Below are 67,047 nucleotides of genomic sequence, written 5' to 3'. Positions count from 1 at the left end.
GGGAAATATTGGTAAATTTTAACACACAACACGACTTATCTCCGACAGGGTAGGCAGAGGTGGATCCATCCAGCCAATTTTCGCCGAGTCTTCCGTCCTGTGATGTGATAGGGGCGAGCCTACCCTCATATCGGCCACAAATTATGACAAGCTTGTAAAAATATATTGAGAATGAGATTGGAGATGAAAGGAAAAAATGTAGAGGATCAGAATACGGTCTAATACGGAAAAATTGTCAGGAACTGTACTGCTGCCGCTAAATCTTACAGGATTTTATGCATTATTTACTGTAATAATAGATGTTAACCGTAGCGTAGTTCCGGCAATAAAAAATTACACTATTTAAATGCTAAAAAAAAATCAGTCTCATCATCAGCTGGTAATATGACATCTTTTGTGAAAATGTAGATATATTTTTTTAAATCCTATAACCAAATACTTTCATTGGAAACTCTCTTTTAGTTAGTAACGTTAAGGTCAATTTTATCTTTTGCAGATGACCCTCCTGTCATGCAGACATAGTCTGAACCATTGCTGTCTTCAACAATCTGCATCGTATTGCCAGTGGGATTTGGACAATATCCTCCATTTATGGATGGAGTTTTTTTTTTGAGGGAAGCCAATTAACAGGCAGCCAAAAAAAATTCAAACAACTCGCTGGGTTTTGAAAATGGGAGAATACCCTACGAGTTGGGAGTCTTTATTTGGAAACTAGCTTTTGCTCGCAGGTTCGTCTGCGTGAAGGAGTTTTCGGGATAAAAGTCCCGCTATATATTTTTCCGGGATAGAAATATAACCTTCCCAGGGCTTAAACTATCTCCATACCAAATTTCATAAAAATCCGTTCAATAGATTTTGAGAAAATCGATCACATACAGACAGACAAAAATAGGGACTTTGTTTTATAATGTGTATAGATTGCAGGAATAACATTTATATTTATTTATGGGTTCATGTTTGCGAGTGACAAGGGAGTATTTATGTTATAATGTATGTTGTTCTGGTATCTATAGGTATAATTAGCATAGTTTTATATTAACATCTTTTAATGTATTCATTAAAAAATGTTTATATTGTTAGTGGTACTATTCATTATAAGATAATAAATAATTAGGTACAATTTTTTCATTATATTTTAATAAAAGAAAACTGTCCCGAACCTGATATTAACCAACAGACCAATTTAAAAAAAATACGTTTCGTATCAAGAAAAGATATTGAAAAGAATCCCCCATTATACCCCGAAATCCTTTCAAAGGAACCCCGAAAACTACCCACAAGTCAATCGCCAAACTCCGCTCCGTGAAACGGCTTCCCGCCGCCCACCTCCACAACCCCCCAAGTCTCCCCCTTAGCCCCCGAATTACCGCTGGCCCCCTAAACCGCTATCTACAGTGACAGTTCAATAAAGCACGGGGACCAATCGTGGCAAACGTCGCCCGGTATAAGCCAATAGGATTAACGCTGCACACGTCTCTTTCGCTCTCGGCTAGTATCGCATATTGTCCTCTCGTTCCGCCTCACGGCCGACGGATTCTTGATTCGATTGCGATTGAATTCTTTATTTGAATTTTCTTTTGTTTTACATTTCGATGAACTGACGGCTCCGTTAGTTCGTCTTTTTAGTCTTTGCTTAAAGTTGTGTGTTATTTATTTGGCGTGTTTTTTTGTATTGATATACTTTTTATTTTTATATGTTATAGTTACGTAAAATATAGTATATACTTATATATAGGTAGTATATATGTAATTAGTTTAAAATGTCAAGCAAAAATCTATCATTATATGACCTATATGTCTATATATATAGAATAATATGAAGATAGTCACAGAATCTGTTTAAGGAGGGTATTTAGTGTTCCATTTTGCTCCCAAATATGAATAATAAAATCCTTTTTTACGGGAATTATAGCACCTAGGTATTTTTACCTTCCTAAGCCAGGTTTGAAGTATGAAATTAATACGGATTTTACTTATAGGTGATATTCATACGTAATGAGTGATAAGATAGGTCCAACAATTTGCTAGCACGTGTACTCACGCGTTAGGGGCTTTTACATGATTTTTTTGGAGGTTTCCTCTGTCATTTATCTTTTCTTGGGTGTATTTTTATTAGTAACATTGAAGCATGAAATGCCGCGAGTTTAAATAGCTCTGTCGACTAAAAATACATAATAATAATAATATCAGCCCTGTGTTATACACTGTCCCACTGTTGAGCACGGGCCTTCTCTACTACTGAGAGGGATTAGGCTTTAGTCCACCACGCTGGCCTAGTGCGGATTGGTAGGCTTCACACACCCTCAAAAATCCTATAGAGAACTTCTCAGGTATGCAGGTTTCCTCACGATGTTTTCCTTCACCGTTAAAGCAAGCGATAATTCACGTAGAATACACACATATTTTTTTTTTATTTTGTGTAGCCTTGGGTTTGAATATGCGGACATTCGTCTCGGCTGTCCGTTCCACAACCAACTAGGCTATCGCCGCTGAACTGCAAACAGTAAAGGTATTACCTAAACTCAAGAACATAAGAATTGCCAATATATAAACGTCCATAAAGTAAAACCTATAAAGCAAGTTTAGACTAGCAAGTTCTCGCAGTAATATATTGCGAAAGATTGCCCGTATAATCTTTTTTTGTAAGCATGGCAAAGTGACTGCACCTGATGGTAATTGAAGTGCGGTCCAATAGAAAGTCAACTGACGAGAGATTATTACCCCGTGACAGTTGCATAATTATGCCTGTTGGAACCGGATATACACAGGCTGATCACGGAACGGGACAGAAGACGTGGGCCACTATGGCGGGCTTTAATACCTTGCTTACGGTCGTCGCTATACGAGCGGATTCAAAATATATCCTACCACCAGCAAACTGCCCTAAACGCCAATAGAAGCATTGAAATGCACATTGTCAGAACCTGAAAGATCCATATTTTGCCACAATACGGCGAGGTTATTTCCTATTTTTTTTTACTATTTAACAAAGGGCATAACACAGAATACAATCGTTATAAAGAATACTTAAGCATTACATTACATTAAGACTAGATTGTATTCCTTAAACCTATGTCCTAATTGAAATTATACTACGGAAAGAACTTTACAAAAAACAATTAACAATATAAACAACTGCTTATACTTAATTGAGTCATATAAACATAAATTGTATGGAAACTAAATTGTACTACCTATAAACTACTTAATTTTCGAATACTATTTAAAAACAGACCCATATAGTCAAGTTATACAGCTATATAGCTAAAAAGGTTTAATATTCGGACAAGTTCCTAAGGCACTACATACAGCCCAAAAACGTTTCAAACAACCCAACAAACGTCACTAGCAGATAACTGTCGCGTAGATTGGATAATGGACGCCCCAGGTGGTCCCCCCTGGGTGTCGGGCACACACCCCACGGGTTTTGATAATTTGCCAACAGTTTACTGATATTAAAATACAGTAACTTTGATTAACTTACTTTAGTCGATATTGTTTTGTTTGTATACGCTAATCTGTAAGGAAGGATGCTACTGAAAATTTTATTCTTAGCAGCAGCGAAGGGTTTTTCACCCGATTCCTGTCAGCTTTCCTTTATATAGAATCTAATTATCATTACAATGATTTGCAGAATGCATTCATGCATATTAGTACCTATGACGAAGCGTCAATACAATCTGATTCCTACCGGCTTCCCTTTTAGGTTCATTTACGTCTGTCTTAGTTTTTGTTTTCCGTTAAACTGGTCATGATATGTTAACTAAGGCAATTTTTTAGCCTCGAGTTACCTTTTGATAAAGTTGACCCTTCGCCATTGGTACCTATATGTTGTATCGGGATACCTTTCTAAAATTTTCACCTTTCGCCACTAATTCTTAGTGAGTTACAAAATAACCTTTATTGTGTTCTACATCGGGTATAGCTTGTGACACAGGGTCACGAGCAAGCCAGTCAAAAATTACGTTTAGACGAGCAATTTCTTACAGCAATAGATAGCACAAGAAGTCATGTATGTAGGTAAGACCATCACACGAGAACGGCTCAACCGCTTTGACTGATTCCTTTTTGTGTTCCTTATTATCAGGACAAGGTTTGTGTCAAAAATAATTTGGAAAATCAATGGGGAAAGACATTTCGTTGATATTTTTGTAAGATTTTTTTTTGTACACGTTAATCTTCAAAATTATCTAATTGTTTTTAATGTGTTTTTGGGGGTATTTAGTCAGTTTCAGCTCGAATCAGAGAATAACGGCAACGGAACTAGTAAAAGTTAGTATTTATATAAAAGACCCGTGCAAATCTATTTAAAAATACTTAATTATTTCTATCAATTGACATGAAATAATATGGTGTAAATTCATAATCATATTGCGATCGTGCTATACCTATTCATATACTAGCTTTGCCCGCGGCATTTCTCGCGTTTATCCGGAATAAAAAGTCACCTATAGCAGTCAGAAGTAATATAGCTTCCTATTAGTAAAAGAATTTTCAAAATCGATTCAGTAGCTCCATAGAATAGCCCATACAAACAAAACAAGCTTTACCTCTATAATATCAGTATAAATTTGAATGTCCGGCTGTAACACACCTCAATATCACTTTGACCACTTTGACCAACCACCGTTCAGTACAGTCAAACAATTACATCCGGGCTAGCGAAGTGCAAATCTTGTTTCAATGCCCACGATTGGATTGCACGTATACGTACTGTAATGCACCACTAACCTTTGTGGTGTACGTAGATTATCGTTTGGCTGAATGCTCGTGTTAAGACAAACTGGTGGTAGGTCTTTCATATTATGTGAGAGTCCGTCTGGATAGGTTGTACCACAATGTCTATTTTTGTCGAGGAGCAGTGTGTGTATTGTGTTCTGATTTGAAGGATATTGTAGCCGGTGTCACTACTGGACATAATAAGACTTAACATCTCATGTCTCAGGATGGCGAGCTCAGTGGAATACCAAACAATAATTTCTAATTCAAGGTGTTGGATGGGTTTCTTCTGTTTTTGGGCAGTCGTATCGCTTACCATCAGGCGAACAGCAAGCTTGTCTCGTCATTCAAAGCAATAAAATAAAACTTTTTTATAAACGTCTTAGCAATATTTAAAGTTGAGCCTTTCCGCAATAAGCCAGTGAGGTATTACTTAAATAAAAAAACGTGGTACAAAACAGCGGCGATAGAATAATTGGGAGTGGAACGGACTGCCGAGACGAATGGTTTAAAACCCAAGGTCACGCATTTCTGGCGTTTCTACATTTAAATAAGTATTTTTGTAAATTAATAGAAGGAAAATGTCGTTAGTAAACCTGCGCACCTGAGAAGTTCTCTATAAGATTCTAATCTACACTAGGTCAGCGTCGTAGACTAAGGCCTAAATTCTCTCATTAATGGGACAGTACATACTATAGGGCTAATATTATGAATAATACAAAGACTAGCTACTTACAACATTTATAACAGAAGTACGGTTGGGCCGATTTTAATGATAATAGATTTTTTGGATTTATCCTCTCTGAATAGCAAAATACTTACTTATAAAACATAGAAAAATGTATGAAAAAAAATATGAGGAAAATTTCGTATATAAGTACCTACCTTCTGCACGACTATCAAACACATGAACAAAACATGAACGAAATGAACATGGCGTTCTGCACGAAAAAAATCATATAGGTACATACAAAGACTGGAAAAAAAGGATATGCAAGCAGGTTTTACTTAAAAATAGGCTAAGTCCAAAAAATTCTTAATATAATTATTATAAATGGTGTAACTAACCCGACATTGTTTCGGCTCATCTTATACTAAGACACTGGTTGAGGAGAATATTTTTTGAACGTCGGACCTTTTTTTCTAGCTACGTCATAACATATTGGTTTTTGTTACAGAGTGTTTAGTAAATAGGCTAGACCCGCACACTGGTTCAGTAATGCTTGACAATATATTTAAAGTTTTCCCTTTGACCGTTATTTTTTATAAATATTTAAGTAATACTGAAAAACAAAATTATTCAGAACCACAGGTATATATATTACTACCTAATGCCCGCGGCTCCGCACACGTGAGTAAATTTTCTGGAATAAAGCTTTCCGGAATAAAAATCCCGCTATATTTTCCCGGGATAGGAAATATCCTATGTCCTTCCCAGGGTCTCATACTATCACCATACCAAATGTCATCGAAATCCATTGGATAGTTTTTGAGTTCATCGCATTCAGATAGGCTGGAAGATGCGGAAGGGGACTTTGTTTTATAATATACTTATTATGCATTCCTATAGCATTCTTCGAGAAATGGGCTATCTAACACAGAAATAATTATTCAATTTGAACCAGTAGATGTGAGATGCCTGAGATTAGCGCGTTCAAACAAACCAACGAACTCATCAGCTTTATGCAATAGTAATACTGATTTTATTTACCTAGATAGAATTTTGTTCTTATGTCTGTTTATCAGCTCCCAGTATAATGTATAGTATACTGTAAGTTGCAAAGTAGTGTCATCTATTAACGTTTTTCCTAAAACTTTAACTAGTAAAATAATAATAGTAAAATATGATAGATGGGGCTAGTAACACTAAGATGAATCATTTTTTTATGATATTTTAAATATAGGCAAAATAGGCTGTTTTTAAAATTAAAACATGGGTTTATTAAACAAACATTTCAGGCTCGTGTTTGTTCTAAATATATGTCATTTTATTTTGTTATTGAAAGTCAACCGTGGGGCCAAATGTCATTTTAAGATTGCCATGCCAAAATACAATCTTTATTGTAAAAATCGGAACATAGTGTAAAAGCCTTATTATGACTTTTGAAGCTGTATAGAATTCGTATAATATGAATAAAGTTCATTATGTACATATATAATCTAATTGTTAATTTGTTAAACTTTAATTTGTATTATTTCTGGCTGAATAGAAAAAAAAATACATGGCAAGATAATTAAAAAGGCGGGAATTTTGTAAAAAAATACTTTTCGTGAGAAAATATAATTTAATAAGTTGAAAAATTACAATGTTTAATGTAAGTTATACTTGTGACATTTTTTATTACAATTAGAAGACAAATTTTAATCGGTTTGTACGCAAAACATGCCGAAGTAGCAGCAACACTGTTTCGAGTAAGCACGTATAATTTTATACACATGTAGGTCAATGAAAAAATGGCTTAGCACCGGAGTAAGCTCGTATGTATCGTGGCAAGGAACAAATTTATAATTTAAATGGCCTTCAGTGATTTATGTCACATAGGTAATGCGTACAAAACTGTTGAAAATGATACAGATCAGGTAAGTGTTAATGTAAAGTGCAATTTTCATTTGGTGCTGTAAATGTCGAACTGTCAATTTGACCCGAAATCCGGGTGTATTTGTTGATTATTTTTCGTGAAAAGTGCCTATTATGGATATTTGTGGACATTACAAGCGTTGTTTACGTAATGTGTGTGAATAATATTGTGTTAGTGATGTTGTACAGTGGTGTTTGTAATATTTTTCGTCCCCTGTATGATGACATCAAAGAATGCACATAATATTTTTAGAATTATGTAGTTTGCACGTTAGAGGACAACATAGCAAGGTAACATTCATAAATATACTATTTTTACGTTCATGTGATGACACAAAAATAAATACGCATTTGGTTATGACTTACTTTACATCAATATGCTTACTGTATTTGGTGATTGGAAGTGCTGTTAAAACAACTATGATAAAGTTATGCATCAATATCTGTCATTTAAATCATTACGGTTTGATTTGTACGCGAAAAAAATATAATTTCTTACGACAATATTGTAAAAAGTCTCATACATTTTGTATGTCAAAATTGGTCATATGTCCTTCAGCTGGTTTCCTGACATTCCCTTCACAAAAAATGTCATATTCTTGCACCATTAATTACATCTCTAATCTATTTATAGTGCAAAATAATTTTTTTTATATTAAATCTGCAAAAATCTGTAGAGTGTAGAAAATTATGTCAATCAAGCAGTGGACATATACATCCATCTTTAACTCTAAAGAGGTAGGCAGATGTGCTAATAACACAGGAATATCCCATATTATAGCATTGTATCTGTTTGGCTATTAAATCATTTAGTCTTTCATCCCCTAGAGGGGTTAATTCCAGGCAAATGGCTACTTAAAAACATCATATCATCATTGGTTTCTTCATCTCTTTATGCTGAAAAATAAATATCACAATAAGTAAAATGATAAAAAATATTCTAAATGTCAAAGGTCTTATTTTGTGTGTTATAAGGTTAACAAGAAAAATAGCCTTTTTCGAAACAAGACACATAATTATTTTTTTTGCTTAGTTGTTAAAAAGAGATACAAGTTTTATATAATGTCCCTCATTTCGACAACTTTTTATAAGGCTGCAGAACTAACAAATTTGATCTGAGTGTGAATCACTGGTAAATACACTTGTTAAAATTTGTTTACAATGTTATGGAAGTTATTTAAAGACTAATCAATAGAAATATTAATTCTGGTACATGTTCTTTCATTTTACCAATTCTCTATTTTGTTTTCTATTGTACTGTGTTTAATTCATATCAAAAATCATGCAACAAACAATGATTGCTGCATAACAATATAAATGACAAATTGAGTAGTTTCCTCCTTTTTTAAGTAGGTTAAATAATTTGAGTTTTTATACTATCATGTCTCTCTTTGAACTTGATTAATTTTGATTTTTGGAATAACTATTTAGTGTGAAATATATGATCTTAAATTATTTTGCAAATAGTTTATAGTTGGTAATGTTATAAATTCTGTGGTCTATAATTTAATAATTATTTACTGGTTACTCTTTATATTTTTAGTGTCATATAAGAATCTGATTGGAAAATTATTGGGAATCGAATAATTTATGCTCATAGTTTTTTTTGTTTAATCACTATTGACGGTCAACTGTCAGTTAATTAAATTGAATTGTTTTCTAATCGATTACCCTGATGTCTATTTTATGTGTTCATATAAGAGGGAGAGAGAGTAGGATAAGATTATTAGAGGTAGAATATAAGTATCCATCCAGATAGGGATCACCATGCGCAGGATCGGAAAATCGACAATAGTGGCTAACATAAGTCTCTCACAATGCCGGATCAGGCAATGTACAAATACATACAGGCCAGCATAATTGTGGCGAATGGCGAAAGGGTAAACACCTCCTATCAGTAGATATTCGGTTTTAAACCTACTCCACTTATAACTAGCTGCGGACTCACTTTACCCATATAAAAATAGGGTTAGAAAAATTTATTGTTTACTTTCTTGTCAGACACTATACTTCCACTGTAGCGGGCTGATATTATTTTGATAATCTTCAAGTGAAGCAATGTCTGTTAAAATTAAGTTTAAACATTTTTAATGTAGTTGTATGATGAGATGAGCCTGCCATTCGCCTGATTGTAAGCGATATGACTGCTTATAAACAGTAGAAACACCATACAACACCATGAATTAGTAGTATTGTTTGGTATTCCACTGCACTCGCCACCCTGCGACATGAGATGTTAAGTCTTATTATGCCCAGTAGTTACACTGGCTTCAATGTCCTTGAAACTTATACACAACAGTAACAGTTAAATGCGTTGGCGCAGTCACAACAGCATAAAGAAATTAGGTATGGTTTTCCTGTGAAATCATAAGGTTAAGGAACAATAGTAACGGTTAACCCAATTACAAAATGGGAAGAGTTGATACAAATTGGATTAACCCTTATTTTTAATGGACAATAATAGAACAATGTAAATGCGGTTTTTAGGTACTTACAATATAAATTTCCTTGTGGTTTTGATAATACTTTGCCTTTAGTTGATAATACATTTATAGAGTACAATTAAAAACAAAAGTTATTTTTCAGTTTTAATTACAATTAATTGCCTGGGAATTTTTACCCAACATGGGAATGGTTTTCCCTCTAACACAATAGATTTGGGGCATATTTGAAGGAGCATATTTTTTCCTAAGTCTTCAGAAATTTATTATAGTGTCAATTGATTTTGAATATATTTTCTATGAAGACAATGTCTATAATAGTTTGACAGTAAAAAAATCTGTGCTGTATTCAGTCATAATATATGCGCAGGCCATTGAAGTGTCCAATACTGGCATCTCTGCCTATCAATTTTTAAATAGACACATGATCATGCTAATACTAGTCATGATATTATTTTGAATCAGATTATTGATGTTAATAACGATAGATTAACATGCAGTATTAATTCATTAAATATAATTGTAAACTTAGGACTGACATAAGTTTCTTGGTTGTGAGAGTCTATCACGTTAGTGTATCTGGAACTATCTATTTTTACCAATGTTTACCTAAGAATGTTTATTGTTTAGGTTTAAATGACATTGTAGCCATTAATTTCGAGGTATTATGAGAATTCAGATCTAATACTATGCACCTGCATTTAACTTTATAAAAAGTAGTATGTATTATTCAGGAATACGGTTACATATTAATGATAAAGTTTAAAAGTAATTGAGCAATATTTCTGAACGCGTTAAATCAAAGTATAGTATAAAAATATGTTTTTTTTTTCATCAATTTTATATAATCCAAACAAGTGTTAAATTAGTGATAAATCAATTAGGGAATTTATAAAGCCGGAATTGTTATTGTTTTCTCTAAATATTAATGAATGTAAGATAATTTTGTGATAACTGAATTTTTATCATCGACCGGATTTTTTTAACATAACACATGGCATAACATGCAACTTTCTTATTACTTACAGTTGAAATAAGTTATTACTTATAGTTAATAAAGCGGCGATAGCCTAGTTGGGTGTGGAACGGACTGCCAAGACGAATGTCCGCAGGTTCAAATCCCAAGGGCACACACCTCCGACTTTTCTAAAATCATGTGTGTATTCTTTGTGAATTTATCGTTCGCTTTAAGGGTGAAGGAAAACATCGTGAGGAAACCTGCACATTTGAGAAGTTCTGTATAGGAGTTTCGAAGGTGTGTGAAGTCTACCAATCCGCACTAGGCCAGCGCGGTGGACTAAGGCCTAATCCCTCTCAGTAGTAGAGGAGGCCCGTGCTCAGCAGTGGGCAAATATATAATACAGGGCTGATATTATTATTTATTATTATTATACAGTTGAAATAAGGAACCGAATTTAATTGAGTTCATTTTTCCCGATTTCCACTCGTCCCGAGTCTTGGATCGGCTTAGACCGCCACTGAACTGGGTATCGGATTTTCGGTCGGCCCCAGACACCTACCAATCTGTTCCACTCTGCGACATTAGACGTTAAGTCTTGCAATGGTCTTTCCAACTGAATCTGTAGATTAGTTTCGGTGGACTTAAACGACCCGAAGCCCCAGGCGAAAACAAAACAACAATCACACTAGCTAACTTTGGAGCAAACCAAAAAGTTTCCCAGTTTTAACAGTTTCGTCGTAAAAATGTTCCTTCAAGGCACCGCGAGGCACCTGTAAGCGTGAGGCTTCGGGTGGTTGCCCGATTCGCCTCTCCCTAAGGTTGTCCCTCAGTAGTTGTACAATGTCGCAGCAGAAATAAATATTGCGGTGGTACATACTTTTTTTTAGACTACGCAACTGGCGAGCTTAAAATGTTCTGATTAAAAGGTATTGGAAGGACGATAGGGTTATATTTACCACAAGAAAGTTCAATTCCGATAAATCTAAATCAATGTCTCTAGGTAAATAAATAAAACACATTTCAGCCTCAGTTTGCTTGGCAAGTCTTCAGTACACCTACATAGGTACATAAACTTGTGCTAATTGCTTTGTCGGATTATTTGTAATCAAGCTTTGAGGAAAAACAACTAACGTTCGTTGTTAATTTTTGCCTTTTTTCTCTCGGTGATCTCGAATTTTATGTCTTTAAATCGGTCGCAATTTCATCAATTTTTTTTTAATAAATTTATAGTACTATACCGATATTATTATCTTGTAATGCGTTAAGAGGTACGTAGTGACGAGAACTATACTCTTTGGTCATAGTAACCATGTCGTATGATGTGCTAGGGTGTGAGTCTATTTCCATATCGGATACATTCCAATATTGTCCAAACAAGGCCATAAAAATCATAAAGTAAGTTGTCCAATCTAAGAAAGCCATGACCACCGGTTTCACGGTGCTAGCATCAAAGTGATTTCTAGACAAATAGTGCGTGAATGTAGTGTCATTGTAAAATTCAGACAAAGAATATCCGGTGTAACAATTTACACAATTTAGCTGGTGAATTAACAGTTCGGTTGGTACCTACTTGTTGAATGGCGAAACGAACCACCAGAGCTCCGAAACTTAAACTAAACTTAATAGCCATTACAATAATATTCATAGTATACTTTTACTAAGGTTGGCGCTATATATGTATAAATTTTACTTATATAATCTACTTATAGGTAAGCAATTTACTAATGTACATAATTTAAAGTTAGTCACAGTTATTAATATACGAAAGATGGGAAATCGTTTAAAAATTATATGTAAGTAAACATACGAATTCGAACGATAAAAAATCGTACGAATCTAAGTAGTGAGATGGGGTAATGTCACCGTCAGGCCCACTAACATTTTTTTTTGTCTGACCCGACACATCCTAAACAATAGTTCCGTCCCAGATGCATTGTTTTAGGTATTGCTTATCAATACCACATTATTAACATCACCACATTATAATACCACATTATAATATCACATAATAATGTGTCTAATATTGATTTGTACTACACAGTAATCATTAAAGGCCCCCCACGAGATGGACTGACCTAGTGAGGGTCGCCGGAGTCCGATGCATGAGGGCGACCCAGAACCGGTCGCTGTGGCGCTCAATGGAGGAGGCCTATGTCCAGCAGTGGACGATTCCCGGATGAAATTATGATGATAATATATTATTAAAGGCTTCCAATATACAATCTTAACCTCCAACTAGACAACGGCTTGGCTGTGCCTCTGGCATTGCTTTAGTCTATGGGCAGCGTATGCTGCTTATCAGGCGGACCGCTCGCTCGTTTGCCTACAAAGGCATTAAAAAAAACGTCGATGGTCAGAATGAACTAATCAATATACGTCATCTGTAAGCACGTCAGCATTATTTTGGCTGGTCTAATTTTACGTATGAACTGGTTGGTATCGGTTAAGATCTTTTTAGAAATCGGTCAATAGTGGTAGAGGGAAGCCGTAGACATATTAGTCTACTATCAATGGCTTGTTTCGGCTGGGTTTGATGGTATTACAATTTAAAGGGAAATACATTCATCATCATCATCAGCCTATATCTTTGCCCACTGCTGGACATAGGTCTACTCCAATATGCGCCATTTTACCCTGTCTTCTGTCTGTCGCATCCAGTTCTTACCAGCGATCTTTCGCAGATCGTCACTCCACCTAGCTGGAGGGCGTCCTACACTACGTTTGCCGAGCCGTGGTATCCACTCAAGAACTCGTTTACCCCATATGGAAATACATTAAGCAACAATTTTAATATTGTATGTAAATGCGAAAATAACTCGTTCGTTACGTTAAACATCTGAACCTATTTTATGACCTAGGCCACTTTATTAAAAATATGTTTGTCATAAACCAAATAACATTGCGGGGAAAGCTCCGAACCAAATAGAGTTATTAATAAATAGCTATACACATTTTAGGAAGAAGATAGTAAAACACATTATATTGTATTATACATTTCACCGCAATTTATGGTTATATGTAGTCATGGTGTGTCATAGTTCAAAATTTGTTAGGATCATTTTTATGTTTTCTGACATCATTTTGACTTGTCATTGCTTAGTTACGTAACGCAATGTTTTTCAGAATTTCAAAGTGCGTAAGTGAATTTGTGGGGTTTCTTCTTGACTTGTGAAAAATAAAATTATGTACGAGGTATTCATTTTTAAAAGGTAAATGTGGTTTTTAAATTGAATTGGTATTATCGTCGGTGAGCAGTTGACAGCAGAAACTGTTACAGATTTGAAATCGAAATTCGCCGGATATAAATATAAGATGTATAAAACCTTTTTGAGGCTAAAAGTAGCCTAAGTTCCAGGACGTGCTTTAAGTGCCAAATTTAAAAAAAAAATATGTTCTTTTTAAGTTTACTTTTAAGAAATTGAAATGCTTATATTTACAAATCAAATTTATTATTTAAAAAAGTCAAGATGTTTTTGTAAGTAATGTATTAGAAATTAAAAGACATATGCAAAAGTAATAGAGTTTAGTACAGACTGTGGAGAGTGAACGAGGCTCTATTGGCTCCAGTCGCTTTAAATAGATCTTGCGTACTTGCACGTGTACAAAAACGTGCGATACACTTCTCTTATTTCGTGCGACGTGAGTTTGTACGCTTGGGCTGCGGACGCACGCATCAATGTAATGTCGTACGCATGTGTACGAATCGTACGAATATAGCGTAAAGACGCGATGTAAATCGTGGTTTATAGAATTAATTAGGTGAAAAAAAAAGTGTTTTAAATTGTTATGCAAAAACGACTTTTTCAAAAGTTTCTTTACCGCATTAAAGTCTTTAACTGACTCTTTGTTTTTCCTACGTTATAAAATCCTAACTAAATATTAATTTTGGTTCAACGTAAATGTTACGAGTCGTGACACAGTAACACAATATTTTTCACACATAATTTCTTTTATAATATACAAATCAAATTAACATATTATTAAGTGTAAATTTTCGTTTACACTAGTATTCGGAAACTAAATATTAAAGATTTCTTTCTTTACTGTAGGCAGTGATTTTGATTTGCATCTTGCTTGCTAATGTCCACAGACGGGTTCGCTTTTCATCAAGCGGATTATGGCTCGGCTGCCTGCTTAGACCAAAAAAAAAGATTAAAAAACACCAAAAAAGTAATCTATTAAAAATCGCAGCCAAGCTGTTCCTTCGTCCTTGTTTACAATGTAGTATTATTAGTTAGACCACAATATAGGTGGTGTATTGTTTCAGTCGGAACGCATTATGGAAGAAAACTCGATCGTACGAGATCTCATCACGAAGATACTCGATGAGACCGGACCCTCAGAAGGGGGCGGGTAAGTTCTTTTTTTATCTCACGTAGCTCCATTTCGTTTGGTATTAAGTGAAGTGGAATTTAGGGAAAATAACGACCAGTAGAACAACTTATGGTGACGTATATTTTTCGTATAATTTAGCAAAAGCTATGTTTAGTAAACGGTAAAAAGGCTAGTAGGTCACCACCAATTAAGGCCAGAGCAACAGCAATGCTTTTAATCAAATACTCAAGAATATTAGACTTTCCCAAATCACTGATTTCATGTAATTTGATAATTTAATATTTATTAGGATTAGTATCTAAATATTTCATCAAAGAATTTCCATTCCAGCCCTATACAACCACCGGAAAAAGCTATAAGCTCAATACAGAGCTCATACCCAAAAACCGATACAGGAAACACCTCATACATACCACCGTCATACAATAACTACCAGAACAACTTGTACAACTACACTCAAAACGATCAAAATGGCTTTAATTTCAACATGCCGAACGGTTATAACACGAACGGCTTCGTCAATTATCCAGACAACGACGTTAATACCCTACTGGGCATAGAACCTGTCGCAGACACCACAGAGACCGTCACGCCCGAACAACTAAACCTCTTGAGACTCGCCGCGCAAGAGATCGGCGGCGCTCAATTCACGAGTCCCAAATTCGACGATAAATTCTACAACTACTTCGAACCTAACCAAAGAAATTCGATGCCGGAGACGAATATGTTCAACGCGAACAACTTCTCGCGGCCCAACAGTCTGAACTTGGACATGAATTTCAATTCGAACTACGATTTCAACCAAAGGTTTCCGTATAAGGAGCAGAATCAAGATCAGACGGAAATATTGTCGTATCTAAACCAACTGAACATATCTCTAGATAGGAATAGGGAAGAGAACGCGATAAATAACATGGATTTCAAGATGCCGTTGGATTTAAATTACCAGAACGATTTCAACAAAATGAACGATGAAAACAAAATGTTCTATCGGAACTATCCGAATAAGAATTTCGAGAATTTCTACGAAATGATGCAGATGAGTGAAAGAAGTCCGATGGGGCAGAATCAGAATTATGATTTCCAGAATCAGCAACAGAATTCGGTGTACAAGCCGAATGGGTTCCATCAGAATGAGTTCATGCGACGCGATATGAATCAGATGATGCCGCGCGAGGGCTACCAACCTAACGGCATGAATGAGAGGAATTTTGATAATGTTGGTAGAGACAACATGCAACAGGCAGCTTTGATGCGACAGAACCATGAGTTGGCTCGACAGATGAGCCTGTTGATGAGGAACAGGCCGCCGCCTAATCAGTTGAATGTAGATGTTTCGTTCTTGCACGAGAATACGCCATTCGGTCTTGGTGAGTTAATTGTTTCTTTTAGTTGGTAATATATTTTTTAATTATAAATTCGAGAATTCAATCATATTTATTTCACCAATTGTTCTATAATATTCTTTAGGTTTATTCACAGTGAGTTTTCTTAAGTCATTTTTTTTTTATCTGGAAAGTTCCTCTTGATACGATGTTAACTTCAGCCATTTAATTACAAATTCCAAAATCCCGATTTCTTACAGGTCTCGGAGCGTTACTAGGTCCAAGCCCTCCGGTGCCGCCTCCAGTGTTACCATCTCCAATGCTGGATCTACCGCTCCTAGCGCCTTTCTATGCCATGAGGAACATGCGGTAAGGAACAACGTATATTAATTTGAGTTCTTTACAAAGTAAATCAAGGTGACAAATATACGAAATACAATATAATAAATAAATTTTTAATTTACATGATAAAAAAATATACAACATGTACATAATTATTACATATTATTAAATAATTATACATTGTTGAGCGTTTCAATATGTACTCGTAGTTTCCAATTTTAAAACAATATTTATTTTTATACACAGTCTATAGATATTATGAAACAAAGTCCCCTTTTCTGCCTGTATGTTATCGATTTTCTCAAAATCTACTGAACGGTATTTTGTTTTTTTTTCTATGGAGACAGTTTAAGACCCTGGGAAGGTTATAGGCTTCTTTCTATCTCGGGGTATATATATGGCGGGACTTTTATCTCGGCAAACTCCTTAATGCGGGCGAAGCCGCGAGCAAAAGCTAGTTATTTTAATGTATATTTTATTCACAGTGGTGTAGCAACTTCATCAAGTATATTACACGCGAGGTTAGATGCATGTTACGAACAGTGGAGGCAGTTGGAACGGGAGCGCAAACGAACTGAGGCGAGGCTTGCTCTCGCCTACCCTGGCCGGGCCGTCTCCTCCTCCAACTCGATCCCCGTCCCGCGCCTGCCTCCCTGCCCCACCAGGGTCGACAGGCTCACCGTGGACATGCTCAGAGAGCATACTAAGGTAGGGTAGTCGTTATCAATGTTTTGTTAAATCCCTCTCTAATTCGACCATAATTACCTTGCCCCACAAGGGTCGACGTGTTGGGTAGTAATTATCAATTTGTATAGAATGTAAGTTTGAAGTGAGAGATCTTGGTCATGGCTACCTAGGCATAGTAATGTCTTAATTTCATATCTTTGCCTTGTCCTTCGCCATACGATTATTTTCAGGTTAGTTTAGACAAGTTCAGAAAACTTTAAGATGTTAGCCTCCATTATATTTAATTAAAAAATATTATTCCAGGTATTAACTCTGATGGGCAAGATGGAAACATTACGGGCGAGTGTGTGCGTGGCGCAAAACAAGAAACCCAACAAATCCGAAGACCCGAAGATCACGGTCCTCAAGCGTGGACAAGAGAACGTGGCGACTGAGAAAGAGACAGGTATCGACCCGGCTACCTTCGACCCTTCTACGTGGCGGGAGGATCTCAAGAATTTGGTCGACATGTAAGTATTTCAAGTGGTTAATAATATATAATAATATCAGCCCTGAATTACATACTTGTCCACTGCTGAGCACGGGCCTGCTCTACTACTGAGAGGGATTAGGCCTTAGACCACCACGCTGGCCTAGTGCGGATTGGTAGACTTCACACACCTTCGAAATTCCTATAGAGAACTTCTCAGATGTGCAGGTTTCCTCACGAAGTTTTCCTTCACCGTTAAAGCGAATGATAAATTCACAAAGAATACACACATGATTTTTTAGAAAAGTCAGAGGTGTGTGGCCTTGGGATTTGAACTTGCGGACATTTGTCTTGGCAGTCCGTTCCACACCCAACTAGGCTATCGCGCTATTTAGTATTTATTTATTTCAAGTGGTTAGTATTCTTCAATCAATAGTCTTCTTCGACCCTCTGAGGCAATCGCTATAATTCTCGCAGTTGAAAGAAAAACGTAAAAATAATTAATATGCATGGATATTTCGGCCTTTAAAATTTCGTCGTATTAATTTTTATCGTTTTTCTTTCAACTGCGAGAACAAATCACTAACTAGACGTGAATTTAAATTGTTTACTTGTCAATACTTGTTTAGTTACCCAGATTAAAGGTGAAACAAAATGTATGAAAAATGGACCTTAAGCTATAACCTTAATGGTAAATGATGACGTGTGTCGTGCAGCGCGCCGCACGGCGAGGTGGAGGGCGCCATGGTGTCGTGGCGCGGCGCCGTGGTGGCCGTGCAGGCCGCGCGCCGCCGCGAGCTCGCGCCGCACCGCGACGCGCGCGAGCGCGGCCGCGCCGACCGTCAGTACACACCACTCACTTACACATTTGTTGTTTCTCTCCCACTTTGCTGTGTGGAAGTGGATAATTAATATTACCAACTCTATTTTTCTTTTTGGTTAATTTCGTTGCGGGATGACAAATTAGTTGTTCCTGAGACTCGCCGAGTTTCACTGCTCGGTGTCATGATGAGTGACACTGCTGATCCTGAGTCTACCACTTTCATTTTTTGTCTATCTGAGACAGAGAAGAAATCATTTGAACTTTATTTTGACACCATGTACTTTTCTTTCCATATTCAATTTACCGATGTACTTTATTTGCTCAAAAAAAAGGTGACAACCCTATCTGTCTCCCTCTTTGTATTGAAGGCAGAGGATAATGAATATTACGAACTCTTCCCTATTTTTTTATTTGATTAATTTCGTTGCGGGATAAAGACGGATTAGTTTACCCTGAGACTCGCCGAGTTTCACTTCTCGGTGTCGTAATGCGTGCCACTACTGATCCTGGCTTACAGGAGTTGTAGTGGTGGGTTTGAGGGCGGGAAAGTCTCTTTATAATTATTCTTTATTGCCTTATTGAGCAAACGAACAAGCGATCCAGATGATGGTGAGCAACATTCGTTACCAATAGACTTAAAGCAATGCCAGAAGCACAGCAAAGCAAACCATTACCTACCGGATTTTTTTGACGAGTCAAATGTTTGTTAACCTGACAAGAGCCAGCTTATACAAACACATAGCACTTTTGAGTGATCGCTTTAGGTGCTCGCAATCCTTGAAAATTAAGCGACCTGAGGACAACCCACTAACGAGTTATGAACCTCGACTCAAGACGATCACTGGAAAATGATTGTAGGAACAGAATGGATCATGTATCGAGACCGACGTCAGTCCGGCGTGTGCAAGTGCAGTGTACGCACGATTGTAAACAATGAACTAAATAAATAGTATTACCGTTATCTCGTCGTTCATATTTCTACATCATAAAATAGACTATTCCCGAAAGCAATTAAATGATCAACTATTAGGAACTATCAGCTAAATTGATCCTACCTATAGATTATTTGATCCACGAAGACGCCCCACTACTTTTACAATTAGCACTCGTGAAATAATAACCACAATGAACAACATAAGCTAACAGTACCGTGTGGCCGCAGCGATCCTGCAGCTGGCGGAGGCGGTGCGGCAGCTCGGCGCGTGCGCGCGGCGGGCGCGCGCCGCCATGTGGAGCGACCTCACGCTCACCGTCGCGCTCGCCACGCAGCACCAGGGCCGCGCCAACACCACCACCACCAGCACCAGCACCACCAGCAACGCCACTGAGGCCACCACTGTGAGTTATTGTTTGCAAGGTGTTGCTCGCGGCTTCGCTCGGGTGAAAGACTTTTCCGTTGTAGAAGTCCCAAAATATAGGGAACCATAGCGATATCGGTACGACTCCAGCGCCATCTACGTAAAAAATTCACTTATTTCCTGTGGGAAGAATTTATCTATTTATTAATTCAGAGCATGGTCTACCCTTGTGTTAAATTACATCCAAATCTGTTCAGCTATTTCTAAGGTTATTTCTAACAAACATCCGAACATTTTACCACTGACAATTTTTGCATTGACAGGAATAGTCAGTTACTGTTACTTTTGTCGAAATTATGTTTGTGGTGTAAGCACTATCATACTTAATTTATATTTTATACACAAGATATAACGACAGACTTATGGAATAGGAATTCTCTTCAGGTGCTCTTCAAATTTTAAATTAATGATAGTTACCCCACATAGTCGCATTGGAATACTTCTGTAATGACTGATTGTGATGTGTGTGAGAAAAAAAATTAGCTGTTACTTGGGTTGCTCGTAAAAATCATGCAAACCCCAATATTCAAATTAATATATATATTTTTTACATTTGTTACAGAGTGAAAACGTCCAAAAAAGCAATGCGCAAGCGCCGACGATAAAAGCGACGCCAGAGATCAACGCTAGCACATCAACGCAGAACAACTCCAAACAGACGACTAGTGATGCTAAAGAGGTACATATCATATTATTAGCGGTGTAAAAGTTGCCGCCACACTGTAAGTAATAGATGGTTGCGTCTCTAAGGAAGGGAAAGATTCCCAGTCAGGCAAATATTGCTTGTGACTGCAGCCCCTCCGACGGTTCCTATTCGGAGGTAGTATACAGGGTCATTTTGACATTGCGTTAAGTACATAATGAAACCACATACTTATCTACTTGGAAATAACACTTTACAATAAGTTACTTGAGCCGAAGACGTAAAATAAAAAAGTGTAAGTTTCAAACAAAATAAATATTAATAAAAAGTAATTTTAATTTTACGCGCCCTAAAGCCACTACTACTACTCTAAGAAAATTCATCACAGTGGCAACAGCATACTTTCAGTCAAAAATACACTCACACACACGCCATATTTGCATTATACTACAAAACGATCAAAAAATCTGAAAACTAAAACCAGGATTTTTGGTGAAAATATTAGTTATAAATGGATGATTTTTGGCACAATATCAGCAAAGGTGAAGACGAGTATGAGGTTTGATTTACTAACGCAATGTCAAAATGATCGTATGCGGGAATTAAGATTTCTGTAATTTCAAAATGTTTTACTTAAATTGTAAAATGTAGGTAGATATTGGTACGTTAATTATCGGACTACCTACACCCCGTGACAGCAGTCTCTCAGTCCGCTCTGCGACCATGAAGGGTGCAGTCTTCGAAACGTCATTTTTGGCACAATATCAGCAAAGGTGAAGACGAGTATGTAGTTTCATTTAGTAACGCAATGTCAAAATGATCCTGTATATGCTGCACGTCGCGCAAATTCTGCTGTCGCAAGCCAGTATCGTCTATCGCCATCTAGCGTGATAATGCGTTATCACTACAATTATGTCAATACCACATCGGTCTTCTCGTAGTTCGATTGATGTTGACGAGATGGCGGTGTGTATACTAATTGTACCGCCACATATCCTTCCACCTGCCCTACCTTACTGCTGGTAGGATATTTACATCCGCCCGGATAACGACCTCCGTACACAATGTTTAAAACCCGCCATAGTGACCACCGTATGTCGCATTCTGGGATCAGTCTGTGTATATCCGGTTTTTATTTTTTTTTAATTACCAAAAGCCATAGCACAGAACACAATCATTATAGACAATACTTGAGCACTAAATTACATTAAAACGATTGTCTTCCTTAAACCTACGCTCTAATTGAAATTATACTACGGAAACGACTCTACAGAAACAATTAACAATATAAACATCTGATTATACTTAGTGAGTTATATAAATATAAAGGTTTCATAAAGCCGACATAATAGAGGAGTAATCATCCTGTCAATCGACACTAAACACACACACAACAACATCACGCATTTTATCCCCGAAGCGGTATGTAGAGGCGCAACCAAGGCACCCACTTTTCGCCAAGTATGTTCCGTCCCATGATGTGATAGGGGGCGAGCCTATCGCCATATCGGGCACAAATTCCAGACTCCGGGCTGATACTGAGCAGAAAAACCCAAATATCACTTTGCCCGACCCGGGATTCGAACCCAGGACATCAGAGCGCTGCCGTACCGCGCATGCAGTACAACTACGCCACCGAGGCAGTCGACACTATCTTCATTCTATTCCATTTATTTGGAACAGTAGGGTTTTCTTTTCTATGCCTGTATAAAAATACTTTAAGGCGATACCTCAAGGTCCATTTTCATACATTTTGTTTCACCTTTAATCTGGGTAACTAAACAAGTATTGGCAAGTAAAGAATTTAAATGTCTATGTTCTAAGAGTCTATGTTCTTCCCAGGGTCTCAAACTGTCTCCATACCAAATTTCATCTTAATACGTTGGGTAGTTTTTGAGTTTAACACGTTCAGGCAAACGGATGCAGCGGGGGACTTTGTTTTATAATGTATTTTTGTAGAAATTTTTAAGAGGAACAATCCCGTTATACCTCATTGTTGCATAACTTTAACCGTTTACGCAGCGCACGCAACGGAAGCTCTCAAAACTAATAAATTTTCTCCGTTTTTACAACATGTTTCATTACTGCTCCGCTCCTATTGGATATAGCGTGATGATATATAGCCTATAGCACTCCAAGAACAAAGGGCTATCGAACACAAAAATAATTTTCCAGTTTGGACTGGTAGATCCTGAGATTACCCATTACTGCTCAGCTCTTATTAGTCATAGCGTGATGATATATAGCCTATAGCACTCCACGAATAAAGGGCTATCCAACGCAAAAAAAATATTTCAGTTTGGACAGGTAGTTCCTGAGATCAGCGCGTTCAGACAAACAAACAAACTCTTCAGCTTTATATAATAGTATAGATAAGAATAATTATTATTATTTCTAAACAACTATTAAAATTACTTATATAACTATGGACAACCGAGCGCGGGGGGAATTGCACTCCCTACTTTACTTCAGGATACTGCAGTCGCCAAGCCGGGGGATCCCTATATCCCATTCGCGGGTTTCCCCCGGTGTTGACTGCGGGGTCCGATACCCATAAAAAATATACTTTTTCAAACAGCAAAAGTATAATTTATTACCTAATATGACATATTACTGTTTAATCAATTCAAGATGATAATTATATGCCAGAAAAACAATGTTAATTTAAATTGTATTTGGGTTCTGTGTGGTTAGTGAGAGAGTTTAAAATGTCTTGACATTATCGATAGAGTTTAGTTACCATCAGATCTTTATCTAATAATAAAACTTTACTTACATCTATTACAGATTCATATCTGGTCTTAAAAAAGCAATCTAAAACACATAATATATCCGGGTTTAAAAAAAGCAGTCCGAACGATAAACTTTATTCCGATTAGTACATTTTCACCAACCTGATGATTAAAATCGATAAAATAAATTTCCAGGAGAAACCATCAACAACGGAAACAAAAGCCGAACCAAAGCCGGAAGCAAACAAGCCGGCGAACAAACAGACAGACAAAGACAAGAACCGTCGCACGCAGTACAGGAAAGTGAACGGCAGGAACGACTTCTACCAGAAGAACCAGAGGTATGACAACCGCTTCATGCACAACCGCCATCCGTACCACTACCTGGCGACGGGGCCTATAAATTAATTTTAAACGATGCGTGATAGTTTTATTTGATCACAATTGCTTGGCTCGACAAAAAAAAAAAAAAATAGGGCGCGTTCGGAAACTTGCGTTAAAATATTTCAGATTTTAATGAAAGGTGCGTTCAAAAGTTTTGTTAAAACCAGATAATAGTTTAGTACTGAGCGAATAAGGATTTTGTTTTTTATTAAATTGCATTGTATTTTCGAACAAATTTCAGATATGTCCAAATTGGGACACTTTAATACTGAAATATTGTCGCTGCAAATCGTTTGTGAGCTCATGCCTGCAATATGCAAGTTGAGCAACATTTTAGTCAACTTGATAGAAATACAAAGTTGGTGAGAACTTTCTAGAATTGTCAACATAAACGATTTGTATCGATAATTCCAGGATGACAAAAGGAAATATCCAAAAGTAAATACGTAAAATGTATGGACACTATTATGTCATTTAAAACAGTGTGACATTTATACTTACTGTTATAAAAAAACTTGATTCTCATTTTCCTGCCTATTATCTCTCTACTACACTAATTATTCTCAGACTGAAAAACAATGTTTTAATTTCATGATTGTGTCCTTAAAATACAATAAGAGTATATTGAAATGTAAGCCAGCGTAGCGAAAGCGAGTGTCAAGGCACTTTTAAAGTTAAAAACTTTATTTAACAATAGGGGACCTATGCTTGATTTTGTACATTATTCTATATGTAATGGTTATTAATACGAAAAAGAAGCCCTCCTGCGAAAACTGAATTAAAATTGGTTGAAAAATGAGCCAGTAATTCATATTTCAAATATTGTGATGTGCAGAAGTAGGCACGTTGTGGGGATATCGCTTCATCTCTTTCTTTCGCACGCGACTAATTCCCGATGACGTCACATGTGTGTATTGGCGTCTCTTTTCTGCTTCTTGTTACCTTCCACCGAATTTGAAAGACTTATAACTTGATTATTTACCGGATTTTAATAATTCCTTCTGTATTATAATGTATGTAACGTAAATATTTGATAATAGTAAAGAACAAAAATTAGTTCGGTTCCCTATTGTGTCCATCATATAGCCAAGAATTTTTATGAAAGAATCTCTAAATGTGTATTACTTTACTGAATGTGAAAAAATAACTTCCTGGTCTATGAAAACATAAATAACATATTGTTAATTACATTATGTTGTAACACGGTGTGTTAAAAGTAAGATAGGCAAAATTTTGATACCACAATAGTAGCTGGCAGTTTTTTTAAACCAAGAAATCAAGTCACAAAAGTAATAGAAAACTTGAATGCATAGAATTTTGCCTATTTTTTGACAAGCTTAACACAAATGACTGATTTATTTAAAGTTCCTAAACCCTTAATTTGGTGTTTATGATCAAAATAATGCTATCACGTATTCATGACTACGTTCGTGTCAATTTAATTTTCATTTTATTTCTAAGGCAGCTAGATTCAAAACAGCACATTACTGTGCTAAGTACAGCAAATTTTGCGAAATGAGACTTATGTGTATTGTTTTATGCGTGAAAGTACAACGCAATACGGACTTGTCCAAATAATTGTCCAAAATAGACAAGAAATCAATTGTAATAATACACAAGTCTGGTTGCAATTCACTCAAAATGTACCAAATATTGGGCCAACGTTTGACCCAAAACTTCCAATGTGCGTTAAATGGTAATAATACCAAATACGAATAATGTGTTTAATCGTTTTGAATAGTTCAAATATGCGGGCCTGAGTGGTCTAATATCCAATCTATGGATAGAGTAAGTCAGCCTCGCATAGGCTGTTAGAGGAATATAGCCCTTAGTGATTTCCTATGTCTAACAATTTAAGGGGCCTTTTTGACATGCTTAACGATAGGATCTGATTGGACTTAAATATACGTAAAGAAGCCAAATGTGGCGCGAAGCCATCGTCAAACACGTTGCAAATGAACGTATAAAAATCATATCAACAACAACAAAGTTATTATAATAATTACGGTATACACTCTTTGGTAGAGATGCATTTATTATGTGTACATACGGTGAAATTGTGTTTTCTGATCGCTAGATGGCGCTGTTCATAGTTTGTTTTGTGGTACTACCCTACAAGTACAGAAATTTGTACAATGCTTTCCCATTTTTTAACCCTCAAACTATATTTTAAAACAAAATTACTTTTTTTTATTTAAGCACAATTTAATGATTGGGGTAAAAACACTTTGGGGTAGATCAAACATAAAATGAATGTTTTTTTTTTATTTTTCACCGTGTGTACAGCCAAAAGGAGAAAGTGTACGTAATATCAAGACTAAAACAGGTATATTAAGAGACCACGTATATTAATATATGAGAAAAATAATATATAATCATTCTATATGTGTGTAGAGTTAGAATCGCCGTTATCCCTACACCTTTCGCGTATTCGTGCTTTGCTCGGTATAAGTATTACTCGTTAATTGGCTAGTTTGGATAACACTTGCCAACACTATTTTTAACGTTCGGTGCGGGCGTTATATCGAAAATAAACCTTATCCGTGTGAATATGTGGTGTATTTTACATCGACGTCGTTGTAAAAATGGTACAAATGTTAGAATGTTGTAGAAATTTTATTCGGACGATAACAATAGTAATGTCCCCCGTAATTATCCTGTTTCTAGTCAATGAGCAAATGTTGGCTGAATGTTGCGTTGCGCTCGCACCGGACGCGTGAAAAAATATAAACTATAAGCTGAGGTCGGGGGTAATTTTGTGACGTGTGTGGTGTATTTTACATTTTGATTTATACTTCATAGTTTGGCAAAGTAAAATAAGTTCTCTGATGCGCCTATTACGATTCCCAATCGTCTGGCATTAAGCTATTAGCTATCAAGTATAAAATGGTATGAAGCATAAATAAGACTCAAATGTCGCTCACAACTCACAAAACCACCGCTGCGACTTCGGACTTAATTAAAAATGTGATGTTTCTACGTATAGATAAAACTAGTTGACACTATTTTATTATATATCAAATTTCGTGCGAATAACAAATGATTTGTGAGGGAAAGAGATATTAGTTACAATGAAGTTATGAACTTAGCGTATAAGTGTACCGGTGTTTATTTATTTGGTATAATTCGGAAATGGGTCGGTGTGGTTTATTTCGTCAATTCTCGCGTATATATTGATCGACGCGATGTTGGTAATCGTGTAACGAATGCGTTACATTGCACCCTGTGTTCTCTATCCGCTTATAAATGTATGGCGAAGCCAAATGTATTTAGAATTAGGGCCAAAATGAATTGACTTGTCTACGGTCAATCGGTGTAGTTCGTGTAAGTCATTATTTGCATACGTACAATAGTCAATAGTAGAGATGCGGGTAGCGTACTACGTAGTTCATATCGAATACGCTGGATGCGTCAATCGTATTATGCAGTTCGTATAGGCTACGCTAGATCTGTGTAGCGTACTACGTAGTTTCTATTGGCTACGTTAGATCTGCGTAGCATACTACGTAGTTTCTATTGGCTACGTTAGATCTGCGTAGCATACTACGTAGTTTCTATTGGCTACGTTAGATCTGCGTAGCATACTACGTAGTTTCTATTGGCTACGCTAGATCTGTGTAGCGTACTACGGAGTTTCTATCGGCTACGTTAGATCTGTGTAGCGTACTACGGATTTCATATCGACTACGCTAGACCCTTGCAGTGTACTGCGTAGTTCGTATCAGCTCCGCTGGATCCATGTACATTACGTAACGGCTACGCTAGATACCTGTAGCATGGATACAAAATGACTTGCTACGTTTGCAGATTCGAAATGCGTACTACGCTTGTTGCGTACTCGGCGTGTACTACGCCGCTCACATCTACGAGGTAGGAAACCGGATGCGTGCTACAACGCTCGCGTTCATAGTAAACAGTGCACAAATCTGTCATTTGATTTAATGACAGGAAACAACCAAATTGATTTTTTATAGGTTTAATTCGACATCTTCCATGTTTCGTTCTTTAGTTTTAAGAGTTTAGTTAATATTTGTTGTGAATTTTTATTTCTTTTATATCTCTCCATATTCGTTCGCTTAAAATGACACAGTCGCGTGACCGGTTTCGGTGAAATAATATTACCTAATAATAAATATACTTATTATTGACTCTAAAATGTTTAATGAAATCATCACCTTATGAAATTAACTGATTTATTTTTGTATTGATGTTTATTTGTTTTTTCTTATTGAACGATGAATTTTTTGACCACGTCTATATCTTATAAATGAATTAAATTCTAGGCGTTACTATTTCTTATATTTACGGCCTATATTTCTAGTGGAATACACAGTATATTTATGTCATTATTCATTTATTAAATTAATTCTCGATCTTCACCGAAACCGCTTAACGCGACGTACAAATAAATAAAAAAATAATTTATTTAATTAAATTTAGTGCCTTTTTCGATATCTTATGCATGCATCCTGTTGAAATTGTAAGTATATATCCTGATGCATGATGTGTATAAATTTTAAATTGTTGATGATATTTTTTTGTTTTCATGACATTCAAAATGGCATTTTTCTCCAATATTGTTGAACTTAGTAGGTACTGGCTTATGATGTGTGGTATCTTAAATAGTATAAAAGAAAAACACTTTAACAAAACATATAAAAATATGTTTTATAAAACTATTATTTTACAAAAAAGTTGGCAGCGCCAAACTTTAATTCCCAAATAAGGTATCTTATAAATGATTACAGAATTGCTTCAGTAATCATTTGTAAGCATCTTCATTTGTATAAAGCAATAACTATTGCTTTAATTGTTGTATTGTTTTACTGCTATAGTAAACAAAGAAATAATAATTAAGAAAAGCATAAAATACCCCACACATTATAAGTTATTACTAATATTTAGGGGGTTGGTGTTACCACCAATACATAAAACAACTATATTACTCAAATTCAGTGCAATATTTTATTTATTTGCAACACTTTAGTGTATTAACCATACCAACATACCCTACACATAGAAGATTAGGGGTAAAATGGTAATTTTAATATAAGTTTTGAAATCAAGGCCGGTATAAACTTGATCTAAATGGATGCATCCTGATTGTCTGTGGTTGGGGCAAGCCATTTCATTACTATTATGGCTTTAATAGTTATAGATTGCTTTAAATAACATTTCAAATATCTGGTCTAACTGTGGCGTATATGGGGAATAAAATAGTTTACAGCTTTGTTCCTATTTAGGTCAAAATGAATTTGGAGTATTGTTCCCCATTTTTTTATTTATGTTTAAATATCTATTTCTATCGTATAGTGTAACAAATGAATTAATAAAATCAACACCAACCCCGGTGACTTAGCGAAACGCTTCCATATTTAGATGTTTTAAAGATATATTAGTACAATGAAAAATCGCACTTAGCTTTTATTCTAGGTGTAGTCCAGAGTTTTTATTCTTGTTTTTAGTAGAATATAAGCGCAACATATGAAGTTTAGTTTTTTTTTTCATGAATATAATTAGTTTGTAATTTTATTTCAAGAGTACCTTTATCTTATCGGTGACCGACTCTCAGTATTTTAGGTTGTGGCTGGGCCAATGGTAAAATGTTAATACCACTTATTATTATATTTTCGTTTTAATTTTTACAGTTTGATAACTTGTGGAATAAAGTAAAATACTCTGGTATATGTTATGGTACCTTTTGTCACTTCACTGATTGAAAATTAGATTTTTTTATAATAAAATCTATCAACCGCTTGCTATCGTTAATAATGGGGTATTATATAAAAAAAACATTTGCCCAGCCACAACGATCCGGTACTACAATGATTTACTATTTTTTCCAACGTTGCCATATAACAGAAACTGTTTACCTCAAAATCAAAATGTCGTGCAAAATCATTCGCATTGTGATTAGGGATTTTTATTTATCTTGAACAACGCGCAATTGTTACGGTACTTTTAAGATTGCACGGAATAGAAAAATATAGATCAATTGAAATGGCTGAGTTTCAGCTGTCACAAAGTGTTGGCTGTACTGAATTTGATGCAAACTATCATTTGGGATTATTACAGATATTTTCGGATCTCAAGGTCGTTCATTTTGTAACTATATTTGTACACAAATATTGCGTTTTGAGTAAACAGAAGGTATATTTATGTCTGACTTATTTAAAAACATAAGCTAAATTATTTCTAAACCCAGAGTGACATGTATTTACATTAATTAATATTAAAACTTCAAAGGGATAAAAATAGTTACTAATAGTTCTGTACCCACAGATATGAGTTACATCGAGAATCTAAAAGAAAATGACTTAAATATACGCAACAGTCACTTATTTATTATCAGGGATTCAATTATGTATAACATGTTTCCATATATAATGTACCTTTTGTTGTAGTGTCTACATTAATCAGCATTTAAATTCAGAGTAAGCTACCCGAACAGAACTCATCAGAAAGCATTAATAGTTAGATTTAAGGTAGTAATTGCGTAAAACAAATTCAGTTCGGCCAAAAATTTATTACATAGTTAATACAAGAGATGAATTTATTTAAAATTTATTTATTAGATGAAATATTATTTATATTGTTGGCATTGGCTATGAGTTGAATTCATTTCGGATTTAATTTTTCAATTAGTGTAAATTATTGTAAGGACATTCTTAAAAGTGCCACTGTATGCTTCTCTCGAATTATTTAGCAAAGTTTGTGGTATTGTCTTTCTTTGTTATTTGAGAAGTGTGGACAAAATGTCATTATTAGTATGTGAAAAAAGAAACATTTACTCACTCGTCGACACAGGCGTATTGTGGTAATTATGTACCCCAAAAATATATCAATGTAAATTGTATTTACATCTTTTACCTATAAAGTTTAGAGCCTGCAGTTCATTATATTAATTAATACTGTAAAGTGCGTGGCTTAGTATATCACTTAACAGAAAGACAATGCCACCAAACATGCTAGCCAACGAAGCCTAAAATTATTGGTTTAGCTCAATATCGTTCCTTCCGTCCAGTTTCGGAATTTTCACATAGCATAAGCTTCCTAAACGCATTTCTATCCGAAAATGAATAGTAACATAAAAAAACTCCACGCTTGTTTTTCTAACATTTACTAATTTAAGTTTTAAATATATGAAATTCGTAAATTCTCGACCAACGCTTACATACAGCATATCTATAAGAATTATTGTGTGATAACCTAATTGTAAATCCTTTAGTCCTTACGAAGATGTTTTTTCTATAATACCAAAACTCTGTACTTAATTTATATAGTGGACGCTTATGGGTATATATTAAGTGAACGTAATATACCTTAGCACGAAATATGGTACGTCCTTCTCAGATATGAATCGCTATCTACATATGTAAGTATACAATGAGGTGCTAGTACGGGACGCGTTGAGAATCGTTGGTGTAGATAGTGCATTCTATAGCGATCTTGTGCTTAGTTGAATGGGGTAATTTTGGTCCTTTTTGTCTAAATGGGGTAACATTGGCCCTCTGAGTATAGTGATACCCCATCGAATAATTAAATTTCCGCAATGCATATTATGTATTTTGAAGCTTGATCAGTGAAATACTAATAAATATTGGGGTAATGAGGACGAATTGTTTTCTTACAAATTGCATAATTTTTCTATTTAAAGGAACATTATTTTTATTATTAACATTTTGTCTGCTTTCATTGCGCAGTGATGGCTAACTAGTTCAGTTTATATTAGCTTTAAGGCATAAGCGTTAACCCATTCTGCCGAGTAAAGCGGTAAATGTCAGGACCAATAATAAAATAGCCCTTAAAAATACGAAACTATTGATATTTCAATACTAAAATACTAAACATTTCACTAAGCACAAGCATCAATGAAAGTCAAATATTTACCTAAGAGAACTTATACGAACGCTAGAATTTTGTAGTTAGATAATATGCATGATCGTGGTATGTATAGCGGTTGTTATATTTTTGTTTACACTTTTATTTTTTTGTTTAGTAGTCAATGTTTAGAATGAGATTTGTTAGGACCTCACTCCGCAGTCGACGCGCGGACGTCGCGTCAGTTTTTGCTCCACAAAATCCTGAACGTACAAAAAGTTTGACTCACTACGCTAGATTAACTTGGCTAGGATGTTTTTTTAGAATGTAGACCAGTTAGGAAAGGTTATTCGCAAGACTGGATATAATGGTTCTTTAATTTATTTCGTCCTTTCACGCATTGGAAATAAATTTTGATCGTCGTTAAAGGGCATTTTTGCATTGACAATTTAGTTTTACTGTACCTGAATAGTGCAGCGCGAGTCGGTTGCTATACTTATGCTGGCCTGCAAAATCGTCCATGGTCAAGGCTTTGTGGAAAGGGGAGAAGGGGAAATTAGGCTCGTTCTCCAAATGACATGTTTTTTAATTCATTTGATAATTTTAGTTTTAATAAAGCAATTTATCTTCAGCTAGATGTTAGGGTTTTGGTCCTTGTTCGTTTAAACGGGGTAGTTATGGCGTCCATATTCCAATGTGTGAAAGGTGTAAGGTTGGATTCCACATTTGTTGTCTTTAGCGGTCATTCGCCGCACTTCGCGTTTCACGATGTTCCTGTACACAGTCGCTTCTGTCTCGAACCATCGGGATACATTGATTTATGTGAATGTGGATCAATATTAGAGCTTTATCGAATTTGATAATAATTTACGGATGAATAATATTTACAAAAAAAATATATAAAAAAAAAATTAAAAAAATAAAGTATCGACGTGTTAGAAGAGAATTCACTGTTAGATAGATATTCCTGCAAGATTGTGTAATGTAGTTGAATTTTTTATCTATTTTAAAACGATGCTAGATGTTTAGAGGGGAATGGGGAGTGTTTGCCACTAGTTTGAGGTTAGGTTAGGTGGATACGGCCCTAAAGCTTATAGAACGAATCTAATAGTTAAATAAATGTTTTTAAATATTACTGTGCATGGTTATGAATCCTCGTTTAGAACAAATTTGTATTTAGCATAATCGTTGTGCCCCTTTTCCATTAGTGCGGTGTACGTGTTATATCGACGTTGCATCGTTGCACAAAATACTCTTTAAATTTTTAATAAAAAAATATTTAAAAAAAATCCCACTTTTTATACTTGTGTACCGGCGGGGTATGGCCACGGTTTTTCGTTTTATAATAGTCGCGTATAGTATTTGTAGTATGAGTGGACAATAAAGGTGGTTAGTCTAGCCAATGTGATACGTTATGGGTCACGCGACCCGTTCGGTCTGCCACCACGTTTTTTAACTTACTCTAATAGATTTAAGTTTTAACATCGCTTCTGAAAGTTGTTGCCGCCGCTGCGGTGTTTTCTATACGATATTATAGTGGATTTTAATATATTTTGAGCCATTGTTTAGTGTGCATAGTGAACTAATATTTTTGCTACTTCGAATATCGTACAGTGAACGTTTCTGTCCAATAAAGGAATGGCATCACGTTTTGCGTTTGTTTATTTTTTTTTGTACACGCGAGGACCAATCTGGTTTAAACGTTATGTACTATGAAAAAAAAAAAACAATAATGAAATGGTAATACAGGATTTATTTTGCCAGTTCCTCTTAAATGTAAGTGAGAATTTCTAAAAATATTTAATAGTCTGTAAGTGTTGGTATATTATTTTTTACATTGTAGTTGTTCCGGTGTAAGTACAGAAGTATTAATTCTGATATATTTTCGTTTGCCACGCCCCGTACCCCGCGCGGGGAGCGCCTTTGGATTTGTTTAGAGCTAAAACATGTGTAGTTAGTTCTTAACTGTGGTGCTGAATGGTATTGACACCAATATGTTTATATTTGTTAATTTGTAACTTTAAGCGTAACGGTGAATGTATTGGGATGGGTGCCGATTGGATTTCTTGTCGTTTTTTATTGTTTTTTTGTAAGTCAACGCATTTTTAGACGTAATGATAACAATACATAACAATTGATGTGTAAAATGCGATGCGATTTTTCAGTAAAAATTGCTTTGATATTTTTTAAAGACATGAATAATTATTTTGTGATGAAATGTGAAAAGGTGGTTTAATTCTCGGCGTGTAAAAATAAGAAAAATGTTTGATCGGCACCGAACAAAGCAGCTTTTGTAAAACAATTATTTAATAAAAACAAAATGAAATCTCACTACATTTGATCCGTTGAAATAATGTATTAATATAGAAAATGTTTCCGTTTTTTTTATGTATACGTGATGTATTAACATGAGGAATGTATTGGAAATGTGTTTCATTGAGATCTATAAATGTTTTGTCATGTAGTAGTATTGTAAAAATCTTAATATCGGGGTGGAAGGAAATATATGTTTTGGTACGGTTAGCAGCAAGAACCTATCCAATTGTATGACAACCATTGTATAATCCATATAGTAATTTATAACTATTTATAATTTCCTGATCTTTCACACTGCTTTGCCTTATTATAGAAAAAATACTTGGAAATATGAAATTACTATTTATAGATCTCGACGAACAACTTAGCAAATGCCTAATATTAATTCGAGCGATTTAAGCCTTATTTTCACCAGCGAAAACGCCAAAATGGCGTGCGCTCGCTGTTAACGCTTGCCGTGGCTTCATCGCGATGGGTTATTTGTAGCATTTTCTCGTATACTACACACTGCCACTACAGCACGTTGGGTTTATGTGTACCGATAGCAAAATAACTGTAAGTGGAAGAATATGGTTTTTTTTTTTACTCTAAAATATTGCATATATGCATAATAACATCATTGTAAAGAAAAAAAACTCTCAATATGTAAAAAAATACTGGATGAATCAAATCTATGGTAAATCCTTCGAAAACGCCACCAAAAGGTAAAAATAAATACTTGGATACTATTTTGCCATCAAGGTTTTATCATGCACATGATTTTATTTTGACCAATATTATTAAAAAAAAAAAGCTTTTCTACTTTTTTTTTGTCATTGGCTATATTATGTAATAGTAAGTACGCATAAGACCCAACGCAATAAGCCTGCATTAATTTTTTTATTATTGTTTCTTGTTATAGATTTTTTTTTTTTTGTTATTTAGATACGCTTTGTAGGCGCAAAACCACGTATAGAATTATTATAAAACAAAAATATATAGAATATCGATCGCTAGTCCTTATCTCATCGTATGAACTTTGGATCTGTCCGTGTAAATTTAATAAAAAAAAATACTAAAAAAAATATAAAATAAATGGAATAATAGGTGTTTTTTAAGATACTTAATACAAAACATTACTATCTGTGGTGAATATCGAATTTTATGAGCTTATTAAATAACTTAATTCCGTGGTGTATGGGTATATCGTGGTATGCTAAAATATATGTACTGTTTTGATAGCGCGCGTCTTGATGTATATAATTTGATTTTGCAAAGCGAAAAAATTGTTTAGGTCCTGCCTCGGAAGTTATGAGTACACGTAGTTTACAATTAGTATTGTTTACGATTTTTTTTACCAATCAAAATTAGAAACTTGCTGGAGCCTTCTTAAGGTCTTCTACAATAGTCGTGCATAGTTTAGCTTATATTATTTCAAATGATTTTTAATTACAGCGTTACAATCAGATTATTTTAACAGAGATAAGTTTTTTGTATTGCAGATTCTGTGTCCCACAAGAAAGTCTTTGTTTATGCAATACACTGTGCAATAAAGCGCAGTGCAGTTATTTTCTAGCTTAATTAGAACTTTGTTCTGTATCACAAGCTTGAAAAACACAAAATTTATACTTAATACAATGGACGTGCGTTATCGAACCAAAAATGCGGGTACTACACTAAAAAAATGATTTTCAAAAGTTTGTTACGAAGCTAAAATAGTATTTGATAAGATGCCAAGTTAGATGCATTGGACCAAGGAATAATGTAATTTTAAGTGTAGCTCACTTCACATGCTGACGGTACATATAGCATTTTTAATAGATGAAGGAGGTTAGGCAAGTGTGGAATATTTAAAGATATTTAATGTGAAAATATTTTTTTTTTTGCATAAATAATTTTATTAACTGAATAAAAAGCTTGTCAATTATTTAAAGTTTGGGTTAGTTCAAAATAATTTTACATTGGCCTAAATATGAACCTAACAGTATCAGTAATAACATAATTTTTTGACTAAATTTGTACACTACAGTGATATGAAACCTCTACTATTTGAAATTGCCTGCACTACCACATTGCTGAGTATCCAAATAAACAATTTTATATTTTTCACAATTTTCATTCATTTAAATAATATTCCACATTGCCCATTCTCCCGGAGAGGTTTATATTGATATTTTGACAAAACGTCTCCCTTCGTGTTAGATCAATGTGTCTTTATATTCTAAATGTTGTTGATGACGCGGCATGATAGCAGACTGATTAATTGAACAGGTGTTATATACTATGTAATTTTGATTTTGATCCTTTCAATAGTACGAGCGACTATGGTCAATTAGTAAATATTTCCGTTGGGTTTTTTGTTGTAATGTCTATGGTTTTATTTTGAGGTTACAGTTTGTTGGGAAGTGTTGTTCGGTATTATAGTTGTTTTTTCTGTTTATAAATGTATGAAAAATAACTCACTCACTCAGGTATATCTTATTGCCTGATACTTGATACTTGGCGATGTAAAAGATAAAACAAAAATATTTTAACTATAATTAATTAATTATATACATTAGATACTTTTTTCTGGAAATACCATGACAGTTTTTAATTGGAGATGATGGAAATGTATGTCCGTATGGATTATTCGTGAAGTTTTTACTGGAAATGACAATATACGCTAAAAATCTACTCAAAGGATCAAAAACAATCATTACCGTATTTAATTGTTGGATGGCAAAGCGCGATCACTGTTAGTGATTTCTGTTCTTATGCAGTATTATAATGTGGGTAGTTATGTGCAGGAGTTCTACAATTTGGGTAGATTTTTATTACTCTGGCAACACTGATTTACTAATTAGGCAGCAACCCTAACGCGGCTTAATAGCTTGACTGACTTATGCTATAATTTGCCAATTTATGAACTAATAGAGAAATGTTTGTACTTTTATAAGTGTTTAGTTATTAAATTGTCAACGCTAGCTATCGGAGCTATTCGCTTTTGGTGTAATTTGTCCTAAGGGATGAAGGGGAAAAGTTGAATGATATAATTTTTGTAAAATATCTGCTTCTGTAACGGAGAGGTATTTGAATTGATTTGGTACAAATAAAACAATTCGAATATCGTCAAAATAGTACAACCTTTTCAAAGAACATTTAGCATTTCTTTCGTCCACTCTCCCGTCTTGATTGAGAATAAATAATGTGTTCACTCTTTGAAACGGTATGTAATTTGACGTTAGTCGAAACGAGTTTTTAGATGAAATCTAATTCGTACCAAAGTAGCACATAACTGCCCCCAAATAATCAGATGTAGCTAAATAAAATCTATTAAGATTAGGCGTTTCGATGTTACTATATAGTTCACGAGTACCTATAGTTAAATACGCCAACTGTGTCGCGCAGTCGTTGTGAAAATATATATGTGTAATGTCCTTTCAATAGGTTATCGTTTGTCTGAATACTAAGTAGATAATGCTAGATTCAGTACTTTTTCTTACTAATGGTTTTGTTAATGTTTTGGCACTGTATTAATTACCTTCTGATAAAAAAATATATAATGAAATAAAGTGTTTTGTGCAGTTTTATTTTTTAAGTCGTTTTTGGTGGTTTATACAATTTTTTTAGGTGTTTCATTTCGACGGTTGAAAGTCTAATTGAATTAAACGACATTTTCTTCGAAAGGTTTTAACTAAATAAAAAAAAAAACTGAAAGAAGGGCTGATTTTAAATATGTATGAAACTGTCGTAAAAAAATGTCGCTCAAGTCAATTAACCTTTCAACTGTCCATAGTTTTAAATACTAGCGAAAATAATCGATTACGAATCTGTCGTAAGATGTCTGGTTCAAATTCTTGAAGGTAAGTTGGACATACAAATTAAGAAAAATCCTAAACTTGTTTATATATCCCATAATTCTAAGCTTTTTTCAGTGAAAATTCAATAATCCCGGAATATAAATAAAGGGCGGAACCATGGATTATTCTTTTTTAATTTTTACCAACATGAAAAATTTTAATCTAATTGCAACGAAAATAATAATGAACATTGGGCTTGTCATAGTGTGTCAGCGATTATGCAAATGGTTCGTTTGCTAAAAACAAAGATCTTAAAATTAAATCAAACTTAAATGCCATAATAAAATATTTTTTAATAATTTAACATTTATTCAATATCTTCATTATAATATTTACACTTCATAATTCATAACTACTTTCCCCAACTTCCCCTTCGGTACATCTATAGACTTCAGCGTATCCGTCACTATTCCTGTCGCAACCGTCACGTTATTCTCTCTGATGGTGAAAGGCTGGCCTAACGTCATAACCATGTCTTCTAATAACGTAAGGTACACTTCCCCATGGTCTCCGGGCATCATCATATGCTGCGACGGATCTGAAACATTTATTTTTTATTTTACGGCGTTGGATATTTGTACTTTGAGCCCGACTTCCATATTTTTTTATAGAATAAAAATTATAGACTCGTATATTGCTCAAAATTAGGTGTAGTGAACTGCATAAATTTATTTTCTTCAATAGAGAAGCAGAGTGTGCATCTGCAACGGATTTGCAACCCAGTCTTGGCGTTTAAGTAATATCTTTAATATGTTGAAGTTACGATTTTTTTTAATTCGAATATGCATAGAAATCATTATCTTATGAGTTGAAGAAAGCTGTGGTCGACCATATATGCTGGATATAATTTATGTACTAAAACATTAGTGAAAAGTGGGTAGTTGCAAAAGTTTTAAAACTGTCAGACACATATTGCAACCCACACTGGAAGGCAACACTCAATACAATATACATACAAGATACAAACTACATAATATAGTTCTGTTTTTCATAATTGTGACAGAAATCTTACCCAAATCAATTCGACACGCAATATTCCACGTTCCGCTATACATTTGTTGTGAATATTTTGAGAATATGGGCTTCTTCCTTCCTCCCTCGCTTCGTGTGAGGAAGTATATCTTGGCCTTGTAGTGGTTGCTCATCTGAAGGCTTTTGGCAGCGCTCAGAAGCATTCCTGTTTCTACCGACTTGATCTTCATGCCTCGAAGAAGTACGCCGACATTATCGCCGGCCAACGCCTTAAATGGACACAATTTTTATGATAAAGTTACTCTTGTTTGCAGATCTGTGCTTATTATTTCTTGAGAAATGTTCTAGGATTTTTCGCATTAAAAGTTTAAGTTAAACCAGGAATAGGTGAATTTGTTTACCAACTGTAATTGTATGATCTAAATATGAAAAAAGAAATTTTAAAAAATCAAAAAGTATTGCCATTTTTTTATTTAGATTGATGTTTAGATTCCTTTCCCTTATTTAATTCAAATTATTATCGTGTCTGATAATCCGCTTTAGGCCAGTATGGTGGACTAAGACCTAAACCCTCTCAGTAACAAGGAAGGCCCTTGCCCCAGCAGTGGGACGGTATATAATATTGTATCTTTATTTTTAAATTGTTAACCTATCCAATTACAATTAATTTTAATTCAAAACCATTAACAGCTTTATGCGTTAAAATAGAAAAAAAAAATGATTTCACTATTGCATTTTTTTTAATATCTTGTCTATTGAGAACTAACTCCACTTACCTCAGAAACACTTTTCTTAAAAATTTGTATATCGGAAAGCGTAGTTTTGATATTGTATCCGAAACCCAGTAGATCCGCTTCATCATTTTTCTTCATAATGCCGCGTTTTATGGTACCTACAACCACTGTCCCTCTGCCGGGCACTGTGAATGCGTTGTCTATGGGCATCAGGAAGGGGGAAGTCAGATCCCTCACTATGGGAGGGATGTAGGAGTCCATTGTGTCCAAGAGCTTTCTTATTGATGGTGCACCTGAAATTATAGACTCGTGAATAAAGATATCTTATATAAAAAATAAAAAATGAAATGTTTTTTTTTTAACATGGCAAACATTTATTAGCTTGTCAAGGCTCGGCTTATAAAAACGACAGATGCAAATATGTTCCCACACTTAAATATCTATATTGCATTATTTAAATTGACAACTAAACAAAAAAAAATTGATGTCATCATCATTATCAGCCGCAGGATGTCCACTTTCCGAACATGACACTTGTTGAATAATGATAAATTTAAAGGTCGGATAATGTTTTTGTAAACGTATTTTATATATAGTATATTTAAAGGTGTCTTCGTAAACATATATTGTTTCTTTTGATATCCGCCGAGTAGCGTTGTTGTCTTCCGTGTGTCAGAAATATGTATTGAACGGTTAGTTTAACGTAACAACTTATAAATATATATTAGAAGAAATCTTACTCAATTTTACTCAAATATAGTCAAATCCCAATAACCACCCAAAGATTTCCAGATCGACCTAATATTTGATATAATCATCACAAAATGAAGAAATAATGACACCACTATGAGAATTTCCTTTACTAAAAAAAAATTATTCACTTCTGTTTACACTTGTTAGTTGTTACCCTGTAGAATTATGTTGATTCTCTTATTGCACAATAATGTCTACCTTATATTTATGATGGGATTAGCATAAAGTACTTATAGGGTAACATATACTTTATGCTAAAGAATTTCATATCTAAAATGGAAATTGGCAGGTCACCTGTAAGAGAAATATGACCTAAATGGACGAAAAGGGTAACTGAGGGTACACTTCGAGATAATACAAAGCGGAAACGAGGTAGGCAACCCAGACGGTGGTGCCAACCTTAAGAAGGTTGTTGGACCATTGAAAATCAGAACGGCAAGGGACAGGAAAAAATGGCGAATACTGGAGCAGGCCTTCTGTCAGAAGGTTTAAAGAGGACTAATAACGAGGAAAAAAAAATATATACCTACTCTCTCTTTAGTAATAGGCGTTTTGAAATTTTGAAATACGTTACCATATTCTGATTCATCTCCATTCAACGCCTTCAAAGCTGATCCACAAATAATAGGCACTGTGTTCCCGTCGTATCCAAAATCTGTGAGCAGTTCCCGCATTTCTATCTCTACCAATTCCTTTAACTGTAACAATTAAATACATTAATAATTGATCTTACATTACTTCTTCTCATAGAATTGTATGGAAGCAACTAGTCAATCCTACTAATATTATAAATGCGAAAGTTTGTGAGGATGTATATATGTATGTATGCTTGTTCCTCTTTTACGAAAAAACTACTGAACGGATTTGGATGAAACTTTAAAGTAATATTGGTTATACATCCGAATAACACATAGGCTACAATTTATAATGATTTTGTGTAATTTAGTTATAATATAACGATACATATTAAGTACAATATATATAAGGTCATGTATTTAATATTCCTAATGGTTTTTAAAGCACCAGAAGTCAACCCACACACTGTTTATTTCTATAATGCGATATAGAGTGAGCCTATTATTATAAGAAACAAATTCCAATGGAATCCTGGGTTATTTCTCTAATTTAAAATCTCTCATTTTTTGCAACATAAGAATCGAACCCAATTCTTAGCAGGTGAGCTAGCTGTCTCAGTACTAGATAGAGGCAAGCAGAGCTTCATAACATTGGATAATAACAATTCTTAGTAATTACTACTGGGTACCACAACCTTCAGTTTGCACAACGTCTAGTAGCAAGATATAGACTTGACAGTCTAAATCTTACTAGTGGTAGGTCTTTCATATGTGAGAGGCCGCCTGGGTAGGTAAAACCGCAATGTCTATTTTTGTCGCCAAGCAGCAGTGTGTAGTCACTATTGTGGTCCGGTTTGGAGGACATTGTAGTCAGTGTAACTACTGGACATAATACTTAACATCTCATGTCTCAGGATGGCATGCGCAGTGGAATACCAAACAATACTTGTAATTCAAGGTGTTGGATGGTGTTTCTACTGTTTAGAGGCGGTCGTATCAGTTCCCATTAGGCGAGCGGCAAGCTCATCACGTCGTTCAAAGTAAGAAACAAAAATATCTTCTTGTAGATAGTTCCCATACAAAATTTACCTCATCATCAACTAAATCTGCTTTGTTTATAAACACCAGTATGTGCTGAATGCCGACTTGTTTCGCTAGCAGTAAATGTTCCCTCGTTTGTGGCATTGGTCCATCATTAGCAGCTACAACTGGAATTATAAGATATTAATTAAATATTGTGTATTCAGATTGATGTTGATTTTCGCCTTTAAAGTGAAGATAGAAAAAAAGTGCGGATCGAAATTACGAGTACGACTATCGCGCTGAAGTCCTGTGTTCTAATACCGGGTCTTGCTTAAATCATTGTGGCCATCTTAAGAATTACTGAGCTGTAGCTTGGTCACAGGCAGTTGACGTTGTAATACACACACTTGGATGCCTCGGAAAGCATGTATAGCTGTTGGTCCTGCGTCTGATCTCTCTCCAGTTATGTCGTCTCACAGGACTAGGAGAAAGGAAATAGAGTGCATCTGTACATTGTGCACACATACATGCACTATACCTCCTGCGTATTTGGATAATATTCATTCAGCTTGACCGCTGTAGCCTAAATTCGGTTAGGAGGGAATCAATAAAGTGATATAATAAAATCTGAATTAAAATAAGCATTTTAGAGAAGTGATGCGAAAATATAAAATATTGTAATATACATAATATATACACGCATGCCTTATGCGCTATGTCAGTTAGTTGAGATTCTTTGAGATTTTTAACTTACTTTAAAATAAAGTTTTTCTAACTGGCAATTTTTTTTGCCATGTAATGGATAATTATGAACATGAAAGAATTTCTGAATTAGCAATATATTACCTAGCCCTATTAGAATTAAAAGGCAAATAAACATATATTATCTCACCTAATACAGCAGCATCCATCTGTGACGCTCCAGATATCATATTTCGTATATAATCAGCGTGTCCAGGGCAGTCTGTATGTGCGTACGTACGGAGTTTTGATGAATATCCAACATGAGCTGCATTTATTGTTATACCTGAATATGCATAAAATAATACTCGATATTCTAACATATTTAATTGTATTGCAACATTACTGAACTGGCACTTCAATAGTTTGGCATATTTCAATACTCTGGCACTTTCTTCTGTGCCTCCCTCACTGCTACCTCCTCCTGTTCCGCACAAATACTCCGTTAGAAACCCCTAATTAGTTAAGTAGAATATACTATTACTGCTATAGAAATGTGTATACATACAAATATGAATTCCCTTCATGAAATGCCTTAGATATTTTATTTATTAAGAATTTTCAAAAAGGATGTGCCCTGGGTGGTTGCCTGGTTATTATGTTTTTGTTGTTAATTTACTATTGTCATTTACTACACCATATTCTGGAAAATAAAATAGAATTTTGCCAGTTGATTTGGCTCTCCAACGTCTAACCATTCTTCAAACTGAAGTATTGCATTCAATGAAGTTTCAGTAGCCCATTGGAAAGGCATTATTCAAATAGAAGATAATACTTATAAGGTATTTGTTTAATTTTGTCCTTCATTTACTAAAAGACAGTAACCAATCTGTTTCTCTTTTTAACCTGATTCTATGTTTGTTAACCTGACTGGGCCGATTTATACAAAAACACCGGTGACAAGATCTTCAAGTGAGCGCTTTAGGCACTTGAAACCCTTAAAAATTAAGCGACCATGCTGAGGGCGACCCACTAACGGGTAACTAGCCCCAGCTCAGAACGGTCACTAAGAGAGTATGAGACATCAACAATTATGGTTCGATCTGTAATATAGGAAATAGACATACCTCTAGCTTTTTCCTCTGGTGCCTTGTCAATCTCGTCATAAGAAACATACTGTGCTAGCCCATCGTTTGCTAATACCTTGGTTATAGCGGCCGTCAGCGTTGTTTTTCCGTGGTCTACGTGCCCTATAGTGCCTACATTACAGTGCTTTTTCTCCACAAAACCACTTTTAGGTTTAGTAGAAAAGTTTACATTGAATACACTGACTAATATCCTATTTTTGCATACTGTGTTGTTATTTAAGGGAAAATGTTGTGTAAAGTTCGTGTATAGTGACCGAATTATGAGCCTGCCGGTCATGTTTTATTTATTTTATGGGTATTTACATCGATTTCAAGTTTATTTTGAGGTTAAATTGTTCTAACATTACACAACATTTGACGTTACTTTGACAGACGACAGCTGTTATCGATGGGTTATGGTACGTTCTAAAGCCGTATAAAGAAATATGAGTAGTTTTAGCGGGTACCTTTGTCTAGCCGCGGTAATTCTGAGACGATAATAGTCTAAGAGCTGATGGACATATTGGAGGTGTTTGCAGCAATGTTAAGAACGGTTAAAAACAGTTAAAAAATTGAAATTATATCTGAATACAAATGCAGACCTAGGTCAAGTAGTGCAGGTTGTAAGCGACCTTTACATTTATATTTATTTATAAAAGCGATTTCTTTTTATAAATGTTCTTAGGGCATTTTGATACCTATTTTAATATCTTAGAAATTAGTATCTAAAGTGTTGAAAAATATCAATTGAACCTAAGATGTTTTTATTACATAGATACGTTATCCGAGCTCAATACTGGCAAGACGAAAGTAAGGTAACTGCCCGACATTCACTTAGTCAACCTCCAACCACTGTCGCGACTAGTCGGCTTACTAACTTTTTGTATTTTTTATAAATAAAATGCCTTCCTGTGTTTTTAGACGATGTACACATTATACTCCAACTGTGAATGAAAAAACGTTTCATTTTATACGTTAGTAATAAGTATACACTCTTTAACTTATTTTTTTAAACTAATAAATCCATTTTATTCGACGGGCACGGCGACGGGGCGGTCGACGCTCGGGCCCATTCGGAACCACTCGGGCTCGCTCGGGCCGTATCGATGCGAGCCGCTAGGGCTGTGACTATAGTAAATACTCCGCTGTTTTTATGTGCAATTTTGTTAGTGTATGACGCGTCTATTTGTAAAATGTCATTGAATTGAACATCTTTTACGCAAGTCCCAACCTAACAAAAACAGATCAAGCTTTTTATAAAAAAAATATTCCTAGCCAAGATTCAAAACATTTTGACAAAAAAGCTACATACCTACTAAAATATTCCACTATTCCTCAGTGTCAAAAGGATCAAATTTTGAGAAACAATTACACGCGGCAAACTAAAGGTAAAGCTCATTTTCTTAAAGTTTTTAAATATATCTTTCCGAACACCTGGATTCAGTCATTGTTTTAAATTTATATTATAATTGTTGTAAGACCGATGACCGTTGGGGTCGAAAGGTTCTAGAGTGGAGGCCACGTACAGGCAAACGAAAGGTCGGACGCCCGCCTACAAGGTGGACGGACGACCTGGCTAGGGTCGCAGGAAGTCGCTGGATGCAGGCCGCTTCCAACAGGTCGACGTGGAGATCCTTGGGGGAGGCCTATGTTCAGCAGTGGACTTCCTGTGGCTGATATGATGATGATGATGATGAATTGTTGTAAGTGGCTTGGGTATGAAATACTCTCAACGTCCGTACCTGCGGCGGCAACGTGTGACGGGTCGTCCAGTTCCCTACAATATGGTTGAGGAGGCCGATGGCTGGCACATGCGTCATACTCGTGAACGGGTGCTGCTTGTGGTGACTGTTTTGTCCATATATGAAAACAAACTAAAATTTTGCTTACTATAATCTTAGTACTAATAATTAATAGTATACTGGAAATGTTTTATATCATTCCACTATTTCATGATTCCTGAGAAGGTTGGGCATACATAGAAATTGAATATTTATTAGTTTGCAAGTAAATAAATGAACTGTTACTAAATAGAGCATTAAATGTAACTTTTTAATATTTTGTATACACTGTACCTACCTTTGAAGGCAGTTTGAAAAAACCCTATTTTCTTGTCTGTACTTCGCTAGTAGAAACTGCTTTCAGAACTGGTGGTATATTCACTGAATCTAAATAATGTTCAACATTTTACACATTTAAATAAATTATTTCATTTCTAAAGGGAAATTAAGTAGGTGACTGTGAAAAATCGCGTAAGTCAATATTATAGGTACATATATGTAGTTTTATATTTAATAAAACTAGCTTACAAGAATGTACATGGTGTTCTAAATTAAAAAAATCAATATAGTTATCTACCTATAAGCTCGAAACTGAAAAAACACACACAAAAAAAACATACAGTCGAATTGAGAACCTCCTCCTTTTTTGCAGTCGATTAAAAAGCATTTAATATTCATGTTTACTTTAGTTGTTACTGTTTTTCAATCTAGCGGTAAATTGACGTAAATCAATCTTTACAATTAATTTACTTCATTTCACATCGTAGCCTACAGATTTTTTAAATTATCTTGTTCTGGATACTATGACAACTATCTTACTCGTCTTGTTTTTTATAAAAAATAAACAAAATTTGTAGTTAGTTATAAAATTCTCCAGTCGTACAAAAAGAAAACAAATATAAATTAATTTAACATTTATTACCTATAATTCATATACAAGCATGTTTACGTAAACATTTACATTTATCGCATATTCCTGAATTTCCAATTTTAAATATTCAATCTTTAACGGCTAAATACTTAACCTATAGTTTGCCTCTTAAAAAGTTTGTGAACGTTGCATCAATTCTTAATTTAAATCAAGCATTAACCACACCTAATAAATATTTTTTAAATTTCAATAATATTTTGTCTTCCAGATAATACCGTCATATTTACATCAATAAAGTATAATAATTCGAAATTCAAATATCATTTAAGGGACGTCAATCTTGACCACAATTACCAGAAATGGGTCATGATGACGTCCAAATGAGCTACTTATGACATAACCATCCACCGTAAGAGCATGGTCCGCCTGGATTCGAACCCCCTACTGAATAAACACGGGCTCCGTGGGCTATCCATTAGGCTACCACAACTCTTGCTTGAGTAGGTGTAATAGGCCATGACAACTGAATTACAACATTAAAATTCTTAATGGAGATGTATTTAACTTATTATTTAAATTTATGAAGACGAGTTAGGACATAAATGTATATTTAATTTAAAATGTTTCCTGCGCAGGTCTTGAATTTGACGTGGCGCGCAATTTTGAATTTTTGTCGGTGAAGGATATACTGTAATGAATTTACATTTTTTATACGGACTGATTCAAAATACCGGTTCTCCTTATACAGGTTGTTGCGTTTTGCAGGGTTCATAATTATACAGGCTGTTCTCCTAATAAGGTATGAAAGAAAAATACAATTACATTAGTCATTTTAAGACTTATACATATTAAGTGTGATTATTTTGTATAGGATAATTTAGGGCTCTATTACGAATAAGGGTAGAAAGCAGAGTTGTACAATTAACGAATCTAACCGATTACTTTGATATCAATTGGATGCGAAATATAATTTTATAACATTAATTCAATAATAAACTTACCCTGTAAACTAAGGGATTAAATACTTACAGAAAACTATAAACTAAATATAATAAGCTCACGCCTTGATCCCTGAGGGGTAGGCAATCGTACTAGTACTCCCATGATTCGCTAATTCCGTACCACTGATAGGAGCTAGCGTATCACCTAATTCGTCAGATTTGAAAACTTGGAATACTACCCGACATGACTTTTAAACCCAAGCTCTCATAAATTTTGGATAATGAAACCTTGGGTCAAATATTAAGTGCCCACGAGCTTTTTCAATAAGGCAAGAAATAATTGAAAACTATAACATTAAAAGCTCTTGCACCTCACTTACTGAAGATTCAAATAGATTGAATCAAAAAGAACTTATACATTGTCCTATACCTAATTTTAATCAGGATAGAACAAAAATAGATTTTACATTTATTTTTTCTACAAAACAGTAGTCTAATAGCATTTAGTATCATAGTTTGTGTCTGGTAAAAGCTGAACAAATAATGTTTAATATTTAAATTACCTTTTTTTGTCATAAACATTTATATTTAATGTTTACCTTTTCTATCTTTTGTAGGGTGAATTTATCCAATGTTTACACTCTTATGCATTACATATTCATTTTAAATTACAAAAAAAATATGCAAACATTTTTTTAATATAAATTTAAAACTATTAATTTGTCTGCTATTATATTTAAAATGTTTCTTAGTGGTGGTAGTTCAGTCGTATGCGAGGGACCGTCTGGCCTGATACCACCGGCATATCTATTCCTGCTGCCATTAGCAGTGTATATGCATTGTTGCGTTCCGGCTTTTATACCGTAATTACTGGGTATCATGAGACTTAACATCTTATGTCTCAGGATGACGAGCAGTACTACGCAATTGTTATTCAAAGTTCTGTATGGTGTTGCTACTGTTATGGGCGGTCATGTTTCTTACCATCGAGCGGACGTTCTATCCATCTCGCCGTTAAAGTGCTATAGAAAAGCAAAAATACATGTTTCGAGTACCTATCTTAGGTTAGTTAACCGTAATTTATTTAAATGATGAAAAAAAAAAACAGAAGAAAATTAGCTGTCTAAAGTATTAAACCCTAGTGTCACGAAACCCAATAATATAATAGTTATATAATCTGTAGATTCTATTTGTCTATTGTCTGTGGTCTGATCTCTTCCTTTCCCGACCGTACCATCCATCTTGTCCATTTAAGTATAATAAATACAAAAGACTTCAATATGTAAAGTGTTTCATTACCACGCACCATAACATTACCTATGAGCTTTACAATAAACAGAGTATATGTGACATTTATATGTATATGTGTTTTTAATACACGTCCAATTCTATGACCGTCCATGGATCGATCTAAAAGTAATTATATGGAAAGAAAATGCCTTAATTTGAGTGTCCAATAATACCGCTAATAAAAGTAAATTGTAATATGAATAACTTTTGAAAACTGGCAATACTTTTATTTACAATTTATATTTTTATCACACACATGTGATTCGCAGCAAGTCCTACAAGTATCATAATTGTTCAACACCAAAACAACACACAATTCACAATGCTTGTGGAGAGGGTAACAAAGATTTCTTGTTAATACAAATACCGTTCAAGTTTTTCATTATGCTTATATAATTTTCGTAGATTACATAATCTGCGTCATATTGTATTGGGCTCAGCATGATATATTTAGGCAATTTTTTAATAAAATATCTTACTAGACTCTATTGACTTTACAAATACTAAGCATTGGGACATTTTTACTCCTATATTTAGCTAATAGCTATGAACGATTTCTTACTGTTTTTTAATTATACTCTTACTCCAAAATTTTATAATTTACTTATATATTCAATTTATGTGAATTATTCTATTTGTAGTAAAAAGATAGTCAATTGTCATTATATTGGATTAAAAAAGCCAATCACATACAGGGTGTTGGATAAATGGGGGTTTAAAATTTAAGTTATATACAGGTTGATTCATTTAAAGTAAAATATAAATACAGTATTGAGTAATATGATTTAGTTTGTATAATTTTTTTTTTTGGTAATACTTTACAATAAGTTTTTTATGTTAATGACTTATGCTTTTTGGATATTTTAAACTGTTTCGGAATCAAAAATATTGAGAAAAATTCTAAGTTTATTTAATTTTCTTTACTCATATTAATAAATATTTTTTATTATGTGGTTTTATTTTTATACCCCCTTACAACACCCTGTATAGCCGTGTCATTGTATAATTTATAAGTGTATCTATAATTATTCAACGTAACTTATTTTAGTCTACGGCGCCAAGTGTTGGCAAAGATACCGAATTATTAAATTCAACCTTATTGATATTTAAATACAAATGTTATTGATATATAAAAATGATACTCAAAATATTATTTATATAAAAGTCTGCCATATTTAACAAAGAATAAAGTTCAGTTTTGTCAATGAATTCGATATCTTTGCCAAAACTATATCCTCCTAAGGTCACCAGTTACTTATTGATCCAAGCTAAATAGTTCTTATAACTGTATTTGTGATAATTAAAGTCAACAATCTATTTCGTCATAAGGCAGTGTTTGATATATCCGAAATGTAAGAAGAAAAAACTGGATTTCACACGCAGCATACCTAACTGAAGATAATATTTGTGTTCCTAGTAACTTTCTATTCTTACTTATACTTTCTAGTCGAACCTTCTCTTTCTATATGAATTGAGTCTTTAGAATGTATGAATATACATTATCGGATTCGGATTTTAGCTTCCCATGGATGTTAACGAGTATGCCTTCATTTATATTGGGCATCCAGCATATAACGCTTACCAATTCAAATACAAAACGTCAATATAGGCATAATGGGAGTTGGGACCATGTTGTGCAAAAAAACTACAACCTGTATATGGCAGTGGCGAAGGGTGAAAATTTTCAAAAGGTAACCCGACTAAATATTTTATTCTACAATTATCATGTAATACGCTGTTCACAATAAATTAAAATCAGTAAAATATCATAATACACAATAATTTCCTTCTAACATAAACATTATGCCTAAACTCTAAATTTAACAAATAATCACATATTTTGAACATAGGTACTTATCTAAAAGTGCCCAACAAAAATTAATAACCCACACTATACACAAACACTAATTATACATTCTAAATTATTAAAAAAATTTGCGCCAATGGCCCAACATTAAGCCGCAAATTCTCGGGTTACCCTGAAGTACACATACACCCATGCACACATGTATTTTTACGTCACTTCCAAAAGATTAGACAAAGACACCGCGCTGCGTGTGAAAGAGACAACAATATCCCGAGGGAAGCTATGCGCGGCCGGGTTCACTTCTTTATGGGTTATGTTTTTCTTTTATTATTTTTAATTAATTTACAAAAGGTAACCCGGTAGGAATCGGCTTGTATGGACGCTTCGCCACTGGTATATGGAGTAAATATAGATTTAGCCAAAAAGGGTATTTATTGTAAAAAATACTTTCTTTATACTGACATCTAGAAATGGACTTTAATAAGAGCTTAAATTATCAACTGAAATAATCTGAAATGTAAATTAGGATTAACAACTCCTACTATGAAACAAAATTTAAAAACGGGAAGAGTAAGTGAACACCGGCGAAAGCGGGCGCACAGAGCGACAGGGTCATGAAATTGCGATCAACCCAGTGTATCTACTGGACATAATAATATAACATAGTAAATAATAAGTCTTAACAACTCATGTCTCACGAGGGCGAGCGCTGTGGAATACCAAACAATACTTTGCAATTCAAGATGTTGGATGGTGTTTCTACTGTTTATGGGCGGTCGTATCGCTTACCATCAGACGAACATCAAGCTCGTCTCGTCATTCAAAGCAATAATAAAAAAGTTTTTATGTTACAATATTTTTGCACAATATAGTCTCAACTCAGATGTTTATAGTCCTTTCATTATAATTTACAATGACCATCGAGTGTATCACACAAACATTATCTTTGTTATATTTCACAAGTCATATAATGCGATAATTATATGTCATATGACATGTAGTTATATAACATGTCACTGATACATATGTCACAATATGACATATACATCTTATATATCCGTATATTAACAAGTCAAAATCAGAATTTAATAAGCATTGAATAATATAATGCTTTGCGAAATGCTGTTTTTTGTTCAAATGTTTTAAATACAGTAATATCTCAATGTATATTAATTATGGCACATAGATGAAATCTAGCGCCAATACTAATACTGCCATTTAACTCTATGTCCATTGTATTAAAGTACAAAATTCATTCATCCATACTATTTTTACATATAATAATGTAACAGGCCGATGGCTGTACATAATAGATATTGAAAAAAAAAAACTAACACGTGGGTCTTTATTAGAACAACAGTAGAGGAAACAATAGTTTTTAGTATTGAACGTAGATACGCAAAAATGATCCAACCCACAAAACGAAACTTTTGACATAATGAAGATTGCAGTTTTAATCATATTATTGCTCATTGATATTACATTTTGTATTTTGTTACGTATTTTGATAAAGATGTTTTTACTAATGGATAATATAAATTATTTTTAATAATGGAAAATATAAATGAATAAATATAGACCTTATAGACTAGAACTAATTTAGCAACTCTGTTCTCATTTTCGACCATACTGTAGGTTGGATCCTTTTTGTGTATCTATGTTGAATTTGTATCCGTCAGACTGTATGTTTGTACATGCATAGAGCAAAAACTACTGTATGAAAGTGAATAAGTATTCGCCAATGTATGGTCAGAAGTCTAACTTAAAATATAGACTCAATTTTATCTCAGAAAAACGTGAAATGGGACTTTAATCCCGGTAAACATTTTCACAAAAGTAAGACTGAGAAAACTTAATAAAGAAGTAGTTTGAACATTACAAAAGTTTTTATAGTTGTATGATGTAAATTAAAAACATTCGCTCCCTCAAAAGTCAAGAAGTTTTTTTCATTAAACAACCAGAATGATCGCTCGCTAACAAAGTACTATGTTCTTCTGTGTAGCAACTAAAAATAAGACATATATTACATTACCCATGAATAGTATGGACAAACTCACAAGGTACAATATTTTTAGATACACCAACAATTTTAGTATACATACCTGAATTTTACACCGACATCTAAAACTGAAGTTTAAAATTTTGTTACATCAACAGAGATATTACTGTAGCACTATCACTTCACAATCACTCCACACATCTGAACACGCAGTACTTTTTCAAATGTGATCTGTATTCGCAGAAACACAACGCGCGACGGTTTCATTGTTTCAACACTCTGTAGTGTAGTGTGAACTCGACGTTGGACTTCCATATGAAGTGGCGGACGGTGCGAAGGTCCATGTTTGGGTCAAGGACCTGGAATTTAATAATCATGTATTAATGCCAGCTTTAAGGGACCGCATTAGCTTTTTGGCGTCTCAGGCGAAATAATTTTGTTAGGTCCCAACAGTATATTTGTTTGCAGTACTAGTCTTTTAACGATTTTCGAGTTGCCTAAATGCTGAACGCTCTCTCTAGGACCTGGCGTCTGCTTCCAACCCCTTTATCTGTGCTACTACTGTATTGTCTACATAAGTTGTCCGCTAAATGAACTGGTTGTTAACATTTACTAACTGGGTAGTTACCTGATAAGCAACCTCTACCATTTATACTCTATAAACTTCAATAATACCAAAAGAATCAAGTATGTAATTGCACAGCTACTTTTGTGACCGACTGTGCATAGAATTATGTAAAAAGAATAGGCATTATGTATTATTTTATCATTGAGCACTTGTTTTACACGAGTTGACGTAAGACATTTATGTTTTTAATTTTTAAATTATAATAGAACTTAGATGTTCTACAACACATTAGGCTGTATGTAATAGGATTAGGCTCCCAAACCTCTTCCCCTAAGCCCGTCACTGCATCTGGAGAGTAAGGTGGCCATTAAGGTCATAAAATACCTGATCACAGCACAGCAACTCGACCCTCTCTTCGGGCGCGTCGTTCCCACTATCATCGTTGGCGCTGCCCTTCCCGCTGCCAGCACTCGCACCGTTGACGTCACCGCCCCCTACTATCTTCTCTACAACGTGCTCGGCCACTTTACGGCATTGGATGAAGTCGTTTGCTACTAGACGGTCCTGAAAGTATTTTTGTCATCAACTTTTTTTATGCACTAATTTTAAACTGGCACTAAACTCAAAAATAAATGTTGTATGTATTTACGAAGATATATACCACATTTTGATTGGTGTTAGTGATATTATAAAAGAGAAAATATAATGTATCTTCCATATCAATTATTTTAATTGTTAAATAGTTTAATCTTTAATTTACTTTCATGCATTTCTTAGATCATGCTTACACATAAATTATCTAAATACAAATTAGGTGCTGGGTCCATAAAACAGAGTAGAACCTTCAAATAAACATATAAGAATTACCTTCTTCTGTCTATCCTGTTTACTCTGGCAAGTGGAATGCGGCAATAGGTAGAAGGGCAACTTGTTCAGCTTCGGCGCCGACATCTCGACGGCCACGTCAACCACCCAAGAGGGTACCGTCTCGCCGAGCAGATTACCCTCAGTTTCACCGCCTGCATCACCCACCTGCAATTAGAATTAAAAGACGTTGGAGGGTGTTTTTTTTATGATGAAGCTGGTCGTTAACCCTATACATGTATCACCTAAATAGAAAGAAACGAATGATTCTGAACAACGCTTGCCAAATAATTCAACCACTTTCCCACACTACAGTATCGGATCCCTCTAATTTGTTGATTGGGGTAAATCTGAACCTTTCGTAAGGGCGTACATATGTACGTATCGAACAGTATCCGTCAGTTTTGACACTAAAATCCTGAGACTGTCAGGTTTTGTAGATGTTTTTTTAAGCAAAGTGAGGACCAGATTTGTGATTGACGGCAGTTGTTTATCACTCGCCATTTGAAACAATTATGTCGGCCTGTTTATAAGCGGACATTTACACCTTTTGTACAGATGTCGCTATCCGGCGGATACGAATAGCAGCCTACCACCAGCAGGATTATAACAAAGATTGTTGAAATAAAAATTTGAAAATTTAGGGTTGGTCAACACTGGGAACACTACAAAAATGTCTGCCAACAATATATTTGTAGATGAATCGACACCCTTAAGAAGCTATAAGAATTAGACAGATTTACAATACTTATATATTGATAATATTGATAGGTTGATATTGTTAGGTTTTCTGCGAGATAGTTACAAAGACTATTTTATTTCCATTTTAGCTTACTTTTGCAGATAAACCTGAGTTATTAGTATGTAGAGATATCTAACCTGCAGCCTGTACAGCGTTCTGCCGCCCACTTCACTGAATATGAGTGGAGTATGCACAGGTACACTAAAGAAACTGTTGCCCACCACTTTCTGCCCGGCCTCGTTGACCCTGTTTGGATGGTTCCAGTGCTCCAGTAATGCTTGGAGAAGGAGTGCACCAAAGTTCACTTTCTGGTCGTTTTCTGGAATGTTATAGTGTAGTATGGTGGTGAAGAGTAAGTAGAGAAATAAAAAAAGTGTTTGCCGCGTTTTAATGATATCGGAATTGAATCTGATAAACTTAAATAATATGATATAAGAATTTTTGTTGTGTAATAGAGATTTGAATTACACTATGTAAATTATTATTTTTTTATCTAAAGTAGTATTTATTATACAAGGAATTGATGAAGGAATGATTTGGTGTTTGATGTAATTGATTAACTCAAAACTATGGATTTTGATACTACTTTAACTCATAAAAATCTAAATTTCCCTAATAAATATAGATTACTTTTATACCATATTTGTGCATTAACTTGACCAAAAAAAACAAGCCCAAAAGCTGATATTATCAAAATTCGATATTCTATTTATAAAAATATTTTTTCTATAAATGTGCTGACTTCAGACTGAGTATTTCTTAGATAACTTTTATCTTGATATGGTGATAGACTAATCTATGTAAGCAGCATGCAGTGTTTAAAATTCTGGGACAATGGATGGAATTTTTGAGGCAACTGATCTATTTCTTAATTTGGGTATTATTACAGGGTTATTGGGACAGTACCTTTAATAGAAAAAAGGCATAATTTTTGTTGTTGTGGCATAGTTGTATTACATTAACACTTCAGTGCTGTGGTCTCAGGTTCAATCTTCAGGTCGGACAAAGTGGATGGATGGAAATATTGGATTTTTCTATCAAGTGTTAGCCAAAAGTCTAAAATTTGTGCCCAATGTGGCGAAGTAGCGAAGTGCTCTTCCTCTATCAGATTATGAAAAGCAACGCACAGCAAAAAGTGGGTGTACCAGATGCGGCTCTGTCTACATCTCGAGGATTAAAGTCTTGACAGTGTATGCAGATACAACTTTTAATCCAAAACTTAAAAATTATACACATGATTTTTTTTAAAATAGGACAGAACATACCAGTAGTTAAACCAGCTTCTTTTGCACTGACCCACGCGCTCAAACAGTCAGTCTCATCCTGTCCCAAGTGAATAGTCAGCATTCCAGTCTTCAAATCTACATTGAACCAATTAGGTACATACACCATCTTGAATCGTTTCTTCACTTCCTCTTCATAATCAACTTGGCCTAGGTCTTCAAGCTTGCTTGCCTTCAATACATCATACAGGGCTACATTACTAGCCGTGTCTTTCGTGAGGACATGACGTTTATCGTTCAATACTGTATAGTGTTTTATAGCTGGGCCTCCAGGAATGTTATACATGGGTTGTGTTTGGTACACATTATTTGTATTATAATTAGTAGTGCTGTAAGCCTCTGATGATAGCGAGCTTAGCGGTGGTAGTTTCCAGCATCGGACGTCTGATTCCGATGTTGATACCCACACCGCTTGCTGGTCAGCGGTGAAACATAGTTTAAGTATTGGAGCTGTTTCTTCACATACTATCATGAAGTTATCAGGGTTACGTAACTCCGTTATGATGACCAACCGGTCTCTCCCACCTGATATGATGTGACTGAAGTTGTCTGTAGCTAGTATCGCCCACACAGCTTCTGAATGGACCCTGATTGTTGATACGCAACGTTGCTGTGACAGAGACCACAGTTTTATCGTTCCGTCAGAGCTTCCAGAGACACACTGGGTGCCATCACGGCTTATAACTAACGCTTTGACATTATCTGCATGTCCTTTTAACTTCATAAGTCGGGAACAATTCCGAGGATCCCAAACTCGGAGTACCTTCTCTGTAGAACCGCTAACCAGTATAGTACCAGGTGGATTCATAGCCAAACTGTATATAGACTCTTTGTTTCCAACAAGACTTGATGTAGTTACTGTGTTATTACTAGCAGTAAGTGCAGTCAAAGTATTCACATCCCAGAGAAATATAGCGCGGTCTAGCCCTGCGCTGGCCACTTGCTCCTTATCCTTAGCATACGCTAGTGTACGTACATAGTCCTTGTGAGTTCGTAGAGTTGACATACAGAATCCTTTGGGTGCATTCCACACTTTGACAGTGGTGTCGGATGAAGCACTTATAAGATTTTTACCGCCGCAGCAAAGCACTATATCGTTCACCCAGTCGGTGTGGTGTTCCATGCTTTGGACGTACCTATCCTGGGATCCGGTTCCTGTGTGCCAAACCCGGATAATACCGTCCCTGCCGGCTGAGTACAGCCTTCCCGCAATTGGGTCCAATTGTAGTGAGCTAACCCCATTTTTATGCCTCCTTTCCTCCTCATCGCGTATCACGAACGAAACTTGTGTTTTCTTACGCATCGTGGTGCCCATTTTCCGACATTTTAATACGTAATTGATTGATTATTCCGTGGAAATTGCACGGTTTTCACGATTTGTTGCCGAATGTTTTTGACATTTGCGTTTGACAGTTGAAGTAAGATGGCTGTTTTCTCTTTCAGATCCGAGTCTCGAAATTCTATTGGTTGATAAACGCAGTTGACATAGTCAAAGATGTCAAATCAGTACTTCAAACAGCCAATCAAAGTTGGTTAATACGTTCAGAAATTTAGGAAAGAAATTTTTAAATGTACAATATTTTATGTAGGTTTTGTTTACTTTGTTATAATTATTACTTTGTTATATTATGATTCATTGTTAGTACGAAACTCGAAACTCAATTCCGTAAATGAAATGTAAGATTCGGAAAAGATATAAATATGGAAGAAAAAAACTAAGGATCGTGGTGATGACAAAAAAAACTCAGGTTCTCCAAACTTTATATTTATTACACAATATTTATTATACAATAGGCACTTTTAGGATTTAACAATACAGTAATTTAATTTTTGTTCGTAACATAATTTAAGTGCTTATCCGTGTAAAGTTTGTTGGGTAGGTATTTTTTTGACAACAGATTTTCCATAACGAAAGTTGGCAATATCTAATATAGGCTATTGGATACAATCATTTCACTTTTTTTTTAAGATAACTGATAAAGCATATCGTCTATCGACCGCAATAATCACGTCACAAAGAGTAAAACTTATATACAATATTCACTTGTTTACCATTTGAATCGTGTTTGTTCAATGACTGTTGGTATATTTCTACGATATACCTTAAACTAAGACTTCTCTCACTTTCCAATTGTATTTCAACAAAGTTAAATCCAATTCCACCTTCAATTATTTTAGCTACACCCAATTTCTCTGTTGTTCGGTCCAAGCATACGATGCCAGTAATATTAGTTCCCACTGGATAATTAAATGACAAATTTGCCTGCCGTTTAAAAAACAATAAACCTTGCCTCTTTACTTCTTTATACGACATTCGAGCACCAAAATCGTGTCCCAGATATAAGTCGTAACATGAAATTGTCAACACAAAAAATAAGAGCAAAAAACAACGTTTGCTTATACTCATTATAAAAAAATACATGTTAAATATGCCGGCGTCGTAGATAAAACTGAGCACTGGCTTGAAAAAGAATGAGAGTAAACAAAGATACTGTTTAAGGGCAAGATTTATAGAAGCTTGGGGAAATGAATGAGTTAAGGGAAAGTATTCTTATTTCACTGCAATTTACGGGATATTTTAGATTGCTCTGTCGACCTACTAAAACATCTTGACGATTTGGTTCGCGTCAGAGCTGTGGCGAGGAAGGCAGTTCCCGCCTATTCTGAATAACTTTTTAATTGCATACCATGCCTTGTGGATTCGTGGGCAGTCGCAAATACTCGCGTCTCAGTGGCATCTACTTATTCAAAAACGTATGCATTTAATTATATACTTAAGTATTAAATATTAATTCAATATAATTGTAGATGAAATCTGACATCCAAGAAAAGGCAGAAGATTCGTAACACCTTTCTTGTTTAGTACTTTTCTCTTTTGTAAGTTTGACATTTGCGTGGGTAGTTATTTATAGCGGTACCCTCGGCAAAATGGCGCAATATTCGTTTTTTTATAAGATATCTAAAAAACATAACAATTATTTTCAAAAAGACCTAAAATTTAGTTGTTAAAGAAATTATTTGTAAATCTTTGCATAATCCAACCCATAATTCGTGCTCTGCAAATGTTTGGAACGAATTCTCAAGGCTGTTTGCTTAGATGAGAGTTTTAACTGCGATTCTTTTGGCTGTGTGTTTAGTATGTTTTAATATCTATTTAGCCGTTTGTTCCCTTAGGCAAAAATAAATAAATAATAATTTTATATAATTAACTTCCACTTAAGAGATAAATATTGTTTCTGCGTAAATCAAATATGTGTAGATATGGTAATTGTGCAAAATATTTATAACTTGTTATTTATTGGAATATTGATTTCTTATGCGTTTATATTAATAAATCTTTAAGAATTGTCTTTTTTTATTTATTGCTTTGAATGAGGAGACGAGCTTGCCGTTCGCCTGATGGTAAGCGATTTGACCGCCCATAAACAGTTGTAATACCATCCAAGTATTATTTAGTATTGTTTGGTATTCCACTGCGCTCGCCATCTAAGACATGAGATGTTAAGTCTTATTATGTCCAGTAGTTACACTGTCTGGCACAATGACCTTCAAACCAGAACACAACAGCGACTACACACTGTTGCTTGGCGTTAAGTCGATCCATCCTTTGTTATGCTGATGAGTTTCGTTCGAGTTCAATACGATTACGTCGAACGGAAATCTATTAAAATGTTAATCGGATTACTTTAGTAACTCTGTAGGGTATTCAGAAATAGGTACGCAACAGATTATGTTAATCAAAATATTGAAGAATTGTGATATTACGTTTTTATTCCTCCGTGAGGTTTTCCGTGATCACATTAAAAAAAAAAAAAACTAGTAGGTCTGGCAGACGTTGTACCGCCATAGCAGATTTCTACGTACACTGCATTTTATGTAAACTATCTTTCATTTTTTTAACTTACGACAACAGCGCCACGGGCGCCGGGATGGGGTTGCAAGGGGGTGCATGTGCAGCCTTCTATCCGGAACAAATGACAATAAAAATAATTGAATAACAATAGGAACCATCAACCATAGAAGTTTTATTATGGTATAGCATATGCAAAGACCCGTGCCATTTTTACTTTAAAAAAATATTAATTAATGATATTATGTAGTTCCTACTTATGTAGATGCAGCTCCCTAAAAATAATCTTGATGGCGCCCATGAACAGCGCCATCTATCGTTACTTTATCTTTGAAACTTCTAACCACAACAATAAAAAAGTTTGGTGTAAATCGGTTTTTCATTTTCGGAGATTATATTAGAAACTGAATTAGTCAAGACAGTCGAGCCGTTCTCAAGTGATGCTCTTACATAAATTCGAAAAAAATAACTAGGTTAAAAAAAAACATAGAAAAAAGTGCTGATTTTAAATGTGCATGAAACTTAATGTTGCAAAAACATGTCGCTTAGCTTTTCAACCGTCGATATATATTTAGTAGGCATAATGTATCCTATTATTAGTGAAGCGATTATTGTAATAGAGTCAAAACAGTTATGTTTGGTAAGTAAGCTGTTGGGCGTCCAAGTAAAATTATTCACATATTAAAATAATAATTAACGAATTCATTCACTTATCACCTACCAATCTTGTAATACCATTCACCTAAGAGTACTCAAACTGTGGTTTTATATATACTTGCTATATGTTACTTTTACTTTCTAGAGAACATGTTTTGGGTTATAATTCTAGTCCAGGAATTACTTTTCATGTCATAATATGATGCATGCATGATTGGAACTTGTTTTGTGTTAATAAACTAATAAATAAAAATAAAATAATATAAGTACTTATTACCTGAGAAATTCTCTATAGAAATTTTGAGGGTGTGTGTAGTCTAACAATGCGTACTAGGCCAGCGTGGTGGACTAAGGTCTAAAGTCTAAACCCTCTCAGTAGTAGAGGACGCCCGTGTCCAGTTATGGGACAATATATAATACAGAGATATTATAATGTAATTATTATTTACCTATAAACATAGATAGAGGTACCTATATCATTAGTTTAACAAATATATCACTTGGTAGCATCACATCAAACGGATTAAATGATTATGACTGAATTTCTTTGGTTTAAAGGTTGAAAAGGCAATCTCATACGTGGCCTGGGCGCCACAGACATGTCATACATTGTCTAGGCATTATATAGAATACTGGATTATACAGATTACCGGTGACATATTTAATATGTTCTTTTGTTTTCCTTAATACATAAAACCCGTATGAAAATGACAATAAGGCTTGGTTGTTCTTAAACAACGAAACATTTGCTTTATTTCTATTGTAATAATATAATAGTTCAGGAAAACAAAAATAAGCTATAAAATGTTGTTTCTCGGAGTCAGAATATTTTATTGCATTATTGTTGACAGTAATAAATTTAGTATAGGGTTATGTGGAAATTAAAAAATAATTATTTCGAAGGGTGAAAGGCTTAAGCGACATGTTCTTTGCGACATTTTGTTTTAAGCATATATAGTTGGAGTCGGCTTTTTTGTGTTTTAGGGTTCCGCACCTCAAAAGGAACCCTTATAGAATGACGTCTTATCTATCTCTCTGCCTGTCAAGATATTTTCAGGAACACGCAGAGGTATAAAATTATAAAGTCTATTAAATACTTGTGTCTACGGACTTTGGGCTGTGAAAAAAACTTCGTCAACGCGATCAAAAGATATTAACTTGTATGTGGCGAAATTAAAAAAAATTCAAGGGATTTTCAAACTTATTTGTACGGAACTATCAATGCGCAACTCCAACTGGCACTGATTTGTTTTTTTTTTAACGAAGTTAACATTTCCAAAAAGTCGCTTAAATCAATTCGCATTTTACCCGCCGATTTATCACTATACTACTAGCAGTTTATCCTTGGCAAAAGTCTATAAATAAAAATAAAATATTATATCAATAAATCTACACTAAGTAACACCCATATTTAATTATGATTTCATTACGCGGCAAAGGCGTATACATAATTATTAAAATTATAGTTGATTTAAAATATATTCTATACTAGATATACACCTTTGAAGAAATTAAATGGTTAACCACTCTATTATCTCACAACTAAAGTAGAAATAGTAAAAAATATAAGTGCGTAAACTACACACAATTTATCGTTGGCTGTATGAGAATTTCCTTTGCCACGGTTTCTTTATTAAACAATGTAAGAATAGAGGAAGTACAAATAAAATACGAGTGTATAATTTACCTTTTAGACAAGATGTATTGTTTTAACGATAAACATTTCCAACCTGGAGCGAAGCGTAAACCGGGATATGCAGAATTAAGGCTCAAGGAATATAAGAAGACAAGATGGTAAGTGTAAAATTATATTAATCCGTTGAACTATTATTTTTATTTGGTCACGGTAAAGCGAACCCACTGCACCTGATGGTAAGTGGAGTGGGTTCCAATAGAATGTCGACTGACGAGAGATGATTACCCCTGGGCAGTCGACACAATTATGCCGGCCTGTTGGAACCGGATATACACAAGCTAATCCCGGAACGCAACATATTTACGTGGGCCACTATGACGGGTTACATTGTGTACGGTGGTCGTTATCTGGGCGGATATAAAACATTATATCCTACCTGTATTACCCGTATTTGAAGGAAAACATCGTGAGGAAACTTGAAAACCTGAGAAGTACTCTATAGGAATTTTGAGGGTGTGTGATGTCTTCCAATCCGCATATGCCAACGTGGTGGACTAAGGCCTAATCCCTCTCAGTTATAGAGGAGGACCGTGCCCAGCACAGGGACAGTATTATAATACAGAGCTGATATAATTATTTATTATTATACTTACATTTATGTAACGCAGAGACGCGTAGCATGTACTCAGGAGTTGGGAAACAGTAATTCAAAGTTGGGGAGACGTTAGTATTTATGGGCGGTCTTATCGCTAGTCATCAAGCGAGTGGCTTGCTCATCTCGTTCTTTATGGGCTTAAGACATTTGTTAGTAGTAGCTTTTTGACCTTTTTTACGAAATAAAAGCTCCAATATTTACTCTTCTGGCGGTACAAAACACACAACATCACGCATTTATCCCCGAAGAGGTATGCAGAGGTGCAACCAAGGCACCCACGTATCGTCAAGTGTGTTCCGTCCCATGATGTGATAGGGGGCGAGCCTATCGCCATATCGGGCACAAATTCCAGACTCCGGGCTGATACTGAGCAGAAAAACCCAAATAATTCTGGCGGTAAGATATATTTTATATCCGGATAGCGACCAAAATACACAAGGTATTAAAGCCTGTCAGAGAGGTCCACGTAAATGTGTCGCGTTACAGGATCAGCCTGTGTATATCCGGTTCCAAAAGGCCGGCATAATTGTGTCGATTGTCCAGGGGTAACCATCTCTCTTCATTCGACAATGTATTAGAGCTACTTCTATTACCATAAGATGCAGTAGGGGAACTTCACTTTCACTCAGTATAAAATGTATCTGGCTTTAATGCCTTCTGAAAATTGCTTGAAGTGTGTTGGCCATTCAGTCTACCTCAATTCAAAAGTAGTAGAAAAAGTCATGTGTACATTTGAGTTTTCTAATATCAACAGAATTTTTGGAACTCTAAGTGTGTTGACCATTAAGTCTACCCCTAATTGAAAGGAGAAGAAAAAACTCATGCCTACATATGAGTTCCCTAATATCAACATCAATTTTTGGAACTATATGTATGTAATAAATATATTTCGAGCTTTAGAGGATTCACATTCAGTGAATCGAGAGATAGCCGTTCAGTTAGAGATGGGACATTTTCCGAATTGGGTCTATTTAATCGATTATTAGATATAATCGATTTTGCTGCGCGCCCTTATATCACTATAGCGGCATGATAGTCCAATATACGCACGTTGTTGAAAGCATTTGGGTTAGGGTTAAAGGCTTTTTTTCCGCGGGGAATAAGCGTTATCTCTACTACCATGGGGAGGGGGGGGGGGGTGAGTGGAACGGTTATGTTGGTTTCACCGGTCTTTCGGCCCAATGTCGACACTCGGGAGTATATCATCCGAGTGAGCATTGGACCGAGTTCCTAACAGTACGTATACTCCCTACCGGCTGAAACTAAAATACTTGGTGGCCTTCTTCACATACGAGACGGCCCCAGGTCATTGCTTTCCTAACTTCAGTCCTTGCCAAAATAATTGGCTTAGGTATTAGGACTATCGGCTTACTTTAATTCACTCCTATTACGCTGGTCATGTTCCGGACAAATTGTGCTAAAACTGAAGTGCTGTCCAACTTGGGAGTCAAATTCAAAACTTCTAAATTCGATGATACTGTAGACAGTACGTAGGTGGCACCGTGGAATATCTTATAATTGAAAGTGTACAAGAATAATCCTATTCTTAACTCATTTAACGCAGATTTTTAATTAACTATCGCAATCCCTTTTTTAATTCATCGCAAAAATAGACCAATCAAAACAAAGCTTATTTAACATAATATAAATAACATAAGTTGGTTTATTTTCGGGATCGGATTATTATTGAAAACGGCCAGCAACAGGCACAAAGTAACGAAAAGTAATAAAATAATCGATTACAATCATCTGAAAATAACGCAAGCGACAACTATAAATAATCGATTACAATCGATTGTGAACAATCGAGTAGACAAGCCGTACCTAACGACCGGTTGCGATGGCAATTAACCCGAAACTGTTGATGGCGGTAAGCATAAATTATTTCAGCTCATAACACCCGCACGTCGAGGGCGCGTTTCGATTAATGGGACGGATAGATTTCGCTAGTTGCATTTTTGGCTTTAATTTAATTCCATCGTCGATTTTACTAGTGATTCAATATGATCCGAGTTTGCTAAGCGCCACGGCCTTTAAAGGTTTATCTGTGGTAATACATCTAAATACTTTAATGCTAAGCGCCATAACCAAATATCACACCCTTAGAACTAAGATGACCGAACACAAAAAAGACGATTTGTGGGCAACAAAAACATTTGAAATCTATTTAGGGCAGTGAATTGGGCGGTCGCGGAATTATAAAAGGCAGTGAATTAAGAAAAAGAGTAAAGTGCGAATTTGTTCCTATTCTATAATTTTGTCTTTTTTTCGTCATAGGGTTATAGAGCATGCTTTGGGAGGTGGTTTTTTAACGAAACGAAAATATAAATTTTGAGTTAGGTCTCTTTAGCTCTAAGGGATATATCAAATATTAGATAGTTTAGAAATACGAATTATTTAGTTTACCAACCATAGACTTTATAATGTTGTTAATAGTTTCGCCAGTTCGAATTGGGTGTACCCTGTAATGGCTGTGTGGGTTGAATAAAGAAATAAAAATACAATAATTCAAAGCAAAATGTTCGGATAGTTTATGTTAAACTCGTGTATTGTTCCACGGAATTTGAATGAAAATTTTGATGAAATGGTTCCCAAGATTGTAAATCTTTATATACTACTAGGGTTTGCCTACAGCTGCATCTGTGTGAAAATGTATTTCAGCACCCAGGCGTAAAAAAAATCAAAATCGATTTAGTAGCTTCTGAGATTAGTGCGTTTAAACAAACTCTTCCGTTTTATTTATTCGTATAGATACAACAAAGTCCTTTACCGCGTCTGTCTGTACGCGATAAACTCAAAAACTGCCAAACAGATTTTGATGAAATTTTGTATGGAAATAATTTAAGACCCAATAAAAGATATGTGTTACTTTTTATCCCGGGAAATTATTTAGCGGGACTTATTTCGGAAAAAAACTGGTTCACGCGAGCGAAGCCACAGGAAAAGGCTACAAAGCAATAAAAATGTTCTTGACTTTTAACTAAAAATGTTAAAGATACATTGCCTGCTTAAAACATAAACCCACCTCATTATTCCTCACTAAACAAGCAATGAAAACATAATGGATACTTTTCTAGCGATATTTTAGAATATATTCCGAGAAGACCCTTGTAACAGTGCTATTAATTTTACCTTTTTATCCCTAACATAAACTCGGAGATACCGTCTTGGCCGAAACTTGGTTTGTCAAATATTTGACCAAATCGTTTGGAACTTTGCGCCAACTTAAGCGGGTGTGTTTAACTTTTAAGAAACCCGATACAAGTTTTTTAATCGGTTTGAGTTATTTGTTAAATGTAAGAAACCAGATTCAAGATCTTTTTAATCGAGCGGAATCATTTGTTAAAGAATTTTGGACAATAAATGTGGGTTTATGTCATTAAACCTTATCTAAATAATACTATGATGATTTCTTATGTTTACGGGATATTAGATACTGTGAGCTCATTCTGCGTAGATTAGACCGTTAACAGCTAAAATTTATACATAATAATATTATACAATAAAGTCCCCGTTTCCGTCTGTCTGTATGTTAATGATTTTCTCAAAATCTACTGAACGTATTTTTATGAAATTTGGTATAGAGAAATACAATATCCAGAAAATATTAAAATACTTTTAAAAGCACATCGAATAATTGTAATAACAGGAAATTTTAAGAACGATTTTAATATTTCAAAATTATTGAGTACAGAACATCATTTTCACATAAAACGCCTGGATAGGCTATTCATGGTCTCTATCTGCCATGCGGTAGTTTGCGAGCATTGTTTTCCGGCTTGAGGGACATTAGCTCGTATAATTACTGGCTATTATGAGCCTTATCGTCTAATGTTTTAAGATTAGCGTATTTCAATGCTCCAGTACTTTATAATTCAAAGTTTTTAGTAAAATTGCTAAGGGTTTTCATACTCCAGTGCTTTGTAAAATTCATAGTATTAATATTGGTAGTGTTTTTCATGGTTAATGTTGGAAGAGGAATTTGCTCTTTACATTCTAATAGAAAATTATCACGCTTTTATTAACAAAGGGGTAGGCAGAAATGCAATCGGAGTATGCATTTTCCGCTGAGTAGTCCACGATATGATTGGGGCGAACTTATCGCCATATTGGATATAAAAGCCAGTTTCCGGGCTGATAGTGAGCAGAAAAACCTAATATCATTTTGCCTGACCGGGGATCGAATTTGAGACCTCAGCACTGCAGTCTAATACAACTACGCCACCAAGGCAGTCCACACGAGTGTAAAAAAATATGTCAGGTATACTGAGAGACTAACTGGTGGTAGGTTTCTCATATGTGAGAGTCCGCCTGGGTAGGTACCACCGCAATGTTTATTTCTGCCGCCAAGTAGCATTGTGTAGTCACTGTTGTGTTCCGGTTAGAAAGACATTGTAGCCAGTGTAACTACTGGACACAATAAGGCTTAACATCTCATGTCTAAGGATGGCGAGCGCAGTGGAATACCGAACAGTACTTTTTA

At 34.9% G+C, this 67,047-nt stretch overlaps 3 protein-coding genes across 4 annotated transcripts; 1 reads left to right on the top strand and 2 right to left on the bottom strand.

Moving 5' to 3' along the window:
• Window positions 1–7,116: 7,116 nt before the first annotated feature.
• LOC115442303 (meiosis-specific coiled-coil domain-containing protein MEIOC) lies at window positions 7,117–37,471 on the top strand. Of its 2 annotated transcripts, XM_037443078.1 has the most exons (10): window positions 7,117–7,299; window positions 14,967–15,052; window positions 15,365–16,404; window positions 16,620–16,728; window positions 17,187–17,409; window positions 17,692–17,897; window positions 18,574–18,698; window positions 19,843–20,018; window positions 20,601–20,717; window positions 23,609–37,471. In XM_037443078.1, exons 1-10 carry the CDS (start codon window positions 7,234–7,236, stop codon window positions 23,819–23,821), a joined length of 2,361 nt encoding a protein of 786 aa, XP_037298975.1. In that variant the 5' UTR covers window positions 7,117–7,233; the 3' UTR covers window positions 23,822–37,471. The 2 variants fall into 2 exon arrangements, with proteins under 2 accessions (XP_037298975.1, XP_037298972.1); XM_037443075.1 differs by lacking the exons at window positions 7,117–7,299; window positions 20,601–20,717; window positions 23,609–37,471 and adding an exon at window positions 7,341–7,588 and having other exon boundaries at window positions 18,574–19,856.
• Window positions 37,472–38,041: 570 nt separating this feature from the next.
• LOC115442306 (elongation factor Tu) lies at window positions 38,042–44,018 on the bottom strand. Its single transcript, XM_030167319.2, has 7 exons — window positions 43,621–44,018; window positions 42,705–42,839; window positions 41,879–41,997; window positions 40,789–40,912; window positions 39,504–39,754; window positions 38,768–38,996; window positions 38,042–38,293 (listed from the first exon to the last, which is right to left on the bottom strand). The coding sequence occupies exons 1-7, from the start codon at window positions 43,916–43,918 to the stop codon at window positions 38,088–38,090; spliced, it is 1,362 nt and encodes a 453-aa protein (XP_030023179.2). The 5' UTR covers window positions 43,919–44,018; the 3' UTR covers window positions 38,042–38,087.
• Window positions 44,019–50,585: 6,567 nt separating this feature from the next.
• LOC115442302 (WD repeat-containing protein 48 homolog) lies at window positions 50,586–57,193 on the bottom strand. The gene is made up of 5 exons (XM_030167315.2): window positions 55,749–57,193; window positions 54,621–54,802; window positions 53,745–53,909; window positions 53,262–53,441; window positions 50,586–52,668 (listed from the first exon to the last, which is right to left on the bottom strand). The coding sequence occupies exons 1-5, from the start codon at window positions 57,079–57,081 to the stop codon at window positions 52,573–52,575; spliced, it is 1,956 nt and encodes a 651-aa protein (XP_030023175.1). The 5' UTR covers window positions 57,082–57,193; the 3' UTR covers window positions 50,586–52,572.
• Between the last annotated feature and the right edge of the window lie 9,854 nt (window positions 57,194–67,047).

The sequence above is a fragment of the Manduca sexta genome, chromosome 5 (assembly GCF_014839805.1).
Source record: "Manduca sexta isolate Smith_Timp_Sample1 chromosome 5, JHU_Msex_v1.0, whole genome shotgun sequence".
NCBI lineage: Eukaryota > Metazoa > Arthropoda > Insecta > Lepidoptera > Sphingidae > Manduca > Manduca sexta.
The sequence above is the reverse complement of the archived record's forward strand: the minus strand, read 5'-3'. Positions and strand labels throughout refer to the sequence as shown.

What these genes read in the sequence shown, in the direction of transcription:
- LOC115442303 (XM_037443078.1), top strand. Translation starts at nt 7,234, where the DNA reads ATGGCCTTCAGTGATTTATGTCACATAGGTAATGCGTACAAAACTGTT. An exon ending in CGAGCGCGGCCGCGCCGACC is followed by an intron (nt 18,699 to 19,842) that starts GTCAGTACACAC and finishes GTGTGGCCGCAG; the next exon opens with CGATCCTGCAGCTGGCGGAG. An exon ending in CGACTAGTGATGCTAAAGAG is followed by an intron (nt 20,718 to 23,608) that starts GTACATATCATA and finishes ATAAATTTCCAG; the next exon opens with GAGAAACCATCAACAACGGA.
- LOC115442306 (XM_030167319.2), bottom strand. Translation starts at nt 43,918, where the DNA reads ATGACCGGCAGGCTCATAATTCGGTCACTATACACGAACTTTACACAA. An exon ending in CAGATTTAGTTGATGATGAG is followed by an intron (nt 40,913 to 41,878) that starts GTAAATTTTGTA and finishes TAATTGTTACAG; the next exon opens with TTAAAGGAATTGGTAGAGAT. An exon ending in TTAAGAAAAGTGTTTCTGAG is followed by an intron (nt 38,997 to 39,503) that starts GTAAGTGGAGTT and finishes TGTCCATTTAAG; the next exon opens with GCGTTGGCCGGCGATAATGT.
- LOC115442302 (XM_030167315.2), bottom strand. Translation starts at nt 57,081, where the DNA reads ATGGGCACCACGATGCGTAAGAAAACACAAGTTTCGTTCGTGATACGC. An exon ending in AGAAGCTGGTTTAACTACTG is followed by an intron (nt 54,803 to 55,748) that starts GTATGTTCTGTC and finishes ATAACATTCCAG; the next exon opens with AAAACGACCAGAAAGTGAAC. An exon ending in GAACGCTGTACAGGCTGCAG is followed by an intron (nt 53,910 to 54,620) that starts GTTAGATATCTC and finishes TTCTAATTGCAG; the next exon opens with GTGGGTGATGCAGGCGGTGA.